This window comes from Falco cherrug, chromosome 13 (genome assembly GCF_023634085.1).
Source record: "Falco cherrug isolate bFalChe1 chromosome 13, bFalChe1.pri, whole genome shotgun sequence".
Taxonomy (NCBI): domain Eukaryota; kingdom Metazoa; phylum Chordata; class Aves; order Falconiformes; family Falconidae; genus Falco; species Falco cherrug.
The window spans coordinates 33,618,062-33,690,150 of record NC_073709.1 but is presented as its reverse complement, the minus strand read 5'-3'; the positions used below and the strand labels follow the sequence as shown (position 1 = coordinate 33,690,150).

Below are 72,089 nucleotides of genomic sequence, written 5' to 3'. Positions count from 1 at the left end.
GACACAGCATAACTGGTGAATGTTAATTCTTAATTGATTGAACTGCAGCTCTTTCAGCCGATTGTTCTTTTCGTTCTTTGGCTTGTAAGAAAGCGATATTGTCCTTTATTAATTCAAATAGTCAACTCTTCCAGGTAGGGAATTTGTCTCACTTGATATTCATAAAGTTTCATTCGAGTGGAGAGTTCTGTATTAGTAATAGATGATTATCATTAAGAAGTCCTTTATGTGCAGGCAAAGCACAATTGGGTATACCATTTTCATGAAGAGTACCATAAGGGTATTTATCACCATTCAACAGCTATCACTTCTGTGACTGAATTAATGGGAAGCTTGCAGTGCGGAAAGTGATGGAAAACAAACAGGCAGAGTAGATAATAAGGTTATAATAATGTTTTGGGGATTTACATTGTTTAAAATGAAAGCATGACTTCAAATGCCTGTAGAGATGACACAATTACATACCTGTTAAAATTTATAGAATCAAGAATTCTCTATGGTCTGGTGATTATTAAGCTTGGGTAGCATTTGTGTCTGCAAGATATGACACTTATAGCATTTGAAGTATGTATCATAACCCTCCGATTTAATGTAATGTTCATACAAGTTAGAGCTTGCAGCATATCTCATCTAGAGTCAACTGGAAGACCAGACAAGCCCGAAGTACGTGCATTCATACACTGCAGCGTGTGTGAAATTCAGAGTCAGCCCAAGATTAAGCTTTTTCACCCTCTGAGGGTGCTTGAGGAAACTCGGTCATGAGATAATGAAGTGAAGCATATTACTTATTGAATGTGTTTCATCTCAGTCTGGCGAGAAAGTCTAAGTGTCACACAAAGCCAGTAGTCATTGTTTGCTGAAAATTTGGCGGAAGCTCAGTGAAAAGTTTATCAGAACTTTCCCAGATTTTTTGTGACTGCAGCTCTGCACCATTTGCAGTGATTCCTGCCCACACAAAGTGAGTAAATAATACTTTTAAAACAAATCCAGCTGTTGAAAGTGCAGAATTCTGACTTTCATTTGATTTCCTTACCAGTGTAGTAAGTTAACTCATAGGAAGAAAATAATGAGTTTCATTCTTCATCTGATTTTTAATGGCCTTGAAATTATTTTTTAATTTATTTTGCAAACATACTGAGCAGCTTTGTCAATAAATGTATATCAAAACATGCTATTGTTATCTGGAATTAAACGTTTCGTATTTCAGTTACTCCTTCCCCAGTAAAATACCTTGCCAAGAAAACAACTTCATTTTTACTAATCTGGGAGAAACAGAAAAGCAACAGTTTTGTGTAGCCACTCCTTTGCTATCAACACACATTCAAAACTGTGTTGGTTACTCCCAAATCACGGTAAATTCACTGAAGAAATGTCTTTGCCTTTGTCATTATGGTGCTACCATGGGTTTTTTAGTCTTCTGTCACTGGTGAGCAGGGTATTACTCCTGCTCCTTTTTTTCCCCAGACTCCAAAAGTTGGTTTGTTTTGTTGTTTTTTTTTCTATGCTATGTTTGTATGCTTGTTTCATACATAGTCACTAAATAATAGTAAATTCAATTAAAATGAAGTCACCAGATTTAATTATTCTTTTCCTGCTTGTTAAGGATTTTTTTTATTTATTCATTATTGAGAAAGATGCACTGCAACAAGATATATTTGGCAAAACAGAGCGCACAGTGCTCATTGTCATGTCTGAATTACTACTTTGTTTTTAGTTAAGGGAACCATCCAAAGGGAAAACAGAGAAGAAATCTTTCCTCACTGACTATTATAAATATGTAGAGATCCTGGCTGAGTTTTTATATGAAGATTTACTGATATATTGTTTGATTATATCTCTGAACCTCTCATTTTTGATCAGCCAATAAAACTACTTCTCTCTCACATTTTTTATTTGGAGCACAAAGAGTAGGTCAGATGTAACTATTCTGTCATGGTTTCTTTACCCACTTATTCACAGTTATGCTAAGCCTCTTTCAGTACTGCAATATGATAAAACGATATTTCTCTCTCTTGCTTGATTCATTCTTTCGTGGAAGATTTATGTACGTATTAAATTTGGGGTTAGGGTTTTTTTAATCCTGAAGAAATGAATACATTCTATTTTCTGTAAAAGTGTGCTTTGTATTTGGGGCACTGAAGCAGAAGGTAGTTAAGGCTGGGGATGGTTTGTAATTCCAATGGGACTTCACTGCACAGCTTTTGAGATGCCGCTGAGAAGATTGATGTCTTGCTTGGATGATCAGTATATTTGCAGTAAATAGTTGCACTGTGACCAAGAAACAAAGTTATGAACTGTAAGTTCTCATTATGGAGATTTAGCAACCATCACCTCCTTGCTTTTACTTAGAGGTCATTGGTAAACCACAGTTTGGAAAGCAGCATCCACCTTTGCCTTGATATTTGAATATTCCTAGGCTTCAAGGCTGAATCCAAGGGAAGAGGTATCCATAAGACCAGCAGACTCAGAAATCTGGTCTTCTCAGAAACCTTGCTCTTCTGACCGCTTAAGACTCCCTTCGGATTTGCAGCCCAAATATCTTAGTAGCCAGTTCCCACCAGATGGTTGTTTTGCCAGCCCTGACCTTTGCAGTTGGCCTCATTCTTTGTATTTACCCGTAGGCACGCAGAGACACACCGCTCACAGGCATTGAGAGGGTAGGCTGAACAGGCTGGGTTCTTCTGGTTTTCCTGTGTAAGATGGACTTTCCATCCTCCTAACCATTGCAGCACCTGCTTCAGGTTGCGTTTGTCTTTCATAGGCCTGAGGAACCAGAAGTCTGCATACATTAGCTGAGGAGGTAACATCAGTGTCCTCTGCCGTGAGACAAACTTCCCCTGGAAATAATGGGCAAGTCTTTACTGAGAAATAAAATACTCCAGACCCAGGCTCTTTCCCTCAACACAAGTATCAGGGTAGAGCTCGTGTCTGTACGCTCTTCTCTAGGATGGGATGAATTTCTTAATATTGCCTGTGGGAATGGACTCTGGCCTGCACCGCTCTGCAGAGATTTCCCTGGGCATCACAAGAGACGGTCCTGGCTCTCACAAGGCCAGACCTGAGCCATGGGGTGTGCGAGGTCAAGCAGCATGGGTGCCCCACCAGCTCAGGCTTGCTCCATCCAGCCCGCTAGGACAGACCCCCCCCGTGCCTGCGGCTCCGGCACCACTGCTCCGTGCTGGAGGTTCACAGGCATCCTGCCACCGAGCCTGATGTGCTGATCTCAGTCACCCTCTGCCGATGAACTCCTGGCTGATATTTTGTTAGCTACCTCCTAGGTGTATGAACTTACAACCCACAGTGAATTGCATCCCATGTTATTGCTTCGAGGTCACGTAGGTTTTTCAGATGGTATCTCTAGCCCTCCACTGATAGTGCCTTCCAACTTCATGTCCTCAGCGGGTTTTAGGAGTCTGCTTCAATGTTTTGTGCCAAATTTTTTAATGAAAATAGCAGATTAAACTGATCTTGAGATCCTCTTTGAGGGACTTTGCTGGTAATGTGCTCTAGCTCCTATCAATATAAATGTTGAAGTTTTTTCTTTAGGTTCTTTAACCATCTTGCAATTCCTGTCTATTCCATATCACTTTGCCATATGACACTATGCTCAATGGTTTTATGAAGACTAAATACATTGAACTTAGGGCTTTACTTTTTTTAGAAAATTTCTCTGTTGTTATACTTGTAGAACAGGTCCAGTACAGCACGACCGCACAGTCAGGGTCTTTTACTTTTTACATTTTCTTTTCCACCACACCTGCTTCTGCCTTCTCTTCCTCTACCTCGTGGCTTCTACAAAGAATTTAATAATTATTATTTTTAATTTTTAAATTCTATGTATTTTACCTGCACCAAAGATATTTGGCTAACACTACTGCTGGTAGAAATTATACATGTATATAATTTACCTATAAATTAATGTGATCAATGTCACTGTGGAATATTGCACAGTGTCAAAGAACAACATAATGAAATGTATTCTTACAAACAGAGAAGGAGATAGTTCTGTTTTTCTAATGGAAAACTGAGGCATAAAGTGTTAAAAACCATTTTAATTTGATAAGGAATTGTTCCAAATCTCTTCTGAGTACGGTCTTGTCAGCAAGAATAATCCTGAGTATGCAAACAAGTTCGGTCAATGATGCTCACCTTTCAAGCCTTGGATGTTAAAGATTTATGGTGTCATACACTACAGCTCAGGAAGTAGGAGAGTTAGCAAACAAATGCTCTTAAATACAGTTTGCAAAAAAAAGTTGTTTGTACAAATTTCAATAGGATAAAAAAAAAATGCGCAAAGCCTGATGGGTAATTCACCACAAATTATTTGCTTGGCTGACCTTGAGAACAAATCCTGTTAGAAGTTAGTTAAGACTGTTTCACAGCTTTTTGGGTTTTTTGCCATTTCTTATAAGGTTGCCAACATGAAGACATTTTGACTATTGCTAGGAGCTGTTATACGACTACCACTAATTTTCCACAGATAACAGATTTCACAAGGTAATAATTTACACTCATTTCCAACTGATTTCTCAAAAATCACTGTGTCTTTATTCTTATTCTTGTTTCTAAACCACCTATATTTTTCACCCCCTTCCTTCTTTGAAGTCAGGAAATTGGGAAAACTTATTGAAACTTATAATTTGCAATTTGTGCATATAGTTTCCTGTATGTCCTTTCCCAGCTGTCATTTCATTTGCCTTCTTCATAGCACTATTCCTTATCTTAAAATGAAATTAATTTACTCCTTCATCTCCTTTTATCAATCTTGGTTTTCCCTTTTCTTAGATAATTCTTTCCTCTCTGTCTCTATTTGCTCAATGAAATTTCAAGTCTCTTTGCTGATGTGCTCTTTTCTTTGAGCATTTGGAAAAGTTCTCTTTAGCTTTGTCACTTGTGTCCTCCATTATAATCCTCTGTCATTTTGTATACCATGCTGTGGGGTTTTATTTCTTTGGTTGGTATTTTTATTTCCCTGCTGCTTTGTTTGAAGTTGTACAATTAAGGGTCACTAGAAGTATCTAATTCTTACCAGTCTTTGGGTTTATCTTTATTGCTCTAAACAGGCTTACAGGCTGATTAAGAGTCCCAGAGTAGTATATTGAGATATGGGAAATACGCAAAACTCCTCATTAACATTTGCTGGTTTTTGTTAAATGAAAAGTAATTATGAGTTCCATTGTGTCACGCAGGTAGTCATTAGTGTTGAGTATGTCTTTGGGAAATAAGATAGCGGATTAGAGCAAAGCATTAAGCTGTCTACATCTATTTGGATACAATAACTATAATGACAGCCAAGAGACCCAAATGGTTCATGGTGCAAGTAATTTTCTATTATTTTTCCCCTTCTCCTTTTTGGGGTGTAAGGTCATTGTGATTGTACAAATGTAGCAAGATACTGTTGTGTTTCTTTCCAGTGGAGACTTTGTATGAACTGCTCTATTCCAAATAATGGAATCATAAACATTAATAATGTGACATTAATACAAATTTTAAAATGTACTGATTTTCTGGTTTTAGTTTTCCAGAAGATGAATGTTGTCCTGTGGTCCTGGTCTCTCTGAAACTGAGGAATCCTTTGGAACATGCCCTAGTTCTCCCATGGGCTATGGCCTTGCTTCACCTGGGAACAGGGGCAGGATGAGATGAAGCATGCTTGAGGCACACTCACAAGCCTCATTTCAGTTTGTCATAGCTGGAAACTGAACCAAACAAAGAGGTCCTGAGAGCATAAGAATTTAAGCCACAGAACTATTAATATGGGTCTTCTGATGACATTATGCAGTCTGATGTTCTACATGGTGTCCTACAGAGTGGAGTTCCTCAGAGTCAGTATTGGGGCTGGTCCTGTTGAACATCTTTATCTGCGACATGGACAGCGTGATTGACTGCACCTGCAGCAAGGCTGCCAACACCACCAAGCTGTGCAGTGCGATTGGTGGGCCTGTGCAAACCTCATGAAATTCAACAAGGCAAAATAAAAGGTCCTGCAGGTGCGTTGGGGCATTCCCAAGCACAAATACCAGCTAGGCGGAGAATGGATTGGGAGCAGCCCTGAGGAGAAGGACTTGGGTGTGTTGGTAGATGAGAAGCTCAACATGGCCCAACAATGTGCCCTTGCAGCCCAGAAAGCCAACCGTACCCTGAGCTGCATCACAAGAATCATGGCCAGCAGGTCAAGAGAGGGGATTCTCCCTCTCTGCTCTCGTGAGACCCCACCTGGAGTGATGCATTCAGCTCTGAACCTCCAACATAAGGACCTGCTGGAGTGAGTCCAAAGGAGGACCAAGAAGATGATGGGAGGGCTGGAGCCCCTCTCCTATGGGGACAGGCTAAAAGAGTTGGGGTTGCTCAGCCTGGAGCAGAGAAGGCTCCAGGGAGTTCTTACAGCAGCTTCCAGCACCTAAAGGAGCTGACAGGAAAGCTGGGGGGACTTTTGACAAGGGCCTGTGGTGATAGGGCAAGGGGGAATGGCTTTAACCTGAGAGAGGGGAGGTTAAGATTAGATATTAGGGAGAAATTCTTGACTATGAGGGCGGTGAGACACCAGCCCAGGCTGCCCAGAGCAGCTGTGGGTGCCCCATCTCTGGCAGTGCCCAAGGCCAGGCTGGACGGGGCTTTGGGCAACCTGGGCTGGTGGTGGGTGTCCCTGCACATGGCAGGGGGCTGGAACTGGATGACCTGTAAGGTCCCTTCCAACCCAAACTATGATTCTAGTCTATGATTGTATCGACGCTGCCCCCTGCTCATCTGGGCAGCCAATACAATTTAATTAATAAAATCAATCTAAGAAATGCCACATCTATAAATTTAATTAGAGATTATTGATTAATTTAGAAAACAAGCCTCAAATGCCAGTTATTTCTAATTTCTGTCCAGATTCTGCATGGCATTATTAACTGAGTTTATATATTGTCATTCTTCACTCCTCTGCCTTTATTTTCTAATGGGCTGCAAAGCTTGCATTCCTATCGCCTCTTTTGTCATCCCAATATATGCAAAACATTTGTCTCATTATTATTTTCCAAGAAACCAAAAATAGACAGGCAGGCAGAACTGCGTGGACCGGATTCCTTACAGGCTGCGTGCACGGGTCTCAGGGCAATGCACCGCTTTCCAATAAAGGCTGTGAATTCTTTCACAGCACATCTGTTACTCCATCCATTCTCAATCAACCACATAAAGCTTGCTTTGCTCTCATCTTGTTCAAGAACTTTGAAGCTATGTTTCATCCTTCTGATCTAGTTGTCTAATGCTTTGCTTTTCCCCCAGAGTATACGCATTTTACGTGCCAATGGAAGTGATAGATTTAGCCACAGGGAATGATGTATGCAGACAGTAGATTCCTTGCAGTTTCTACTGACATCTATCACCTTTTTTCCGTATACAATGTTTATTCCAGTGGGTCTTTTTCACAGAATTTAGTCAGCTTGCAGAGCTGTTTTTATGGTGCTGCAGATCCTAGTGCTATGTATCACTTCTTACCCAGGATTACAGTAGAAGCGAGTCTTCCATAAATATCTCAGGGCACAGTAAAAGGCTTGAATGTAGCAAAGAGAACATCTGCTAAAACTGGATGTTTATGTCATATTGTGTATTGTTTCTCAATGCATTATATTAACTTGCAGAAGTGCCACGTCAGGTCAGCTATGATATGGCAAGCCTGTGTTATGTGGGTTTATTCCCTTTAGTATTTAAGGATTTCTTTACCTTCTTGTATCTGCATTTCTGAACAGAAATCAGGCAGCAGCCGACTTGTGTTTCGACTCCAGAAGGGTGAATCATGAGTAAATAAGCCTTTAATTCCATGCTTTGCAAAATACAAGCAAAAAAAGTGAAGGTACACAGTGACCATTTTACACATACCTTGTTCTTACAGAAGTTATTTACCAGGGAGATTTCTCTTCCCTAAAACATGCCACCTTTCAAGAAAGCTAAAAGAAAAAAAATAATAAAAGTAAATGTTCTCTCACTACTTACAGGCCCTGAGCTATTATCACAGCATGACTTTTCAGCCATTTCTGTTACCCAGCTGCCTGCCTGGAATGTCAACAACCCCTGTTGCAGAGACACATGGGTGGCAAGGAAAGGTGTCTATTTTATGTTCTGTTAATGCACATAAATGAAGTCAAAAATCTACTTCTGTTTTTCAGTTGTTGTTGCACCGTGGATGACATTCCGTTTGTTTGATCCATCTTACCTGCCTGCTCCTCCCAGCTCCTCCTCAAGTTCATGGTTTCCAGGCCAGTATATTTTAGAATAATTTTTAGTTTTGGTTTTGGTTTTTTTCCCCTTTCTTTTATAATACCAATTTTGAATCACAGAAACTGCAATGGTTTTGGTGTTATAAATTAGAAATCTCTTGAGTTATAAGACCAGATAGGAAAAATCCTACCCAGAAAACCTTCATCAAGTTTAACTGTGTTCCACAGTGTGCCCTGGTGGCCAAGGGGCCAGCGGTACCCTGGGGTGCGCTGGGAGGAGGGTGGGGGTTATCTCCCCCTCTGCTCTGCCCTGGGGAGGCCGCATCTGCAGTGCTGTGCCCAGCGCTGGGCTCCCCAGTTCAAGAGAGATGGGGAGCTACTGGGGAGGGCCCAGCAGAGGCTGTGAGGATGATGAGGGGACTGGAACATCTCCCTGCTGGGGATAGAGAGCTGGGGCTGTTCAGCCTGGAGAAGACTGAGAGGGGATCTTAGCCGTGTATATAAATGTCTTAGGGGCAGGTGCCAGGAGGACGGGGCCAGGCTCTGTTCAGGGGTGCCCAGCGCCAGGACAGGGGCAACGGGCACAGGCTGCAGCACGGGAACCTCCGCCTGAAGACGGGGAAGAACTTCTCTGCCGTGAGGGTGTCGGAGCCGTGGGACAGGCTGCCCCGCGGGGCTGTGGGGTCTCCTTCTCTGGAGCCATCCCAACGCGCCTGGAGGCGGCTCTGTGCAGCCCGCTCTGGGAGAGCTGCTGCAGCAGGGCTGGGCTGGGGGCTCCGGGGGACACTGCCCACCCCCACCCTGCCGGGATGCTGTGTAGGAGCATGAGAATTCCTCTGTGCGTGATTCTGTGCGGGAGCAGTTGTCTCACACAGCTGGATACAGACTGTTGGAAGTTATTAGAAAAGTAACACTGAGACTTTATGAAATAAGAAGTATTTTATTATTTCCCCTTTGTTCCCCTAAGCATTCTCAACCCCCTCATTTCTCAGCATTAGTAGTTGGCCCGATGCAAAATTTGGGCATCAGTAAGCTTAGTAAGCAATTTCTTTCAAGTGTTAGGAGTCTTAAACACAGTTCTAGATGTTATAAATAAAGAAGTATGGAATTTTTCTGAATTGATTGTTGATGAAAACAGTAATTTTCCTTTAGTATTAAAAGTGTGTGTGTGCATACACACACACACATCTCTATATATATAAAGTTGGATTGGGATGAAACAATTCAGATTTTACTTTTTTTTCAAGATTTATGCATGGGAATGTGGAATGGAAGAGGATATTTAGAGAACCAAAGCAGAATGTCTTGTGTGGCTCCATACCCACTGGATTTATAATTATTCCCTGGTATTTCATATATTAGTTACTCTCCTCTAGAGCTGCTAGTGGGCTCTGAATGCCTGGGGAGCAAAGCAGACGAAAGATAATGTCTTCTTCTGAAGTCTGTGGAGCCCAGCAGCTTGCTAAGTGAGGAGCTGGTGGGGAGAGGGTTGAGACCCAGGGAGCCCTCTGACTCCCTGGATGGGAATCAGGGCATCCCAGCTGCTCGGTACCACCCCAAAGGGACCCCCAGGTCTCCCCTACTTGCTCCCTGCCAGTGGTTCTGGTAGAGATGTCACGTCTCTCAGCAGTGTCTCTGCCAGAGGAGGCATATCCATCAACAAACTTTTGACCGTACCTAGTTGAAAAGTGTTTGCCATCTTTTTACGTCATTAACCCCAAAGCCCTGGTCAGCACAAGGGCTTCTGTTGTGTCAGGTTTCAGGTGACCGCTCAGGAAAGGAGGGGACCCTCGCTGAAAGCTCTCCTACAGGAATGAGAGGGAGTTACTGTGACAGAGTGAGCACAGATATCAGTGAAAAGAACAAAATGTCCACCTCTGAACTTTGCCTTTGATTTAGTCTGACCCTGGAACTCCTTTAGTTAATAGAAATGTATTTTTCATTGGGCTTACAGCAGTGTGAGATAGGAATATCTTCTTCTGTCTCAGATTCCCCACCTATAAAATGCAAATTAGACATTCACACCTGCCTCAGAGGAGTCTTGTCAGGAGTAATTAGTTAATGTGTGTGAAATTCTTTAAGGTTGTAGAAGAAAACTGCAGTGTATTATATACTGTTGCATACAAAATACAAAACCTAAGTATGAAGTGCATGTTGTTAGTGCAAGCCCCTGGATGCTGCCTCAGAAGATTAGGCTGGTTACATGTTGCCATTTTGGTAAAAAATACTCACAAAAGTATTTCAGTTTTGGTTTTGCTGTCTGGTTTTGGGGTTTTAATCATTTGAGTCACAGTGGCTCTTCTCTCTAGATGACTATTTGGTCTGTACTGCTTGTGAAATGCTTATTCAGAAGTTTCAACTCAGTGCTGGACCCTAGCAGTCTCTGGGATGACTTCTGTTGTCAAAGTTTAGGCACCTGACTGCCTTTCAAGTGGCAGTCAGACACTTAGAGCTAGGCAACTGAACGGAGGAGACCTGTGTGTCTGTAACCCTTCCCCGCCACATTTTTGGATCGTTTTAGGTAAGTGCAGCCAACCATAAGCACACTCTTTCAGCGGCAGGAAAATGAGACAGGTGAAAATTTCAGAATCAGTCAATGCATCTTCCAGTAGACCTATACCAAAATGTTGGTCTCGTTATGGTCATCGGGTAATTAAAGCTGGAGATCAACGGGAATCTTGCAGTCCTTTGGTATTGGATTATGCAGAGGAGAGCAGGCACTGCGGCAGTGCTCATTGATTTAATGCAATACCTTACAATCAGCCCTCTCGGGTCAGCAGCACAGATGTAAGCCATTTGAGTTAACCAGGAAACCTGCAGCAGAAAGTCATCCTCTCCGCAGATCTGGCACTAGAGAGGGATGAGGAATGTACTTCTGCTGCTAAATCACCAAGCTGTTGCCTGACCACATTTCAATTCCTGCTTCTGGCAGAGGTTTCTGTTCCAATTGCTCCTTTCTGCCCCGCTTGCTGGCAACCTCCACTGGTGCCTGTTTATTCTTCTCCCTTTTCTTCTTTCCGTATTCATCCTTCTTCCGTGCCTTCTCACGTAAGCGTGGTAAGCTTTTCACCGATTCTCTTCTATTCTAGCTGAGAAGGCAGTATTAGGAACGCAGGGAAGACAGTTTTGCTTCCAGTGCTCATAAGGGCCACTCTCAGTTAGAAGCAACAAAGAAGTAGCCTTCCTCCTGGTCTGCTGCAAACTCCTCTCCCCAGTCTTTGCCCGTGGAGCCACCCCACGGAGATCAGGCAGTGCTCGGGGCAGGCAGGATCTTTGAGAACAGCAACAGCGTGCTGTCACAGATCTGAGCTCCGTGTATAATAAATGCACTCTGACAAACAGCTTTTGTCACCGTGTCTATCTGTAGGGGATGGCATCGGTATTGATAAACTTCAAGTTAAATTTTTATTTCCTTCTAAAATCGCTTGCTGTACTGCAGTTCCTATCAGCCTGCTTTCTGGAGGTGCAGGCAGAATACTCCTGGGTGCATATGGAGCAGTGCCAAGGGTGCTCCCTTGCCCTCTCTTTAAGGTTCTGGGGACAAGTTTCAATTCTTTCTTACCCCTTGCAGTCTGACTGCATATTTGCAGCATGGCTTTGTCCATTTCACTAGCAGTATTTCTTTTCCTACTGCTTAAGGAGGTTTCTTTATACATAGTTTACTTATTTTTCTTTTTCAAACCTGGAAAAAACAAGGGTTTATCTCAGTTTATCTAACTACTAGTCCGTCCTGCAAGAAGTTGCTAGGTCTGACTTTCTAGTGATATATTCATGGGTCTGTGAACTAAGTGATGCAACTTGTATCGAGACGAAGCAGGTAAAAGGGTCGGCTCTTCCCGCTGAACCTGCACAGTCCATTAGGGCCATTGCATATCTCTGCTGTTGGCAGCAACGCAGAGACAATAGGTGAAAAATAGAATCCTGACTAATTTCTGGTAGCAGGAAGAGGAAAGCTGAGATCTGAGGTATTGGAACACTTGCTGTAGCAGAAAATGCTGCAAGTGCCAGGCAGGAGTAACCGAAGCAGCTCCGGTGGGCTCCATGACTGTGAAGTCTCACCCACCCACAGGCCATTTGTCAGGCAGAAAGCTGCTGTCTCAGTGAATTGCAAAGCCTTGTGATTTTGTGCATGTTCAAAATCAGATTGCATCTGCAGCCTCTAAACTAACAAGCCTCTGAAAGCTTTTTACAAGGAGCATGTTCTCCAGCAAAGCTTGGGCGCCTCGCTTGCAGAGAATGTGCTGCTCGGTGAAGCTGGAAGCTCTTCCTCTGACTTGAAGGGTTTTCTAGGCATCTGTGATAAACAGTAGAGCGATTTATTTTATTTTATTTTTTATATGGCAAGTGCCAAGGAAGAACGTGATCCAGCCAACCATGTCAAGAGTTTTCCTTGCTCTGGGAATATAGCATCTGTCAATCAGTTTCCTCAATAGGGCTTCACCTGCCAGGGAAAGAGAGTCCCACCACGCTGCTTGGGCAAAGGTGACTATCAAAAGCATAAAGAAGCTGCTTTCTCGGGCTGTTCTTTAAGTGGGACAGTTTGATCTTTTGTCAACAACGTAGAAATGTGTCTCAAAACCTGCTTTAAAGCAAAGGCCAGTAACTCTTAGCTGTGGTTTTCTTGCAGATGGGAATTAGAAGGAAGCCTCCTGTGCACGTTTTCTTTGATTATATTGATCTAGGAAGTGCCTCAGTAAGCCTGCCTGAGTGAAACTGAGAGTCTGCCAAAACTTCTGGCTGAACAGTTTTAAGTCATCTGCCTTCTGGAAGCAATACTGGAGTCGGAAGTCCTGCTGTGATGGTCACAGTCTACCAGGTCACTTCTGTCTGGGTTGCATGCTAATCAACTCAACCTGAAACGCTGACGGTGTTAATGTATTCTATGTCATTCAGCATGGTTGTCTGAAATGCAAACACCTGATTCATGTCACAGAAGAGATTTGCCACCCAGGAAACTCAAAAGCAAGACTGAGACATCAGTCCATCACTTTTATCTCACATCACTAGTACACCAAGCTCTTATAGTGGAGGAGAACGAGTTCAGCTTTCCCCTCGCTTTGCCATGACACCTATGTCCTCTTCCTAGGCTGCAAATTTTCTTTCCCTAAAACCTCTCATTTCACTTGCATAAAGACTCAGAATGAATCTAGTGAACAGTGTATAAGTGAAATGATTGCCATCTTCAAAAGGAAAAAAAAAATGCTGTATGTATAGACAACAGTGAGAATTTAGTTTGGGATTTCTTTTGCTTTTCTTCTTACAGTTTAAAAATATTCAACCTGTTTTCAAGTTCTTTTATAAAAAACTTTTGAGTGCTGAACTGACATACCAAGTATGTTTCATCTCCGTGTGAATTTTTAGAACAGGGTTCATAATGCAAGCGCTGATGCAATGTTGGCTGTCCCTATGTGAACAGTGTGACTGGGATCTCTGCCTGAACCAACGATGAGATTGAACGTTTGGTCAAACGGGGCTGGTTTAGCCGCTGTAAGCTCCAACTAGATAAGCCTTGATCCTGCAAGTGTGAGGGAAAGACCTAGTGCAGCTAGGCAGGGTTCCAGTTCTGGGGAAAAAAATCCATATGCACCATCCACATAGGTATGAGTTCGTGACAAAATAAGTTCCTCTGTAATCTAGAGGAATAAATTAGATGCCTGTGTAGGATGATGTGTTCTGAACTTTCTTTGTCTCATTGGCACAGCATAAAAGTAATGAAGGCAATTTCATTGTCATGCTGTAAAGCAAGTGGAAGTGCGGCTGGAATCAAGCCCTGGCATTTCATCTGATGTTTATACAAAATAAGCAAATAATCAAGGTCAGCGTGCTACACCAGGCTTTGTTCAGTGGTGACAGAGTTAGAAGTACGTGAGCGTCCGTTCCATGATGATTAACGGCATGAAAAATAAGGAGAGAAGATTTAAGTCAAATGCACTTTCTAATGTCAAAATGCACCTTCATTTTGCAATCTTATCCTACAGCCCTATCAGAAGGTTTGAGTGTGACAGGAGAGTACATACGTCAGAGTGGTGGAGCTCTTTGTCATAGCGGCTTTGGCAAATTCTCTTATTTCCACCAGGAGAAAAAGGAGTGTGATAATTCTGAAGTGGCTGAGCAGGGGGCAGCTTCAGGAGAGCTGGGCAGTCTGTTTTTGCAGTTGTCTGGGCTGACTGCATTTTGGGCATGAATAGCTTCCCAAAAGGAGTGGTAAAAGCGTTGGAGATTTGTGGGCTGGCTGTTTATCAACTCTGCCTGCTGCAATCTCACATAGCAGCCATGAAAACATAATTTGACAAGTGGAATTCTCCATCCATTTATTGTATCTGAGAGATGCTAAATTTATGGAAAGAACTCCTTTGAATGTTTTGTTCCTCTGAAAGCTGCCCTTTTCAAAGAAACAAACAGCAGTTCTGATGAGTTTTCATTTTTTTAAGTGCATTGTGTATATTTCTTCTTAATCTGGTATAGAGAAAGGAGAGCAACCGGTGTTTGAAGATCCATAAAGTTGATTAAGTCTCATGGCTAATGTGCACTGTTCACGCCAGGTAAAGGGGTAGACTGGGAATAACTGGTTGCACTCCATGGTCCCCTTTAACCACCTTTGAGGTGATGCATACGCTACAGGGGTTATGTATTATTTATGTTAAAAATGTGTTAACATTATTTTCTGAAGCAACAAAAATTAGGGAATTGTCTTTTTTGGTTCCTGTTGTCTTTGAACTGCTGGAAGCACATGGATATTAGTTTCAATCAAGGGTTTCAGAAGATCATTCTGGTAATGGTTTGGGAGCAGGCAGTGTCACAGAGCGAACTGGAATGTGTCAGCCCTAGGTTGTGTTCCTTTTTCCCTGCTGTTGATTATTTGAGTCCTTTCTGGCAACTCATTTTCATTTCCTTTTCTCTTCTTTGAAGCACCATGCTGCTGCAGTGGCCTGATCCTTTTTGTGAGAGGGAGGCTGGAGAGCAGGGAAGGAGATACATGTCGTTCTGCAGTGGAATGCTCGGGAATTTGGTACAGGTCTTATTCATGGGTATTTCTGCAAGTATTTTATAGGGCTACTCATGGTTTTATCACATACATATTGCTGTACTGTAACTATCAATTATATTTTATAACACTGGGGGGTTTTACTCAAACTTTCCCTGATATTGACCACTCAAAACAAGTCCTCACAGGATGGGTTGTCCTGCATGGAGACTGGGTTATTAGCTCTTGGTCTGGAATTACCAAATTTCCCATGGATCTGCAAAGAGATTTGTGGATTCACTTGCACTTAGACAGCCCCTTCCCACAGACTAAAGGTAATTTCAGAGAAGTTCTCCTTTTGCTTTCGTGTTCTGTTGAGAATTTGGCCTTTTTTCTTTTTCTTTCTTTTTCTTTCTCTGTCTGTCTGTCTTTTTCTGTCTTTCTTTCTTTTTCTTTCTGTCTTTCTGTCTCCCTTCTTCCCTTCCCCTTCCCTTTCCCCTTCCCTTCTGAAAATACTCATAGGTTAATGACAAATTCTTCCTGAACTCTAAGGGGATAGTGGGAGAAAATATAGGCTGTGCAGAGGTGTGGAACTAACCAAATAATAATAAAAAAAGAGAGCGCTAATGATATTTTCCTGAGCTGATTATTAAGAGACCTGTTCAACATGTTTTGCAGAGGAATGAAACTAAAGGCCAGGTCTCTGGTGCATTTGAGCAAATATTTGTATTAGCAAAGGTATCTCTTGATTTGCAAAGTCAAACCTGTGCCTCATAGAGGAGTGGTAAGCTAAAGGATGAATTACAATCACTGTAATCAAATCCCTGTAAGACAAATCTTACCCTTAAAATTAGTACCATTTAAATCTGTAATACAGAGAAAGTTAAATACTGCCTAAAGATCTTAAGCAGCACTTTAAGAAATAATCTGTGTAAATTTAGGAGTTACATTCTTGCTTGTTAAGGTTCTGTTGACCATTTTATTCCAAGTACATTAATAGTTTTAAAATGTGAGGAAATTCTACCCTTTGGTATTAATACATTTATAAAGGTATTAAAAAATGATACCTTTAAGATGATACACTGTGAATCTGCTTCACATTAATTTAAAGATTTGTTACCAAAGTTTTACTATTCAGCATTTTTATTTATAAGTAATTCAGGATAATAAAAATAAGTTTGATGAAAGCAGCTTTGTGCAAATAAGAAGAATAAAAAATCAGTAGGAATAATGACGAGGGCTAGCTGAGAGATTTTCTTTTATCGGAGCCCAATAATGGATCATTCTGGTTTTTTAGTGAAACTGAGGTGCAGATAAAATTCCTTTAGCAGAAGTTTCAGGTAAAATACTGGGCACTCCTCTATCCTTCAACTCAATATCAATACAAGTGGTATGGGAACGCCTCTGTTCAGTGTCTGTGTCAGTGCCTGATAGATTAATTTCCCAGTTACAAGCTTCAAGCAATGATACTGAATCGTACTGCTCAGAAGCTGGAAACCATATATACTGTATTTCCTTCTAGGGGGAAGTTGTGCTATGTTCCCTTTTAAATTATTTTTTAATTTAATTGCTTTGTTTCTAGTCTGCTCATTTTCAAGCTCTGTTTTATTAGACAGTATAGCTACGGCTCCTTCAAACTCCGCATCCCTTTTCTGAACCATATGTTACCTGATGGACGTCCTCTATGGTCCCATTATTTATAAGACCTGGAGAAGAATACTCTCATGTTAACTTTCATTTTTGCAAATCCATTTGTGGCTAGACTGGTTCTTTTCTACCTGACTTCTATTTTCTGATTTCTATTTGACCCAAATGGCTATTAAAGCAGATTTATTGTTCCACTTTTCAATTATCCCCCCAAATATGCTGAGCTGTTGTTTTTGGGTTTGGTTTGGGTTTTTTTGTTTTTTGGTTTTTTTTTTTACTTTTCAGGGCTGTTGACAGTGATCAATGGCCTTCATTTTATTCAGATTAATTTTCACTACTTTTCTCTGTCATTCATAATTGAGTTCCACTATCAATATTCTCCATGTATACTGAGTGAGAGCAAGATTGCATTGCCTACGGTGCTTCTGTAACTGTCTCTATTATGGACCATGTTTCTTTCCAATTCAGTCTTTGAAAAGCTCCTTTGGGCAAACTTTTAAACAACTTTACAGAGATGCTCTTTTTTTTCTTTTTTGGGGTTGTTTTTTTTTTTTTTTTCCTTTGAGTTGGAGAAAAAATCTTCACTTAATGAGAAGTCTGATTTTCAAGTTGGACCTAGTACGGAGGCATTGCAGGTCAACACCAATCAGTTATATCAAGGGAGTTAGTTAGTTCCTTTTGCAAAATGCTTATTGGAAAACTTTTTTTATGACTTCAGACTCTGTATTGAAGTACAGCTTATCTAAGACTTATTCTGTATTATAGGTGGGGGTTGTAATATATTTGTTCTGATTCATTCTTTTTAATGATAGCTAAACAACAGATAACTTTGCCCTGTATTTGATGATGAGATTTTGGGGGTTTTTTTCTTTTTTTCCTAAAGAAAGTTTTGCGTGTTTCTGTACAGATTCAGAGTGATCATATGGCTTAATTTCTGCAACTAACACAGAAAGAAGGAAGTTTTTAAAGCACAACTGCAACATTTGCTCTCTCTGACATGGGCTCAGGCACTCCGTTCTCCGTTCTGTAGGCAGTAGGAAACTGCTGTTTCTGTCCCATTGCTCTGGTTGTGATTTGCAGCTCTACAGGCTGAGAGAAGGTGCAAGAGGTAGTCGCCCTGCATCCTTTTTTTCAGTCATCTCCTAGAACAGAACAGCAGCTGTGTATTGTGCTAGTGCGTCATCCTTCTGGCTGTTGGTTACTCAGCTCTGGGGCAACATGTAAACCATGAGCAAAACGTAATCAGTGAATAAGGATGGGATGAAAAGAAATGGTTGTTAGGTTTTGATTAAAAGGTCAAGTGCAAAGCAGATATGATGACAAATGGGAAATATTTTCTCTAAAAAAAACAACTAAAATTGATTCCATAGCCTTTATTATAACATTGAAATTGCTTAAGCTAATTATGATAAACGATGTTAAATATAGCATGCCTCCTGGCTGAAGATATTAATACAGTTCTGTTGCGCCAACACCAACACCAAGTTTACCAGAGCCATTAATCATCACAAAGATGTGGTATACCCTCTTGCGGATGGGTATAGGGTTTTTTTAATATGTGTGTGTGTGTATATATGTGTATCTCTATATAAATGCATATATAAAGTTGTGTATGTAAATACGTCTATATATACAACTTCAGTGTCACTGCAGTGCAATCTGTTTTAGACTAAATGTTTTCTACAGGGGTCAAATCTCCGTGTCTTCTTTAAGCTGGGTATGGGATATGGATGAAGCCTAGTGACAACCTAGAAAGCAAAGCAGTGGCCTGTCACAGAAGTACTCACGGTGACCACTCACTTATGAAGGCGCACATGCAGTCCTACAGTCTATAGGGGGGCTAGTGATCTAAGTTGGAGACATAAGTTGTTTTGGATATATGTCACAGTTAATTCATCAATTGCAACTCTGAGGAATTTTACTTTGTATTGTAAAGGAAGGCGTTTCAAACATAAACTCAGAAAAATCATTCTGTCATATGCTGGGGCCTTCGCAGCGTATCTCCAAAGTGCTTCATATGCCTAAGGAAGACAGGGAAAAAACTCTAAGGAAGGAAGTAAAAGCATTTGAGATTTGAATAATGAACACTGGAAGGGCTTTATTGATTTGATAGCCGGTTTAAATTTTAGGTAGTTGATAGAGTGAACACTGAAGGAAAAATCATTAATCAGAAATATAGAAGAGCGGTATTTAAGCTGAAAATGTGTCTACCTGACTGCTGTGGTTTGGAATGTGCTGAGAGAGGTAATTCCAAATGTGAGTTTCTGAAAACTGAGATGCACCACAGCGCAGTGCTATTGCTGTGAGTGTCAAGGTAGCACGATAATAGAGCCTCCCCTTGTAAAGGGATACAAGAGTAATATGTATCCGTGAACATACGTAACATGTTTATATTTGTGACAACTTAAATACTTCTCTATACAGCCACTTTTAAAAATTTTAATAAAGAATCACAATTAAATAATGTTTTCAGTCAAAGTAGATGTAACTTTATCTGTATAGAGTTTTTTACTGGATGTTTGTGGCTGTGTTGTCAAACGTAATTGCATTTCACAATATGGATAGATTTATTTAAAGTATCTGTTAGGTTATGTGACAAAAGTGCTTTTGGATACCCACAGAGGAGCTCAGAGAGATAACGGCTGGAGAGGGAGCCCAGATAATGCGCTGACAGCTGCTCCCAGGGCCACCATCGGGGTGTAGGGCGCGTTATGGGATGCAGGGGAAAAGCAGTTTGTGATTGCACAGGACTTATCACGGGATGTTTAAGGAAGGTGGGGGTTTAGGTTATTTGGGGAGGAACAGGTGTGGGAAAAGAAAGGGGTAAGTGGATAAAAGGTCTGATTGCATGCAGATAGTGGGCTGGTCACTACACTGGTCAGTCCGTTCGCATGTGACTGTGCCAAGTGTCTGTGCTCTGTGTGGCTGCCCACTTATAGATGAACATATGTGGTATGTACGAGCCCTCTGTGGGCTTGTGCCTGCTGGGAACACACCTTCAGCCTCACTGCTGGCTGGACCTGGGGGCATGGAGCAGCAGCAGCTTCAGCCCTCTCAGGGTGTTGGATCTGGCACAATATTTCTTCCTTTAACAGTCTTAACCTTTAAAATGATTATCAACTGCTATTAAAAGTCAATGTTATGAAAAATGCATCACAAAATGATGAAAATGGAGACCCATACCTCATGTAGACCATGTGTATGTAGTCCTGTGATGGAATGAAGATGGAATTCCAAAAGTGAGAATATCCAAAAAAAGCATTTTTATAATTCCACTACCAACCTGCATAATTTTACAAAATAAAACATAATTGGATAAAATGCATCTTTTTTACTTCTTCTATATTACTTAGGTCCATTTGCTTTCCTGGTAGAAATTTCAGAACAACTGGTATTGCTTCAGGGTTCTGTTTATTTATGCAGAATCCTGCAACGGGAATATACTACTATTTAAACTCTGGTTTTAACCCTAGCGGCCTTTGTTTTGGTGCAGGAAGGATTACAATTGCTAATCCATGAACATGAGAAATTGCATTTCAATTTGAAAAGAGCCTAAGAAATGCTCGCCCACATTCTCCGAGGTACTTCCACACTTAGGACTGCAGCTGGGCTTTTGGTGAGACTTTGAAAACCATCTACATGGCACTTAGGCATTTCAAAGCGAGATACTCCTGAAGTGTTTTTATGTACTTATTCTGTCTATAGATACATTTGAAAACGTGGATCTGAGGCATGTTTCAGATTTTTACTCATATTGCCTAGTGAAATGTTTTATTTTTGTGCCTCCAAGACATGATGGTGTAGATGGGAGTGCAGGTGTTGTAAACATAGTGTTTGACCCCAAAGGACCAAACGTCCCTTTCATTCGAGTCCATTTTCTTCTTTTTCTTCTCATGGGTTTTGTTTGGCCTCCAATTCATGATATTTGCTCTTGGAGCTTCATGGAAAATGTATTTTCCAGGGTCAAGGCTCCTGTTGTAACCTCCAGGCACTGCCGCTGTAGCTTTTCTTTGGCTTCTGAAGCAGCTGCAGTGTGCCGTACTACGGTAACAGTGCGCACCTCTCACCGCCGCTGCATTTCCGCTCTCCCCTGGGGTTGCCTCAGGTTTCCCAGAGCAATATACATCAAACAGTGCCTTTGCTCTTTCAAACATTTGGGTGTTGGTTTTTTTTTTTTCTGGTTCAGAGATAAATCCGATATCATCAGAACACAAACACTTTTACATCATTAAAACGCCTTGGGAAATCTTGGATTTGGCTCGTGAAATGGCTTGAAGTGACCTGGTCCGCTTTGGGCAGTGTAATTTCTGTCGGCAGCCACGTTAATACAGTTTGAGGGGGTTAAAGGAAACATTTAATCTTTCTCTGTTGTTTAATTGCAAACATTTTGTTATGTTTTCTGCTGCTTCTGGGCTTATAAATCAGCTTGTGTCCCCTGGTTGTGCCTGTGGAGAGTCCCAGCCCATGTCCTCTTGTTGCAGCTGGGGTGTTTGTGGCCCTCGACCCAGCAACTCTTCAGAGGTGTCTCTTGAATGAGATTTTCTGCCCTGATGGTTTCAGTTTCCTCTTATTTTTGACCAGTTTTTCTTGTCTTTAAGACTCCCTCCTTCTCTGAAGTCCGAGGCAGCACAACCACTCCAGCAGGCTGAGCCAAGGCAAGGGATAAGGGATGCTCTCCCCAAGTCCCCTCCGTGTTCCCCCATTCCTGGAGGCGGGATGCAGGTACCTCTAACTCAAGGTTTAAACTCTTAGGTGGGTGAAGGGAGAAATGACCACAAGGCTGTTTAGCTCAGGGAGAAGAACTGTGGTGAGACATAGCTGGTGAGACAGCCCCAGTTTGTCCTCTGCTCCCCTTTGAGTCGTTACAGACGGAAGGTGAGCAAAAGGTGTCCGGGAAAGTGTCCGTGGATCCACAGAGACAAAAGCAGGTCAGGAGGTGCAAGGTCAGGGCTGGCACCAGCCAGAGCAGAGTTTACCTGGACTGATATAAATGATAAGAATATGTGATTAAAAGAAAAATGAGAAGAAATTTAGAAAAAAATTATGGGTAAACAGGGCAGCAAAGGGAAAAAAATACCCCAGAGCATTCAAAACAGAGGAGTAATGGTGAGACTTGTACTGATCTGTCAGTAAGGAAGGAGAAAGGTCAAGGTACACAACAACGGAAATAGCTTGTCTTAAATAGAAGTGAATATGAACAGAAGATAATCAGAGGTGTAACCTGGATGAGAAGAAAAAATTAGTCACCAATACTGGCAGTGAGGGGGCTGTCCCTACTCTGAGCCAAGAGACCTGGCACAGAGGGAGAGCAAGCTGGGAAGAGGGATCCCACTGTGTAGGAAAGTCAAGATGGAGAATCGGAGGGATTCAGGAATGTAAAATTATATTGAATGCATAAGACATGGAAATAGACAGACAAAAACTGAGGAAACATATTGTAATTAAAATATTTACTGTACGTGACAGTGTCTGGAAAGTACAGTGAGTGCCGAAATCAACAAACCGTGTTAAAGCACCTTTTTCCCCCCTCTTGAACAAGAATATTTTAAATAGAAAGTCAACTGTGAAATGAAATACATATCCTATTCAGCTGAAATCCCTCTTTATCAGCCATTTCACCTACCATGCCATGTACCTCATATACAGGGTCAAAATTACTATCTGCTAAATCAAATGCAAAAACCAGTGAATCAAGTACATTGCCTAGAAAATCAATATTAAATCAAATACATTCAGAACCAGTGAATCATCTGATTTTAAGGGGTGTTTTTTTGTTCAAATATAGAACTCAATATGCAAGAATAAATGTATTTGTTTGCATATGTACATATGATAAATATTTAACATTTATCTTTCTTTTACCTCTAAAGATAACCTAAAGCAGCTAAGGATGGTTCTAAGACTGACTGATACATCTTTTTGAACACTTCAGAACTTGGAAAGGTAACTATATTTTGAGTACCTGTACCAAGGTATTTACTTAAACAGCTTTAGCCGGCACAGTACTGTAGTCTTAAAAAACCAGAGCATTGTGATTTTTCTTCCCTGTGATCTGTATTTGTATAGTACCATGCACTAGGAAGATTACTACTTTTTATTTGATTTCAGAGATAATATAATGCAGAGGTTTCATCTTCAGATCAAAATTTCAGTCAGCTCTAGAGGGCAGGTTTAAAGCGTGTGTAGCACCTCCACTTCAGGTTGCATTTTGTGAGAAGCTTTTCTTGAAAGGTAAAGCACCTAAGTGGTTAAATTTGAAAATATTTCTCACCCAGCTATCGGTAAAATATACAGCCCTGTCTTACAGGGCTCTGCCATCACTGGTTATCTCTGGTGGTGTATCGGATCTAGCCCTCCCTCGAGCTGTACAGGCTGCCATTTGTTGTACCCTACCCTAAATTCATACGCAGTTTTTCTTCAGCTGTTAATTTTCATCTTAAACTTGTCCAGGGAAAAGCAAAAAAGTACAAGGAACAATACTTCTGTTAACACAGAGAGAGAGAAAAAGGATTTCCAGCATTACAGAGGTTATTAAACTAAGAAGCGCATGTTGCAAAGGAATTTTATATTCCTTTACTACACGTATTCAACACCTCAAAGACCTTTGCGAAACACAGTATACCTGCTATTTATCTAGCTTTTTATCCTGAGCTCTATGCTTTGCTGTCCTTGTTTGCGCACTGAGGAGTTGGGAATTTGACAGGTGGGTTCTTTTACGTCGTAGGTTCCTTTTGAAATAGTAAGTACGATACATTAATAAAATAAGACCACTGCAGAACAATTGTATGATGTATAGCAGAGCTTCTAAGTAACACTCACCTGATGATTTCATTTCTCATAGTCAATGTAAAAGGCACAGAAGAAATATTCCCAAATATTTGACAATAGAAATATGTCCATCATCTATTTGATACCTAACTTTGATAGCAACTTTCTCCTAAGAATAAGGAATGTAATTAATCCTTTCCTGTTTATTTGATTTGTAATTTCAGTACTTCACTGAAAGACCATTTTTAACTATGTGATTTCCTTACTTAAGCTGTCATTTAAGAGAAGCATACCTTCTCTTTCCTCTGAGCTTGCTAAAATATCTAATAAATCTGTCAAAGAAATGTGTATGCATCCTTTTGCATAGACTGTATCCTTCCCACCACTGACGCAGGGGATCAGTGAACTATTTGGACAGTATACATGTAATATTGAAGGACAGCATGTATTTATCAAAACAGGTTGGACCATTCAGTACTGTAGGTTAAAATATTTTTTTAAAACTGAGTCCTTTAGGTAATTTACTGCTTTTAGAAACATTTCCTTCTTGATCCCTAATGAGCTTAGTACAAACAGAGGACAAACTCTCTTAACTTTGCCTATAATTAAAACTTTCATAGAAATCCTGGATGGAGATCTCTCTCTCCCTCTGAAACCAGCAGTGGGTCACGACTGTGGAATTTTGTTTCCCTGACGCTCCTATTTGCTTGGCTGTTTGCCTTGCTACCTGAGAGCCTAATTTAGGGTTGATGCTATTATTACTGGACCTAGTCCATGAAAGCTGCGTCCCGCTGTCCTTGCTGGTGAGAGGTGACTTTGACAGTCTCATTGAGCGGACATTGCAGCTTTGATATTTCCAACAGGGGATAGGGGTTTGGAAAGATACTGCAAGGCATCTGTTTGCCTACAGCTCTGGAGCAAACTCCTCTGCCTAGTCAATTTTTACATAATGCTCTGAAGGCGCATTAAAGGAATTGCTAGAAGAATGTGATACATCTTAGTCAATTTAAATGGCACAGTCAAAGTAACTTCTCCCCTAGTAAAGACCAAAATAGCAGAAAAGGTTACAGGTGAAAATTAGTGCCCCAAAACAATATCCAGTTGCTGTGATATCTTTGTTGCCTTCCTATAAGATCAAAAAGCTTCTTTGCAGGAAGCATTAGGAATTCCCAGATTGGGTATTGTTATCCAGCTGCCTGTGGGGCAGAATGACAGTGGTGTAGAGAGTTTAATTCTGCTTCTCCTGAGCCAGCCTTCCTGGTAAAGGGGTTCAGTCTGGACAAACAGTTACTCTGAATGTCTGTTTGTCGCTCTTTTTCCTGGCAGGCAAGACGTGTGGCCTTAGAGTACTGCAAAACTGGAGCCAGGACTGGTGGTGACAGTTTGAGTCCCTTTCCTTCAGCCTTCTTTCTCCCTGGGCTATTTCAGTGCACGCCTGCTGCTCTGGGAGCTGCCTTACCTGGGAAGTGCAACGCTAAACTTCCTCAAACACATCAGCAAGTGATCTGACAAAGAGATAAGTCTCAGCTTGATTCCAGAAGGCAGATCGCATCTCAAGGTCTTAAAGGTAAGATCACAAATAAAATTACGTGCCTAACATGCAACACGGGTACAGCCAAGACACCCAAGCTGAGAAATGCGATGGTAAGAACTCTTCCGATGTGTGTGTTTGCACATGAGATGCTACATAAATGCTGTAAAGGAGCCCCCATCCCAGCTGGCAATCCATCCTAAGCAGAAGACTCAGCAAACTGGCTCCTGACTGCCATGGGGTGACTTGCTGGGCAGTACTTAATCAAGGGTCTGGGTTTCAGTAAGAGTGAGGGGCTACAGATGCCTGGTGTGTAGCATTGCACGGGGTGTACGGGCAGCTTCCTGCTCAGCTCATGCGTCACAGACCCCTGACTCTCTCTCAGCTTTGCCTCTATTTACCTACATAGCAGACGTGGTCCTGGCTTATATGTTGCGCAGGAGTCTATAGGATGCCATAAGGCAGCTGGGTTTATTAGCTGTAGCTGTTAATGACCACAATCACTGCAACTGTGTCCTGTGTTCCTGTTCCTTGGCTCCCCTGGTCCCCCCCGCAAAAGGGGTAGTGATACTCCCTGCTCACACAGACTGGCTCGCCAGTACTGGTAAAGCTCTGGGGCAGCTGGGAACAAACACTGCAGGAACAGGAATGTGGGAAGCTCACGGTGAGCAGAGGTGGCACAGCAAACTGACCCCCCAGCTGGGAGAGGCTTGGGGAATGTGGCCACAGCTCCAGCGGGAAAGGGGGGTCTGTGTCCACGGTGAATTCATTTTTACGTTCATGGCATTCACAGCCTTGGGGGGGGCTGGCTTAAGATGGCACTTTAACTTGCAATGATTAGCTTGGCAACCTCAGTGCCCTGCTTTTGACGGGTTTTATTTTTTACGTGCTAAAATGGTCGAAGGGTGCTGATTTTATTCTAGCAAAGTCCGCATCCTTCACACGAGCAGATGTAAGACGTATGCAGAACTTGGGGGCCCAGGTCAGTAAGGGGGAGTCAGAGGCCTTGGGAATGGAGCCTATTAAACCCTGTTCTACAGGCAGTAACGTACCATTTGAAAACTGAACGGCAAGTCAGGAAGATCCTTCCTTGCTGTGGCAGGCTGCTTGTGTAAGGCTTTTATTGTCTGCTGCAGGTGCTGGAGTAAATTAAGAAAACCAGTCTTCTGGGCGGGAGGGCTGAGGCAAGGCACTTTGTTCAGCCGCAGACCAAACCCTGGGGACAGGTGTGGCTCTCCACAAAACAGATATGATAGCGCTCTCCACTTTCCACCTCCAACGTTACCCTTCTTCTGAAACCAGGTGTAGTTTTTAAAGGAAGTCAAGTACATTTCCAGTAATAGGACGTATTCTCGTAGCTGGGAGAATATACTTGTTGTAAGAAATACTCAAATTAAAAAAGATCCCTACCTATAGACTGTAGGAAGCTCATTAGTAAAGGGAAAGAAATTCTACCGATACCCAGGATACTCAGGTTTTGATCAATTTTAACAGTATGGGAATTTTACTGCTTCTGCCATTCATTTCAGCCGTGTTTTGTGTGCCAGGCATTTGAAAGCAAGTGCCACATAATTAAAAGGTAAAAGAAAGATAATATTGAAAAAGTCTGGTCAATTCCACGTCTGCTCTTCTTTCTGAGCAGAAGACTGAATATGCCATAAATTAAAATAAACTTGACTGGATACCAATGCTGCTAGTTCTAAATTAACAGATGAGAAATTTGCTACAACAGCTTCCCTTCTGATACTGCCTAATTTAAATTAATTGCCTGTCTGTGAGTCCAAATCAAAAATTAAGGATCAGACTAAGCCTGCAGTATTAACATTGCACCTAACTGTTTAATCCTGGAAATTGTTCTTCCAGAGCTCGGTTTCCAAGGACAACTGCTATGAGGTTCTGTGTGGGTTGTGTTTCCAAAGCAAACATTGCCCTCCCTCCGCTTCAGCACCTTCCCTTATGGAGACAGTGAGCTGCAGCATCATGTTTCTCTCCCCCACTGAAAACTGCTTGCTCCCCCAGCAGAGCCATCCTTTTATTTTATCCCGATGGTCTCCGTGCTTTGATGGTAATGCTGTGGTTTTGCTCGCGGCTGTGCACAGCCCCAGCCCATGCAGCCCTGCTATCCAAAAGCCATCCAGAGCTTGTAGGAAGAAAAGTGCATTTTTTTAATATATAAACTTTATATATTAAATATATATATTTTATATTTATGTGTGTGTGTGTATATATATATATGTATGTATGTATATATATATATAAAATGTTCTGGAAATTAGTTTAATTGTAGGCTGTTTCCCAAGATACAGGGAAGAAGAACGAAGGGGGAGTCACCGACTTGCAGAAACACTTGGTGCTTTTAGGATACTGCTCCTCCTAAGAATTTCATGCAATATTCTCAAAAGACACATAGTGAGGTTACCCAGAGCATGAATCAGGCATTTCATTCTTTGGGAAAAAAATTTGGTCAAATCCCTCTTCTTGCATCACAAACCTGGCTGTACTATTTTTTTGCTCCAACACCTGCAAAATACTCAAATCTACCCACGCTCCTCCAGACAGTCCAGCTGGACAGTTCCTTTCTTTTCCGACTTCTCTTGCACCGCAATTTCCTTCCACCTCTGAGTACAGGTGCCAGCGGCTGGTGCAGTGCAGGTAACAGCCCTGCAAGGTCTCATGAAGACGTTAGCTGATGTTTTGCTTTTTCTTGTACATTACATGGCCAGAAATTCCATTATTTCTGACTTCTTTCTGCCATCTTTGTCCTCCCACCATTCCTTTTATTCCAAGATCTGTACCTACATTTTACGCATGTTCAGGTATTAATGTTCTGGGTGCTCACAAGGCTGATTCACCTGATTCACAAAACACTCCCTGAACTAACTTGGGAAAAAAACCTCAAACATTATTTCCATGAGTGTCATTGCTTGTATGTGCAAAAGGTACATAAACTCTTCTCTACCTCACCCAGCTGGTTTAAAATCTCTCTGCATCAAACTCAGCCACATGTGTGCTACACAGAAGAGAGCCTGATCTGTAGAAATGCATTTTACAGCTTTCTCCAACAGCTTGTGATGATTTATTCTGAAACTGGGTTTCAAAATGAGGATTTCCTGGGGTTCGTCATCCATATTCTCATGTTCTGAGCAGCCACTGATGGGACTTTTAGGTTATTTCCAGAGATTAGCCTAGGAATGGTGCGTCTTTATACCAAATGGTGCATATTTATAAAGCACGTTTGTAGGAAGAACATATTTACAACAAAGCAACTCATCTGCCCGTAAGGCATTGCGCTGTCATAGCCGCCCTGCATGACTTCAGGACAACAAAATCCAGGGCTGGGGTGACGATATCGATTAAAGACATCTCAGCGTGGTTGATCGGGGAATGCTTTTCACTAGTGATGTGGTTTGCTCAGGTACAGATTTGATTTAATAGGTAAGGGATCTGAATAAGGTGGTTGTGACTTTGATGCAGTGTACAGCATCTCTGATTTGATAGGTCATTAATCTGCAAGGTTTAACTAAGTAACAAATTGCAGCTTTCATCAGCTCCAGAAATAAAACGAGGTGGCATCCGGATGCTCTCTGCCTGCCGTGTCCTTCCTCCGTAATTACATTGTTTGGATGATCTAAGCTTCTGCCTTGTGACTCGTTCCTTGAAGTGCCACTGTCAAAAGCAGGCACTTAATGCGAGGCGGGACTACGTGAGATTTGCCAGTCAGCAATTCTGCCTGGAAAAGCCCCGTCTCCACAAGCGGTCCAGCACTTCTCAGAATATCAATAAACACGCCCTGCTGAAAAGGTACTCCTAAATCTAGATACACCTGTGGCTTTCACAGGTGCCTGGTCCTGCTCTCCTTACTAAGGCAGAATTTGGGTTTGATAGCAATGTGTTTTGATGTAGGCTCACTTGATGTGAAAAGTGGTTTATTTTCTTCAAAATATAATTTTAATAGCCTTTATTAGAAGAGTTAGGGGCATCCACGGCTGTTTGTTGGACAGAAGCTCTGATTTCTCTCAACACCAGCAGTTTATCTTTGCAGGCACAACTGGGCACAGATATTTCTAAATACCGGTCCATCATTTTAAAGCTTGTCCAAAGCCCAGTGCAGTGGAGATCTGTTCCGTTATTGCCACCCAGATTTTCACAGTACTGGCACACGGAAAGTCTAACACGTCTGAAAGATCTGGCAGGTGCCAGAGCTTTCTGCTAAAAGACCGTCCAACACTTAAAAAATATTCCAGCCAAAATGGTTCTAGCAGGGCTTTGACATTTGAAAGCATTTGCATTTTCTTGACAAGTAAAAGAAGTTGACAAATGAATATTCTGAATATTGATGAAAATTATAAGGGAGAGATGAGTCAAAAAGCATACTTATATGAAGTGTATTAACTCCTAGCAGGCAAATATGAGAATTTTTATCTGAAGGTCGTGCCTGATTTGTGACATTATGGAACCGAACAGATTTCCTTCATTTTTTATAAATTACCTAGCTTATATTTTCATTGTAACCTGATGTGGTATTTTCCATAAATGGGACTGGTATTGGAAGGATAATAGTCACACTAAATAGTGGCTAAGTCTCCCTGCATTTGAAGAGACCTAAATGTTCTACAGTTAAACAATGCACAGTGCATGCAGAAATTAAACAAAAGTAGCTGAAAGTGATAAGTATGGAGAAAGTCAAACACAGGATAAAATTCAGAGATGAACACCTAATGAAATCTGAGTGGAAGACATGTATTTTCTTTATACTTTTTTTTTCCTTTTTTTCTGGCCAAGTTGTTTCTAAACTGAATTTAAGACACAGTTTTAAGTATGTTTTAACTTAGTGAGGGAGCACAAATATGTTGCATTATTCTGGGAGAGACTTAATCAAAACAAACAAATACTGTACTGAGCTCCAAGTAGGAAGCTGGGGGTGGAGGCAGGGGCGGGGGGTGATTTGATTTCCAGATAAAATGGTCCAAGAAATTTATAAATGTAAATTCAGTTAGGGGAAACGCATCCCTGTGTTGACAGCTAGCGCAAGCCCTAGGCACCCTTCAGGCCTGCTTAAGCCCTCTGTGAAGGCTAATTAGCTGCATAGCATGAATGTTCAATTCCAGATAAATATGCATTTTACAAACAGTCTGCAGAACAAGAATTATTTATTGGACACGTTTGTGAATAATTTGAAGTGTAGGATGAACTCAGTCATTTTTAAAATCCATTTACCAACAGTTTACAAGTGGGTGGGGAATAAAGAATCAAGCATAAGAAATATTTGTTTTAAAACCCCACAATTTCTCTAGCTGTTATAAAAGGCTTGAACATGCTTCATGGTAGGGGAAACAAGGACCTGCATCACCTTGGGGGAGCACAATGTCTCTGAAACATGTTGAGTGTGCCATAATAAAATGTCTACTATTTTATTTTTTGGGTCAGAGTATGTTTTCCACCTGGAAAAAAGAAGTGCTCTCGGGTTTGGGGAAGCATGTGAACAGAGTGGGATTTTTATGGTCTGGGAGTCCAGGGGCAGGATCTTCATTCATCCTCTTCCACTGTGAGGAGGTTAGTGAGTCTTACCCCACAGCACCTAAAATTAGTTCTATAAAATCAGATGGCATAATTTATTAATTTTTAAAATATATGAATTATTCCCTCTCCCCACCCCCCATCCCGCCCCGCAGAATGAAGTAAACCTTTATAGCTCTCTAGTAAATGTTATGGGATGCATGCCAGGATGTATATGTGATGGGATACATGCCAGGACATATATGTTACAGGATACCTGTTGGATGTACACATGTTCGTGCAGTCCCACACATGCACTTTGGTAAGAGTCATAAGACCAGCGCACTCCTTTTCAGGCTGAATACAGAGCAACTGGGCAGCTCAGGTTTTTAATAGATCAGCCTGGAAGCACAGGTTCTTCTATTTTCAAGTATTTATCCTAATTTCTAACCATAATTAATTCATGGCTCGTTTATACTCATTTGTCCTTGTGCCAATATTTTACTGGTTGCTTAAGTAATTTTTCTCTCCCTTCATGTTTACATACCCTGATATATTTATAGGGAACAGCCATATCCCTTCTTAGCTATTGTTTTGAGAAGCTGAACAAGCCAAGCTCTTTTAATCTCTGCTTGTAAAATAAATTATCATTTATATTGCTCAAGCACACTTGTTTACTGTGAGGTTATTTTTGTTCTGGTCTGCACTTTAATTATTCTTTGACTTTCTTATTTGTTAGGAATAAACAAGAAAAAAAAAATAATTGGAAAAAAATCACAGGCAGTATTTTCTGTTCCAAAGCAGTCCTGGGACCCACAATATCGTATATATAAATGACAGCTGGATAAACGTGTGCAAATGCTGATACACTTATATTGCTAGAGTGCATTTGGGACGGGCTCTTTTAATACGTGATGGTGCGGTGGATGTTAGAAAGCAGCACTGGCAAATTCATAACAGGAAATGCCAACTCAGGAAAACAGTTCCTTTTAAAAGCTAAACTGAGTAAGTTAAATCTTTTGTGTAAATTCAGCAGGGAAAAATTCTGAATTCCATAGCTGGAGAGCCTACTTGCTGCAGATATAACATTATTTTCTCACTGTGTGTTAAGCGCACAGTGACTTGGCGCTGAATGAAAAGGAAGATTTCCCTTCTGGTGGATATTCCAAAACTTTCATGTTTTCTCCCAGATGGGGACTTGATTGTGATAAAAAGTCTAGTGTAGAAAACATTATGAAGAAAATATCAGGTTTGGTTTGTATTTGAAAATGCTTTATTTCTATAGGTCAGATGTAAAGAAAACATTTTCCAAAATGGTTTTGTTTTGGAATGATGCACACAACTGCTCACCCACTGGCTGTACGAACTTTTGCGCAAGCTGCAATGACCCTGTGTCCTCCGGCTGTTTTTGCCAGTGCTGCTGCGTCACCAGGGATGCAGGGCATCCTCTCGTGGAGGGGGCATTCTGCCTTAGGAGTGATGGATTTGACCGATCTGCAGCAATGCTCATGGGGGAGAACAAGCCACTCAGAATTACGGCTCTGTCAGACTCGGCGGGCGCGTGGTTAACCACAGAAGTTAATCCTCAGGTAGAACAGAGTCGGTTGTGTTTTGCGCTGTCCTAGGGTGCTGCAACATCATGTAGCTGTAGCAGCAATGGAAGAAATATGGTGACGGTGTGTGGGACATTCTCTGGAGTCAAACCTTCTGCCTGGCAGAAATGAGTAATGTCAGTGAAGCTTCAGGCAACAGCACCAAAGGGCGCTTTTTTTATTTTCTTGTTGGCTTATTCTTTCCAGTGCCCTCTTCCTCACCCGCTAGCTGTGCCTCTAAATCAGTATAAATTATACTATTTTTCTTTTCAAAATGAGATTTTGGGCACCGTAATGTAGGACACAGAAAATATCCCAGGACCAGAACCAGTGGGACCACCCTGCAGGTACCGGTGGTGTGTCTGTACCAGCCAGCCCAGCTCAGGGAGTGACATGGCCATGTTTCCCGGCAGCACGCTTGGTTCAATTGCCTTGGGGTTGATCAGAAGGTTTATAACCTTCACATAAACGCACCTCCACACGTGGATGGCTATGCTATTTTCAAATGCTTGCACAGCACCGTACTGTCATGTGGATTTATCAGCGCTCAGAGCTGCAAAGGAGAGATTTGCACTCTGCAACAAACTGACAAATAAATTCAAAGTATAAAGGAATTTTTCAAGTGACACAATAAAAGGATGCAGATAATTAGAAATAATCACACATCTTCTTCCCCTCCTCCCAATTTCTCAAATACTCAGAGTAGCTCAAACTTGAAATTCTAATATTTTGTAAGTATAGGCTATGTGTAATTGTAATTCCACATATTCATTGAAATGTCATCTATGAAATGTTTTAATAACAGGAGGGGATAATAATGCTTAGATGGCAATAATTAATGATTCAAGTACCTCTTCTTTACCTGCCAGTTTAGAGACTTTCCTTGACCTGCATTTAGTTCCATGCTTTGAGGTCGTTCCTTTAGGCTCTTCTTGGTTTGTGTGTCTTTAAATATTTAGGTTTAAGTACGGTGGGTGAATTTCAGGTCAAGGAATAGGTTAGGTGGGGATCACACATTAGGAAACTCAATGTTGCCGGCTCTCTTGGGACTTCCACAGTAACTGCAAGTCCCTAGGGATGCTGCTGGAGCCATTGCTTCTCCTTTCCTGGGACTTGGAATAAAGAGCGAATTGCAGATATATCCAAGGGGAAAAAAAAAAAAAAAAAAAAAAGCATGATCCCTAGATGTTAGATCTTCACTTGGCAGCCATCATAATGATTTGGTGGAAAGGAAACTGGAGACAAAGCATAAACTCATTTTCTTGTTATGGGGCTGCCTGGTGCTGCTGAGGGCAGTGCTGGTGGACCTGAAGAGATGGGAATTAACACCACCTGTTTGCTAAATGACTGAACCCAGATCCTAGGAAATATTTGTCTATGGCTCACACTCTCAAGGTCAGTTATTTGGCTGACCCAAGAATATTTTGTAATCACGGTCATCTTTTGCCTTTGAATTTCAGATGTCAGGTTTTTGTTTTGGTTGTTTGGAAATGTTTTTTTGGCTAGTATGTTGCAATTTTTATTGCTTCCTCCCGCCACCCCCAATTTACAATGAAAGCTGCAATTCTTAGTTTTCCAGGGGCAAACAAGTACTGATGGAAGCTGGAGGAGTGATGGCTGTTACAAAAGTACACTAGCAACCTGAGTAATCTGGCTCTTTATCAAACATTTCATTGGAAGACTGTTGAAGAATTGGAAGAACTGGAATACACCCTTTTTTTTTTTCTCCTATTTTTTTTTTGTTTTGTTTTTGTTTTTGTTTGACAGCACCTAGGCTGACTTTTTGATAGATGGCACTAGTTCATAATGCTGTACTTTACATCATACTGCACTCATCGTACCAAAATACCATATAACATACTTAGCAAAGTTACTATACAAAGGTTTTGCAAACAGGCAGCGTACAATCACAGCAAGCAACTCCCAAACATCAATACATTGTATGTTGCATTAGGCTTCAGAATGGCCATCAGTCAACGAGAAGGAGTGAAAGCCCTGCAGGTCTCCACCTCTTGGCTTGGCATTAGCAACCAGCCTGATGGACTTGGCCTCTAGCACAGGCCTGACCACGGTGAAACAGGCAGTTCAACGGGTGCCTCTGTGGGGGGAGGCACTTGATAGGCAGCAGAACTGCAACTGCCTAAAAATGTTTTCTTGAGCAGCCTTTTGCATGGGATGCTGGATTTGTTTAGCCTGAGCCATCACTTTCGTTCAGAAATACCGCTGGCCTGATTCCCTTCTCACAGTCCTGTAACCCCAGTGACTTTGGCAGGGCTGCTCTGAACACCGGTGCCAATGAATTAAAGAGCAGATACTGCATTCCTAAATAAATGTGTGAGTCACCGCCAAAACCATTTCGATATAGGATGGGCACTTGGCTGGCGCGCTCAGAGCGTGCTGGGTCGGGGTGCATCAGCAAGCTCCTGCCGATGCCTTCTCCCAGCGTTTTGGCTGACAGAGCAATTCATCCGACAGAAACAAGCTTGTCTGACCCTGCTCTTACTCTGCAAATAGTCTCATTGATTTCACAGAGTAAGGTGCTAAGAATTTCTCTTGGAGTCTGGTCTGCAGTACTTCATTTGGATAGCTGTCAATTAGCCCGCGACTTGGGTTATCTGCCCACTTTGGGGCGGATGGGACAATCAGACACCTCTCTGCAAATTACTTTGCTTCTGGGCGTGCAAAAGCCACCACAAACCAAAGGCCCTGCTATAGGAAGAAATAAAAGGTGACTGAGGCCGTGCTCCTCAGAGTGCTACCCAGAAAGCCGCGGGAAACGACACTGCTGAATGTCTTCCTAACTCTTAAAATTAATGCATCTTCACTACCCAGCCTGTGCGCCAACACAACAGCCTAATTAGCAACATTGGGTTTAACATACAATGATTCTTAATGTGGGCTTTCCTGGATTTTCCTTTGGAAGGCAAAATATTTTTTTGCTAAGAAGAAGTATAAATAGAACTTGGAAATAGTTGAAACATCTTGTTTTGTTTTGATTTTTGCTGATCTTCATTTCAAAAATAGACAAGCTGATTTAAACGTTTTTCCTTTTAACTGACAAGAAGTGCGATGTTTTTTAAGAAATGAGTGTTTTATAAAAGAAGCACTGACAAGCGCTGCCTCACTGCTCAGCACTGCGTGAATATCAAAACAGTTATTTTAAACGCCTGATCTACAAAGGAGTTTTGTTTCACAATCCAAAACAATAAATAATTCTTTTTAGTGTGTGGTTTTATTTTCCAGGGTATTTAGCAACCTGGCATGTCAGTGATGGCTGCACAGAAAAAGACGACTGTATGTCACAGCAGGCCTGTAGCTGTCTCTCCATCTTGCTTTTCCCTTTTTTCCCTTTTATCCCCGTATATCTCGGATGACCTGATACACCATTATTTTTGTAACATGACATAGAACATATATCACACTTCTGACCTTAGCAGTAAAATGCGCTCTTATTAAAAGTGAAAACAACTACCCAAGTGCCTTTTTTTTTTAACCTACCGAAATGAGAAGCCCCAATTAATTGCCGCTTGCAACAACTTAACGTGAACCCAAACTCTGAGCGCAGAAATAATTGAGCTTCTTTTTATATTAAATAACATGGGCTGAGCAGGAGGTGATGTCAATTCTTGATTATCATTAATAACATCATCCTAATTGCCCTGAATATCATACTGTAGCTGTCAGCGAGGTGATGCTTGTATGCATGACTAAATTTGGCACGCTCTGCAAACTCACTGCCACCGGGACTGCCAGTCTGGCCAGCAGACTGGTGGGCGCTGCCTGGCGCTTGCAGGGGAGGGTGCTGCGGTGCTGTGCAAGGTGCTGCGGTGCCGTACAGCGTGTAACCTAGGGCATGTGGTACAAAATCACATGGTGAGTGGGGACAGTGATACGGTTATTCATGTTTTAGGTAGATAGAAGGGCCAGATGTAGCCGCACAACCAGAGTATTTCATTAGCTAATTAGCACCATTAATAATAGAGGGATCAATGTTCAACAAATATTGGCTGTTTAAAAGAGTTTTTTTGAAAAGCCAAAAATTTCACAGATTTTAGTGTAATATCATTCTTCCCAAGTTCACCTGCGCAGTTAGGCTGAAATGGATAAAGTTGATCTTTTTCAATTATTTGCTTTTTCCCTTTTCTTGACAGAAGCATCACATGAATGAGGAAGTGTCACTCTGGGTGAACTTTCATTATATCAGAAAGCCTGATTAGAAAGTAAAGAACAGCTGGGCTACATATTTTATGAGTTCCCTTCAAAAGAACGCTTTTTGGGCATACTGCTGTCAGTCAGCACTTCTCTGTCTCCTTCCTTTTCTTTCAACCAGTATGTCTTTCTAATAGGGCAAAAAGAACTTAGCGGAAAAAAAGAATGTGTTGAAAAACAGGAACCAATTTAATACATACTCCTCTATTTTTCTCTAAAGGTGATGTCTGAGTTTCTGTCTCAACCCTGGTATGAATCTGAAGTACCTGAAGGGATGGATCCTTCTGCAGCTCCAGAGTTTCAGATCTGGTGGTTGATGCATTTCCATCAGAGGACTGCTGAGGATGTGTTTATGCTCAGCCAGTAAAGACTTTGCTGGCATCACAGGAGTGATCTTGGAATATTGTTCTGAGCCTGGAAAATTTTACTAAAGTAGAGTAATAGTGCAATACTGTCTTGAGGGCTTGCTGCTAGACTGGACTCAGGAAATGGAGGTGGATGACTTCCCATGGAAGAAGGCTCTTCCATCTTCATGAAAGTGGCAGATCATTCGGTCTCCTCCATCTCAGTTCTCCCAAAAGAATAACACTAAGGGCACTTGTGACTCCCTCTGTTTGCTTGGCTCAACTATGTCAGCCTGCATGAGAGCAGCTCTTCTGCTTCCCCCAACTCAGGCAGGTTCTTTCTCCGTTATATTTTCATTCTCATTCTCAGCTACCTTCTGGAGGATGCTGCCTCTAAAATATATATATATATATATGTATATATATATATAAATCTGTATATATGTTTGGATGAAATAATGCCTGTGAAGAAAGAGGGAGATAGTGTGATTTGCTAAGTCTTCTTTTATCCTGCTTGTGGCAGAGATGGTAGGAATGTCTCTGCTTCTCTTAGGAGCCAAGGGAACCTCATGGCGCATACCGGGACATGGTTAAACAGGGTATTTTCAAACAGAATGTCATTGAAATGTAGTCAAAAGTCAGCTCTGCCAGAGCAGCAGAGATATCATCACAGAGCACAGGCAAGGGTGTCAAATCTGTGCACTGCTATATTCCCTATTTAATTTTCACATGCTAATTGCATTTCTTCCATTCACAACTACAACATCAAGGAGTTGGCTCTAGTTATAAATACAAATTCTGAGTCTTTTAGTATCTTTCAGTACATTGGCAAATTGGGGTTTTTTTCAGGCAATCTGGAAATCTTTCAGGAAGAAAGTAAGGTTGCAACTTAAAATCTCACCCCTTAAAACGTTAGGTGATGCTGCACATCAGAGAGGAATTAAATCTTACGCTGCAGAGTTTTCTATTAAGCAGCCCCTTTTCAATACAGAAAACATGCCAGATATTTTTAGCACACTTTCTCCTGCCCTTCCCCCCCATCTTTTTAGACACGAGCATTTTGGCTTGGAAGCTTAGCTGCAAAAAATACCTTCAATGTCAGGTTTGCCCCTAATGAGCTCTTATTTTACAGGAGCTTTATGTAGTTTGCCATGCTAAAATTAAACAGCAAAAGTTCTGCATTACTTGACTTCTTATCCAACCTCCCTGGTGCACAGGAAGAATGCCTGTTTTCTTTTGGTTTTAATAGAAATACAGCTGGAGATCTCAGTTTTGGAAAATCACAGCTTTGTGGCAACAGTAGTGGTTTGTCGCTGGCACCTTATCGACGGTGCAGCCCCAAACCAGTGAGCACCACAGTCTTCGTACATACTGCATTGGTATTATTGTGTTCTCATTGATTGCCTGCCACTGCAATGGACTCGTCGTGATGTGCAGTCTTCTGCCGCTTTTGCAGACATGGACTTCTTGACCTGAAGGACCGGTCATGCCCGGGGGATGGATTTTGCAGCCTTGTACACAACCTGATTCGTGAGCATTACCCCATCGAACTCATCGTCGGGTAAAAAGAGCAGGAAGAGAAAGAAGTGCAAGGAGGGACAGAGATATAAAAAGGAAGGGTAAAGAGGATGTGAGTCATTTTCTGAGATTCCCAGAGGCGGGAGATTAGCTCATGGGACTGCTTGTGTTGAGTGCGTCTGGAGGAGGCATCTTGTTGTTTCACATGTCTAGGGTGATAGAGTCGGAGCCTTCTTGAAGAAAGGTGTGAAATGACTGACGGAGTCTCGTTCATGAGAGGCCAAGGCACTGAGGAGATGGGAAGGAGGCAGTAGGAGGGGATTTGTGGATGAAAGAGAGCTCTCGAGCTGCGGTGAAGCATACAGGCTTATATTTGCTCTGAAGCGCCCACTCAGAAGCCTAACTTCAGATAGCACAAAACAAATAGAAGACAAAAACATTTAAGATGTAAAATAGAGCATTAGTCACAATCTGATGATGTTTGGCACCACGCTGTTGATGTGCTCCCTTAAGACTATGCCAGTTTCTTCCAGACTTTCTTGTGATGCAGAAGAAAACATAACATTAAACTACTGACTCACAAGAAAGTGAGTATGTGCATATGTACACATAGCATTTTATGTAAACAGTAAGTCAGCAAGGAAGGTGTTGGCTTTATGAGTATACATAACCGTTCAAAGCATATTTTAGTTATACAAAGCATACTTTTATATAAAGCATTTGCTTTCAGGAACATAAAGGCAAATAAATCGCATGGTCTTGAATCCTTTATTTTAGTTGATCCTGTCATAGCAAAAAGCATTCACGTTCATCCGTAATGTGCCGATACAGAATGCACTTCATAAACTCAGATTTGCAGAAAACTTCTAGTTTTGAAATTTAACTGTGACTAAATCTGTTACTTAATATTATTTTCAAGCTGTACGTTCTTACAGGCACAACCTAAAATGGGAGGGGAGGGCAGAGGCTGCCCGGTGAATGCAGCGAACACGCTGCAAAGCAGGAATTTGGTAATGTAATAGGTGTCAGTAATATCATTAACTCTTTGATCTTCTTCCATTCAGAGCAGGGGGTGAGAATAGTTTGCAGTAGCAGCTGAATAGAGATGAATCAAAAATGCCAGGCTAAAACTAGCTGCTGCATTATTGATTATCTGGAAATTCTGACTTTGGATTTGTATAACTGAATTTTCCCACAGCTGTTTGCAAAGGTTTGCCATGATAAACTATTTCTCATTACTGAATTTTGAGAAATGCCTCCTAACAAGGAATGTGGATACCTTAATTCCAATTTAAAAGCTTCTCCTTTCAAATTGATCCTATCCATTTTGAAAATGGATTAATTAAATAAAAAAAACTGGGCAATTTCTTTTTTCCTCCCTCCCTCCCCTCCCCTCCTTCCTTCCTTCCTTCCTTCCCCCGTTCCTTCCTTCCTTCCTTCCTTCCTTTTTCCCAGCTCCTAGATGGATGTCCCAACAGCAATAGTCAGTGTGTTTTCATCTCGGGCTCCAGTGCCGCTCAAGAATTTGGTGACACCAGAGTTGCCGTGGATGAAAGGAAGTCAGGACGAGAGCGGTAACTTTTACACTGTAAAATGCACACCACCTCACTTTGTTTTACAGCAATCAGAGTGGGACATCAAGTGTTAAGGATTTAAAAAACACAGTGCATTGGCAGAAAGATGGACTAACACTTTTGTGTGGTTCTGTTAACCTAATTTTTCCATAATTTAATACAGCAATCAGACAAGAGCCTTTCAAAACAGTGACTATATACAAAGTAATATATTAAGTTTTCTTTTGACTCACAAGGTTAGAGAGCATTAGAAAGCTTGTTCACCATTAGCTTTGTTCCATTTTCTTTCAGCAATGTTAAAACTAACAAAACCCTAAAGCCCCAAGCCCGTTCCTGTTTAAAAATATCGCTGGTGGTCATCCACTAGTACTTCAGGAGGTTTATTCATTAAAATATTTTAATAGACCCCCAAATCATAATTTTCAGGAATGTCTGAAGGCCACTAGAGATCAGCAGCAAACAATAAATTAACTGGGGAAAAAAATTAACTGAATGTCACACAGTGCAAATAATGGTATGAGTTACACTGATGGTAATTACCATTTAAAAAAGGAAAACTGGGATTTGCGTAGTGTTCTGGTCGCCAAAGTTCTCCTCTTGGAAACAGATCAAGCCTGAGAAAGGTTCTTCCACCCTTTCACAAGACTCCCTCTTGCAACAAGCTGGTTTGCTCAGAAGTGTGCTGTCAGGGTGCCCCGTGTCTCTGCGCCGCCCGGCCCGTGGAGCAGCGGCATGGCCCCATGGCAGGCTCCATGCCCTGTGGACACCTTGCTCTCACTCTGAAGAAGACCCAGACGTGTCCCCCCTCCCTTGCTGCTGGCCCCTTCTCAGCTGAACTGGAGGAGAGGCTTCAGTTGTGGGGAGAAAGGGAGCAGCGAGGAGTTTGGTGTCTGCCTTCAGCATTAGCATAAAAATTACACTGAAATAAAAGTATCTCTACAGCATTACAAATGCATACTAATTATACAAGAATAGATCGCAGATGTTTGCTCATGATGAATGGCAGCTCACGCTGCAAGGGTACTAATTGGTTTTAGTGGTGGCACTTTGGAGGGTCGCAAAGTGCTCCCTGCACAGAAATACTGATGAGACTCACATTAAAATATGTAGCCAAGTTTATTTTTGGAACTTCTTAGGATGATAAATAAATGTATTGTTCATTGTTTCTTAAAAGTATTGTGTTATTATGGAAATGTGACCCCATGAGCCTGAACCAAGCAATTATGTCGCTGCTACTAGTGAAACAAGTTTTATGGTAAGGTCCAAGGCTATAAACTGGCCTGATAACTAGTAGGAGACTTAGTTTGTAAAGGCATGGTGGCTCTGCTTGCACCTGTGACTACTAGCCAACCATGGGGGTGATTTTTGGCCAATTGCCTCAGTTTATCAAATTACCTATAAATGTTTCCAAGGGTATGTTAGAAGAAAGACCAAGCTCACACCTTCAGCAGGCAGTCCTCTAGGCATAGAAATTGGGATTTTGCTCAAAAATTTGTATGGGAAGCATCTGATTAATTTTTTTTTCCTTCTTTTTTTTTTTTTTTTTTAAATAATGCATATCTAACCTTCTTGAGAGCAAAAGTATTTTTTTCTGACATGAGTGATACTGCACACTGTGATATATCCCCATCATAATGCAGTTGTTACAGGAACAGCGGTCAGCTTGGTAAGGAAATGCTTTTGCCACGTGTGAAGGGAAAGCTTCAGCATTAGTTTATATAGGATATAAAAGAAAGACACGAAAGGTGTATGTCATTTAATTCTCAAAAATGACCTGACCAGATGTCAAAATTACTAAGAAGCAGCATGACAACCCTTGGATGCCAATCCTTGAAAACAAGACAAGCAAGACAAGGAGATACTGAAATATGTGGACTAAAACTAAACTCTGTTTAGTTTCTTTAAGAAAATACATTTTCTTGAAGAAAATTCTTAAAAAGGAAACAAAAGCCTATTTAAATATTGGCTTAAGCATTTGCTTCCAGTAGTCAAAAAAATCAGTTGAAGTTTGTCAAATTATGGGGAGCTGGAAAAGTTCAACCTGTAACTTCGATGGTCTGTTGGTCTGGTTTTGTCTCAGGAATGCTATCTTGGAGATATCCCCCCGAAATGATTTCTAAAATGAATACACTTTTAAAAAGGGTTTTAATAGAGGAGAGCTTTGCTTGCCCGTCCCTTGCTGTGTCCCTTCCTGTCCCCTAACAGAGCCCATCAGTTGTGCAGGGTCGAACGGAGGTGGGCAAGGGTGTGCACAGGTTTCATTGACTGTCATGTTGCTGACACTCAAGGTCTGAATGGCCCCAAAAAAGAGCTCTTGTACTTTCTTATCCCACGTATAGATCCTGTACAGTCACTGGCAGTCTCACCCATAATGCGGGCAGGGGAATTAAATAATTTAATGATAATACTGTTCTTTTTAGAAACTATTGGAGTTGTTGGGTTTTTTTATATGAAAGACGTTTTATAACCATTTTTCAAACTCTACCTTTCACAAACAGGGTGCTGCAAGCAGATGTTCATCCAGCATTGAGGAACAAACAGGAATAAGCAGGTAAGTACTCACATCCTCTGTTTGGAGTTGGATCTCTATGACAGAAGAGCAGACACCAGTAAAACACTGAGTTGTTCTGCAGTGCCGCTGTTCATTTTGTTTCTATTCTAGCAAAACTTATAAAAAATTCTGGTTTATATCTGCTGTCCTATTTTTAATTCTTTCTTTGGTGTAATCACATCTTCACTGATTGATAAAAACATGAATCTTGCATTTTTCTGCAAAGATAATTGATTTTCACCATTTATTTCTGAAGGAAAAGGTTACAAATTCATTTTTGTTAAAACTTTTTACAAACTTTTTTACTCTTTGCTACTGAAAGTTAATTATGAGCAACATTTTTTTTTTTAAGCATCTGCTAGCTCTAGCATTCCATTTATGAATTATAATTACAGTATTTAACATCTTTCATCACTGATGTCAGTCATCAGCTTCCAGGAACCTACAAGTTCAACATAGTCTAATGTTTGAAAGCTATACCTAGAAATTGAATATCAAAGTTTCTTTATAAAGAAGGAGGAAATAATATATGGTAATAACATATTGGGTGTGAGAAATCTGTGAAAGGAACAGGATTTTTTAGGTAATTTTATCACTCTCTTGGAGGTACCTACCAGTGCCTCTGGGCTTTCCTTTGGGCCTGGTTCTGCCAATAGCACTTGATGCCGATTTTGCTGGGACTAATATAAATCTCCATTAACTTAGTCAGGATGAGCTGCCCACACTGATGCAGACAGAGAGGAGGGCAGATCCCGTGCAGGAGCCTCTGTCGCTTTTGGGAGAGGAGGGAGGCTGGTTACAACGAGGTGACACCTTGCTCATACGGGTTTTGAGCTCAGGTCCAGGCAGCTGGAGGCACGGAGAGGGGACCCTGCGTGTGTCCATCTGCATCCCTGTGACCTTGCCCTCGGCAGTTACTTCACGCACCGATGAAAGAAGGAGCGGGCTCCCACCTTCCAGTACAGAGTTTCTTGAAGTGGTGATGTTTAATGGACTGGAGAGGCAAAGAATTCTGAAACAGGGCAGGATTAGACAGACTTTTAAAGCGTGACACTTGACCCATGGAGCTTTTTCATGCTGTTTTCTCTCCCTGTTCTGCTGTGGTGGGGGAGTGAGAGCGGCTGGGTGGGCATCTGGCTGCTGGGCAAGGCTCACCCATCGCACACGGCGAAGCAGAACCCCAGGCAAACTGCAGATGTTCCTCATACCTTTGTGTGATGAGGGTACACGCTGATCCTTAGGTGTGTGGGGTCCCTCTGCAGAACCAGAGCCAGCACAGCAGTTCCCATTCTCTGTAGCTGGGACCCGTGGTGTCTGCCCTCCCTCCCTCCCCCACTGCTGAGTGGCCATCCCTGCCTCCCCTCCTCTTATCCCAGCCTTCCCAGGCCACTGTTCTCCCAGCCCTTATGGTCTGTCAGCTGCTTGCCCTCCTCTGTCCAGACCCTGCTGCTCAGATCTGCACCTCCATCCTCCCTCAGATGCCTGGTGCTCTTGGCTGTTGGCTGGAAGGGAGGACAAAGCACCCACAGAGCCTCTCCTGTTCCTCACCGCCTCTCCGATGCTCTCCTTCTGGCTCTTACAGCACAGCTGCTGCTCTGTCACACCTTTGCGCTGTGGTAGAGCCAGCCCAGAGAGATGGCACCCATGGGCACGCCGCCTGCCCCCTCTCTCCCACCCTCTTGCAGCGCGGTGTGTGCCCTGGCTCAGCAGGGCTGCCTGGCACGGGGGGTGTGCTGGGATGGGCTCCACCAGCCACAGCGCTGGAAGTTCCCCTAAAAACAGACACACCTTGCTACTGGGAACTGGGGATCTGGATTGACCTCCAAAATCATGCAGGGATTTTGTTCAGGCCTCCTACTGAGCCCCAGGAACACAGGCTTCACGGTGGCAGGTCTCCCAGGAAAACAACAGTCCTGAGGAAACCCAGAGCTAGAAACCCTGCCACTTGCTATTATAATGGTAATTAATCTTACTGGTAAAAGGTGTGCCTTTCATTTTAATATGCCTGGCTTTAACTTGGACTTCCTTGTCTTTATTATTTTTTTTTTCATATCTCACTATCTTTCATTTTCATCAATAGACTGATAACCTCCTTTAGCAGAAGTTATCATTATCGGTGGTTAAATATTTTTTTTCTTTTCCATAAGAAAAATAATAATAATAAAGCAGCCATTTCTGTAATGTTAATACACCACTTAGATCAAGATCCTCAAAAGTGCTGGAGACGATTAAATGTCATCATAAAAAAAATTCTGTAATTCCAATAAAAATACATGGGGTTTTGTCCAAGAGAAAAAAAAAAGAAGAAAAAAAAAAAACAAAGCCCTGTACCACATAACTAATATCAGCTTGGAAGAGGTTCATTATGTTGGAAATATGGCACAAAAATTAATTTCAGGACAAAATCTGCAAACCTTCATTCTTTTCCTAATTCTTTTGAAAAAGAACATGTTACAAGAAAGCTGAGATCTTGCTTCAGCTGAGTATAGACGAAGGATGAGATACGTGACCTGGGCAGGAAGGCACCATTCAATGTTCAGCAGTGATTATCGCTAGGAAGAAGAGCTCATGGCATTTGGATGGAAGGGTGTACATGTAGGTGAAGGGGACAAGTTGTAGAAAGAAGACTGGTGAGGCTGGAAGAATCTGGGCACCAGCCAGAGGGTGTGCATGTGTATGCACAGAACAGACAAAACAGGAGCTAAAGCCTCAGTCAAAACTGCCTCAAGTCAATTCCTGTCAAACCAGCTTCTCAGGTGGAAGGGAAGCGTTCAGACAGCTTTAGCCTCCCCAAGCACCAACAGGACCCACCAAATAAAGCAACAAAGATGCTTTAATTGTCAGTGGATTGTCACAGTTTTTGGTTTCAGTTTGCCCTCCATGTGTACATCAAACTATTTCAACTCCTTGTCATTTGCACGTCAGGACAGATACTTCATAACTCCAGAATCAAAATGCTAATTTGGACAGAAATCCTGACCTCACCATGAAGAGACCAGAGGGAAAACAAGAGGCTTTATGGCTGTACAAACAGGCCTGACTTAAATCTGGGACACGGTGGTGAAGTTGTCCCATCTCCAGCAGGTACCCAAGAGACCCAATTCTCTTCTCACATTTGTCATGTCTGATGCTGCATGGGGGACGGGACAAATAATTTCACTCTCTGTGCTTTAGTTCCCTACCTATTAATCTGTATTTGACAAAATTAAGGGGGGGGGGGGGGGGGGGCAGGGGGGTTGTGAAAAAGGCTATTTGATCATCTTTCAAAACTGTTTGGACAACCCTAATGACCTAGGTAGGATGGTGGTGATCATGATGAATGCAATGCAATCCCCAATATTATCTCAGTGTGTGGAAGAGACTCCTCTAATTTCAGATCCCCATTTCCAATATTTCTAAGAACAAATAACCACCAGACGACTAAACTTGCCCTGGTAACGGGGCATTGTGAAGTAATGGCCACTATGCTTGGCTGTGTCTTTGAAACACAGTCTACAAAAATTGACATGTGGCTTCCATTGGGAGTTTGCAGAACGGACAGCATGGGAATTCTGTTGCTCTCTCCTAAATAGATCAAACTTTACAAGGTCCAAACAGTAAGAACTCAGGAAAATTCTTCCTCATGAAAGAAGCAAACAGAGCTTCGTGCTTGTTACTCTCAGCCCTGCTGATTGCTGGGATGCTGGGTTCCAAACCCGGTGTTTGGCAGCATCCTGATGGGCAGCTGGGCTGGCGCAGCACCGTGTGACAGGTGGGTAAAGCTCAGGAAATCTGGTTTTAATTGGCATTGCAAAAAAATAAAGTATTGCTTGTCTTCAGACAATCTCAAGGATGTTGTGTCAGAAGCAAGTTGGGTTCAAAAAGCTGTCGGTGACCCAAATTCCAAATCCCAACACTGGGTCAATTCCAGATAACTGAATTCAGAATTTTATAGTTGTGGTTCTGTGCTGGACACGTACTCAAAACCATTGATGGCATAGGGAAATAGGAACCTAACGATTACATTTGTAAAAGTGAACGGAAGAAGACAGGTATAGAAAACAATACTGAAATGAGGTGGATCACCTGAATGATTTGTCTGATGAATGATGAGCCTGTGAACACGGTGCCAGTCAGAACTGTCCTTGCAGAATAGCATAACCTTTTTTTTTGTCCTCACCCTGCCTCTGGGTTCTTGAGTACATCCTGCCTGTAACATTTTGATGGGCCTGATACTGCATGTCTATGGCCACGTCTGAACTGAGCAACAGAGCTCTTGTAGGGATCCCCAGACCGCTCTGAGTGTCCTCGAGAGCAATCGAGCTGTGTCAGCCCAAAGCGGTGTCTGTGTTAGCTAGTGCTGGCAAGTGACAGGTCTTATCAGCGTGCATGGAGCACAGCCTTAACCTGCCTGTGCTGCTTTTGTCTCTGGGAGAGCATCTCCTCGTGGCAGTGCTCTTGGCGATGTGGATGCAACCTCTCCTATGGGTGCTGCTGTAAGAATGTTTCTGCGTGGGGTAAACACACCCAGAATATAGAGGTACGGGGAGAGTGTTTTATTTCTTCTTTCTATAGTCTTAAAAATATTCTGGACAGGTTACTGTGGAGTTATTTTAAATTGAATAAGAAGGTGATGAACTTACAGATAGAGACGTGGGGCTATGTATGTCAATGTGATGAACCAGAACTCCAGAATCCTGATGTTAAGATGCTTTGCCCAAATTTTTGTGCACATGTTCCTTAAATTACCCTTGGCTGTAAAGCGATGTTTTTGTCATAGGCATACAGGCGGAGAGGAGAAGGCATAAAGAGCTCCTGCCTCCTCTAGCCCCCGTAAGAACGGTTGTGATTTGGCCCAATAACCTGCACATAAGAAGCCTACGTCCGGGTAAACGTGAGGCTGACCCTTTCCAAACCTTCGCATGTTGCCTCCTGAATTCAGGGAGTTTGTGTGCTTCTCCTGGTCAGAGGCAGCTGGGGCTGGTAGCGTAGCTGACAGCCTCTGTGCCCATAACACTTTTGGGATTCAGGCTCCAAAAATATAAGGTAAAGCCTCCACCCTTTGAAGGGAAACAGTGTTTTGTACTCCCTGTTGTGCTGCAAAAGGGATGCACCCTCTTGGCGCTTCTCTTTTTGCACAGCTCCTAATGTAGGGCTAAACTGAATGCCACAGCATAGCCCTTGATAATTCACCAAATAAAAAGGAAAAGTAAATATTATGGTGGTGTGAAAGCTAAGTAGTAATGCACCTAATAAAATGTTTGCTGGTGGAGCTCTCTCGCTCGCTGGCAAATGCCGAGACCCACATTATTCAGTGTATATTAAACAAGCTGTCACCTAAGCGTATTTGTGAAAAATAATACTGGGTGAAAAATGGACTTGGGGTATTTTGAATGTCTGCAGGATTTAATGTCTGCTTGCTGTATTTGCCAGAGCCAGCATAAAGTAAGTATAGTGGACTACAAGGACAGCATCCTCCTGTCAGTTAAGGTATCCATATATTGTCAGCTCACAGTGCATCATGAATGCAGATTGTCCCATAATTTAAAAATGTGGGAGATATTTTTAATGTAGGACAGCATTGCAAGCTCACAATTGCTGACCTATTAAGTACATCATAAAACCCATGCTGATAATTGTCCATACAACAGTCAACAACTTTAAAGTATGAATTTCTGGGGTGAAAACTAACAATTTGTGGGGAGGAAGACATGGAAACTTTCCATCCTCTCCCTTCCCTAGCCCCAACAATGTAGGGAAAAAAGGTGTGGGACTTGGAATAGACTATAAAATCTTTTATCTGTGTACTCCTAGTTCAAATTCAATTTAGGCTACCAGTCAGGGAAGGTAATTAGCTGACAGCTGTTCTGTGACCTGCGTAGGAGAAATTAGCTAATGAGTGCAGTCCATTTTCTTTTTAGCAGACAAGCACCTGCATCTCATCTAGAACAAGTCAGTGCCCTTCCAGGTGGTCCCACAGCAGCCAAGGACATCCTGGCCATGGAAAGAGAACTCACCCCAAGGTGCTCACACACACACATGCATACAAGGTCATTGGAAGAATGGAGGAGAACCTCTGAACCTCTTCCAGGGGTGCAGGTCCTTCCCCGGGTGTGACACTTGCTTTGAAAAATGTGACAGTGGGAGTTAGGGGTGGCTGATGGCACCGGTGAAGAAAGCTGTTGCCCAGGAGTAGGGTGTTCTTGCGTGTCACTCACCGCCACCCTGACCTGTCCTGTCGCTGGAGCAATGCTTAAGGGAGCTGAGGTCCATCTTCCCAGCTGCGAAGTACTGAACCAGGAGGAGGGTCTTCACCTCAAACTAATACTGAGCCGGGAAAGCTGTAAGTAAGGTAATCCCTTGTGTGTGGGATATAAAATCAGATTGTGGTTCTGTAATATTCGCCCTGCAAGACCTTTCACTTACTAGCCTTTAGACTCACTTTTCTGTCTTTGCATTTCAGTAGTGCTGTTTTCCTTTCCCCATCCTCTGTCATCTGACTGCAGATCTTTTAAAAGAAGTCCCTGGCCCCCTCTGCATTTTTATTACAAACAGGTGGAGGCAACGTTGGCTCAGCAATGTTAAGGAAGACATTTCTGCCTCCAACTTTGTGGCCTTTGAACTTTTCTCTTATTTTTGAGCTACAGTGCTTCACAAAAGCAATTTCTTTGATTTTTCTTTGCTTTAATTCATACTGTGTGCATGTACAGATGTAATGTGGTCATGTTGACTTCATGTCAGACAGGTAGAAAATCCCTAATTTTATTCCCCACTATTTCTCCCCATCAAATCTATCACAGTTTCTATTCCACATCTTCCCAGAGCCACTCAAAGGCATCATTACTGGAGAACTGTCTTTGATCACTCGAAATAGACTTAAATACTTTTTCAGTGAATAGGCAGACATTACTTCACATTTCAATACAGTAAGTGCTGGTCTGACATTTAAATGTCATTTTGACACACTCCCGACCTATATGTCTTTGTTCCTATGAAAAGCTTCAAGGCTGATGTCATATTTAAAGGCATTTAAATCAGTCTTAAAGGGAAAAAAAAGAACAATTGTATGACATGTTCTAGGGACAACTATTTTTTTAAAAGCACAGAGAAGTGGTGATTCTTGTTCAGCATTAATATTTAATACAGATTTCAGAATACATCTTAGCAGATATGAAATTCACTTGAACTTTGTAAGCCCCAAAATTTGCTTAAAGAAAAAATTTTTTTAAAAAAAAAGTAATTTCCTGAACCCAGAAGTGAATTTCTTCAGTGTTATACATATTCTTTGAATAGAGAAAAAAATTCTTTTCTTTCTTAGTATCAGAAACTAGCGGAAGCATCATCACAAATATCCCTCATCCTAAGAAATCACTTAAAGAAAAACTTCTGAATTCAGTAGAACTTGGCTCATCTTCAGACAAACCAGTGACTCCAACTGGGAGATGAGCAAGTCTGCAAGTGTTACCTAAGACCTGATCTAATCCCTAGATCAATGGGTCCAGAGATACAACATGGGATGTTTTCAGGATTTTTTTCAGCACATTTTTACAAAGGGAAGAAGGACAACCGAAATGGCAGCAACAGGAAAGGTTCCAGAGATGAAGCCTGATTAGTGCCTGGAAGCAAAAAGAAAAGAGCAGTTAAAGACTATTTTTTGTTCACTTCAGTAGGTTAGCATGAAAAAAGCATTTATTTGTGTTTGCCTTTAATCCCTTAAAATAACAGGAAAGAAAAGCTTAAATACATAAACAGCTGTATAAGTAATACTGTCATTATTCCAGTTATTTCCAGATTACACAGGAGTAAATATACATGGTAGTAATCTTTATACATTTACATTCTGCTAGGCTGTGTATTTTATCTCCTATCTTTGCAACATCATTTGCAATCTTCTTCCTGCTCGTCATCCAATCGGCAAGTTTTACATTCTGTGTGTGTTGGCAGGGAAGATTTGTGTTTTGAGGCAAAAGCCAATTTAAGGGCAATACAACTTTCTAAAAGACGGCTCATTTTCCTAACCCATGAGGGCATGAAATGACATAAAAATAGCTGGGTTTGCCTGCTTCTTTAAAAATGCCCTTGACCAGTAAGACATGCCCAGTAGTTCTTAGCAGTTCTGGTTTTTGTTCTGAACTCAGGAAAACAGGCTGTTGTGGACATGTTTAAAAAAAAAAAATGTTCTCTTGAAACATCTTTCTTTCCCATAAAAGTTGGAAAACATCATGACACACCTAAGGGCAGTGGAATGCTTGGAAGGTTTATATCACTGAGTGTTAGTTTCCTCTACTCTAAGATGCCAGGTCTGGAGAGGAGATATTTGTAGCCAACCTTCTCAGTAAGGTCCAGACAAGCATTAAAGGCTCATACATCTGCTCTGGCTCCAGTGTTGTTCCCCGAGATGCTGTGAAACAGCCCTTGAGACTTCTGCTGCATGTGAGTCAAGTTAACTGATAGAGGAGCGAACGTGATGCTGTGTCCGTAAGCCACACTTTGCAGAGAACTATGTGCAGTTTGCACGGGAGCGATCATAAGGCATCTCTGTGTCCTAGAAACCTTGTGTAACCAAGCCAGGCTGTCACAAGCCTGGGCTGTAAGCACACAGCAGCTGGGAGTTCATACAACGTAAGCTACTGTGATCTGGGACTTACCTACAGGTCCCACTGTGTGAGAAGGGAGGTGTGATCTCCTGCACTTCTCTTTCATTTTCAAAGCTGTGGAGCTGCATCAACATTTTTGCAAGCCAACGTATCACAGCACCCAGCTCAGGACACAGGTGACACCGCTGAGTATTTGCTTGCACCCACCTGCAGCAAAGCAACAGCAAAATCTAGCAAACATATTTGCAATAGCACACATGTATCTACACAAGTTCAGGTGCTGTTGGACATTTTAGGTGGATTATTCTATGTTAATTCAAACCCACGTACCAAAGGAATATTTTCATCACAGGGAACATGTGGAGAGTAGTTTTAGGCTGCTGCTGTTTATGACAAAGAAAACCGTGGCATGGGGTGTTAGCAAATAGGAACTGCTGAGCATGGTCACAAAGCACAAGAGAAAGTCTTACATATGAAACAAATCAGCGTGTAGTACGTGTACGAAGAAGTAGTTTACATGTTTATGAGAGCCTATAAACTTTTTTATTGTATAAAAATAGGTTTTCAGCTTGTCTGCCTCTGAATAAGTCTTAAATATTTTGGGGGGGGGATGACTGATTATAGGACTCCAACCCAGGTGGTTTAAATAACATCTCCTGTCCACTTCAAGAAACAAAATTATTTTCTAGCTTTGACATCATAGATCATGTGAAGTCTGAGCCATAATGTAGCACGGGCCCAATCCTGCCAGCCTAGTGCGTAGCCATGAGGTCTGTATTTTTAGTGTCATTAAAACAGCCCCAAGTACAGCAAGATAAAGCTGTTCATCCAGGAACAGCAAGTTACTTTTGGTCACCTGGTAAACATTTTTGGCTATGTCTTGCAAGCAGAATGGCAGATGAGGGCATTGCCACTGTACGTGCAGGAAGATCCCTTCTATTTACTACCAGGAATGTTTGCAGGAAATTCCTCTTCTCCTTGTAAGGAGCTGTGTTTCTCAAACACTCCATAGTTTAACTGGCAGGCTGCAACCCAGCGGCAGTCTTTTCAGGGATACAGGTAACAAGAATGGCTGTGCAGGCATACCCACTTAATTGTAAAGGTAGATTACATTTTGTCATTACCTCTAGGTCTTGTCAGATTATTTGGTAAGCCTGTTTTTACAAATGCATTTGTAACGAATGGTGAAAGGCAGGTGGAGTTTGGATTAATCTTCCTTCCTGGTGCAATGTTGCAAATTAAGATGTGCTTAAACTATTATGCACTGCAAATGCAGTATTTTAAATTCTAAGAACATCACAACATTTTTTTGGTATTCTTTTTTCGGTTTGAAACAACTAAATTGAGCTGTGATAGCTTTTTATTTTCCCATTTAGGGGGAAATGCAAGCACCAGTACATCTCCCCAATGTACTGGTGAAAAAAACCAAACTGCTGATTACTGAGCAGTCCTTCTCTCTCAGTGCTGGACACGTTTCCATGCTGCAGAGTCCCTCAAACTGCCATCTCTCTTCATTCTCATCAGCCTTGGACTGGAACTAAGGGTGGGTGGGGGGTGGCGGTGGTGGTGGGTGATTCCTCTCCCTGAGAACACTGACATTAGTAACAAGCAGTCGGTCACAACGGATGCAACCAGAAAGGCTGAGGGGGAAAACGAAAGTGGCACTTCCTAAACATTAAAGAAGCTGTCCTAAGACAGAAGCAGAAGTATGTGCTGACAATGTTAGAAGATGAATGGCTAGATACAGTCAATTGCTTTTAGGGAAAAGATTATTTTTCACACTTACTAATGAAGTATTTTTTTATTTTCTTTTTTCCTCCTTCCTTTTCCCTCCTTTTACTATGATACTTGAGGTTGGCTACACGGGTTCTTCTGCTTATCCATTGGTTGTCCAAACTTCTTATAGCTCCCTAGGAGAAAAAAGCATTACCTAGGCATTGCTAGCTTTTATGCTTGCTTTATACTGCTTGCTTCTTCTGAGTGTCCATTTAATACAGGCACTTCTTGGGTAAATGACAGTTACTAGTTTCATTATCTATCAAGTTTGAATATATTTGAGACACATGATGCCTGAAGTTAACTATCTGCCGTCTGATTCCATTCAGTGAAGGAAGCAGCCTATGTATTAACTCAGCTTAGAGCCAGTCACATCCACTTGCTGCTTCATGTAGCCATGTATTGGACTTGATTGTATATTATTATTTTGCGTCTATTTTGGTTTATGTCAGGATTACACAGTGAATGAGTTACTTTATTTCTTACATTTCCAGGTTAACTGCTACAAGTAAACTGCCATGGTTCTCTCTGTATGCAGTTAGCACATCAGCTGCAGTTCTTTGTACTGGGGATACTAATTTTTCAAAGAATTTATTACCATCACAAAATGCCATGAGTATAAAATTGAGATACGACTGCAGTAAGAGTAATCTTAATGTTTTCTTTGCTAATATAAAGACAAGTCTTAAAGGAGGGAAAATTTGCTTTTGCTTTACGTTTGCCATCCTCAGGCAGTTCAGTCATTTTAAAATTATCCTGGGTTGTTTAAACAAGGTAGTAGCTTGTGTTCTTCAGAAATAGCTTTTGACACATTATCTTATGGGTGAAGCCCGTGTACTTAATGAGTCAAAGGGAACCATTTTCCAAAAACCTCAGATATTTTGCATGGATATTCATCATTATCATTATCACCAGTCATCCTAGTGAACAGGAGGAAAGCTGCGTATTAGTCACTGTGAAAGGTGTTAGCTTGAACTATATATCACTGCTACTTTCTAATAGACTTTGAAACAGGATAGCGTGATTTACATTTCTTTTTCATTTTTAAAAAGCAGATGAAAGCTCTTTTTCAAGTCCACAAGCATTCACCCTGCCAAATTAGCACTGATTCTTTGCCAGTTCATTACGGTGGATATGAGGAAACCTTTAGGTAGGGAACATGTTGTCCCTGCTTGTACGCGGGAGTCAGCAGTTGGGGTTTGTGACTGCTACCCGCTGAAGCATTTAGCAGTCCCACCTGGAGGACCTGATAAAACGATTTAGCAGCATTGCAAGGGAGTGAAGGAGCTCAGTGGCAGCTCCCCTTCCTGCCCATGTTTCAACACGCTTCTCTCTAAACCCCCGAGATGCTGTAGACCTAGTGCCTGAAACCTTTCTAGGTGCAACAGCTCTGCCAACCCGTGCAGCGCTGAGACTGTAATTTGTCTTTGCTGTTTCTGCTGCTGCAGTAGTTGATAATTGGTATGGTACAAGAGTCAGCGCAAACAGCAAAACAGAAGATAATAAAGGTCTTTGAAAGGCTGGCCAGACAGGACCTCCCCTCAGTAAGGCGCTCCCTCCAGGTGAAGCTATCTGTTCATTACCACACGTTGATCCAAATCAGTGGAGACATTCTCAGTTATGTTGGGGGAAATAGGAGTAATCAGGAAGTCCCTGAATCAGCAGGACTCTGAATGTTTATGAGCAGGCCCAGAAACCCAGTTCCTGGGGTTCCTCTTGTTCTTAAATGAACAGATTTAAATCTACCATCATCTCCAGCACATCAACTAGAAGAACTTTTCTCCATTCACATAAAGCACTTACTTAAAGGTTTTTCTCTATCAGGTCCTAGCAGTGGAGTGGGTCTCAATTCAAACTGTATCTCTCCTTGAGTCTTGATGCCATTATATCGAGATATTATTTGAGAGGGATTTTGTAGTGGTCATGGACAAGTAATTTTGAATTAAATTTGGAGGAGTTTGATGCTCAGAAAACAATTATTCAAATAATCTATCATCCTTTGCTAATATGATTGAATTTTCTTGGCTATAATTCAGGTAGGTAGCCACAAAAGTGGCACACAAATGGTAGGCTCAATGGAGATAAAATAGTTTTAAAATATGCTGACAGGCATATGAAAAACCGTAACTGATGATGTCAAACAACAGCAGATATTCTGTATTCTTGACCAATTTGGGGCTTATAAAAGATTTATAAGAAAATTTTCTAACCATCATACACTACTACAACACCACAACAGATACTTGTGATTTTCATTTTCACAAGCTCCAATACCATTACAACTGATTTTATAATCTGGATAAACAACACTAAAGTCTTGCTCACCTACTGGAGAAATAAAAATGGCAGTACTGTATTGCTCTAATACAATAGGACTCTTGAATGTTGTGGATGGAGCTCAGTGAATGACCAGCCCCTGGTTATTCGAGCCTCTTGCTAGCCACCTTCTCTGCACAGGGGCTAACAGGACTAAGGGCACTCTACCTGGTTCACCCCTTCTGCAGCTGAAGGTCAAGTCACAAAAAAAAAGGAACTATTTTTTAAAAAGTTCCATGCTTTGGTTTAACCAGGTAAGTGGCAAACACCCATTCTGAGAACTAATCCCTCTGAGACTATAATCACATTGTTGGCTTATTAGTAAAACAGATAGGATTGGAAAATGAGTATTTATAAAAATCTGACCCAGAAATCTGACCAGAATGCTGACTGCTCTTGCAAAACAAGTCACCTCCCTTTACTACTTACTGCTCTGGCTTCCTCCCTAACACTCAGAATGTTTCTTCCATCTGTTTTACTTCACGACTTCTTGCTATATTAACCATAGTTCTCTGCTATGCAGTGAAAAGTGAGAACTTTCCTTGGCATCTTGTCTTCATGGCACTGCCATTCTTGCTGAATTCAATCTCAGTGATTCGCACTGGCTAGATTCACATGTAACATCTAGTTGTCAGTACTCATCTAATAAACAATTTATACGTGCCTCAGTGAAATCAATATATCAGCATCAGCTTTACTCCACCTTTACTACCACAAATTTTAAAAGTTAGTTCGTAAGCAAACAGATTCAGAAATGATAGTGAAACCTTCCTCTTTTATGCTACAATAAGTAGCTTCTGCAGTCTGCTATCAGAGTGGAAGAAATATGTAAATGAAGAAGAGAAAGTTGTCAGAAGACAACAGCAATGATGGTATTAGTTGGCTGCAACTCCTTATCAGGAAATTTTGTGGTTTGATATTCTATTAACCATTGCAATGTACCGTCAGTGAGACTGACATACTGTAACTGCTTAAGTCCTCTGCTCTAACCACCTGATTGCACTTTTTGCCTACATTAGAGCTTCTACATATGAAAGCAGAAAGCAATCAAGCCTTAACAATGTTTTTAATGAACCCTTCTTATATAGATAATAAGTGTAAGGTGGCAGCATGATGATTCAGCTTGGGAGGGGTCACATCCTTTTAGTACTGGGGCAATTAAGCAAAGCTCAGGGAAAGAAACAAAAAAGGAAGTGTGGATTGCCTAGGAAATACGTACGTTTGTAAACTAATAAAATATTAATTATTTTAAAATGTATAAACACCAGTATTTTAACATGCTTGCAAGGTTAAGGATAGTGATGTATTAGGTGGCTTTATTGATGCTATTTAATCAGCAGAATAACTGTCCTAACCATACGATAGGACACAGCCCCATATATAATGACAAATGGATGTGTAAATTCAATGGTTTCAGGAATAATAGGCCATTTGAGGATTTTGCTTTGGCACTGTTTTCTTGAAATTAGCTCAGTGCTGTCTGTCATTCATCTTGTACTTGCTGAACCAAAGGGGTTTGTGAGTTGGATAAAAAACTGCTGAAGGTTTTGCTTTGTTAGAAGATCTATTGATTTTTTTCTGTAAAGAATGTTGAACTTGCATTGTGTTTTATGCTCGCAGTGCAAGGGTGCAGTACTCCCTATTGTAACTTTAATAACTGCCACATGACTGCTTAGAAGGACAGTTCCAGGAGACAAATAGAGAAGGACCCATTAAACACTTAACTGTTGACAACCGAGTGTGTAAGCAAATGTGATGGAGAAAGACAATCTCTATTCCCAGTTTTGAATCATGTTGGATTAATGATACAATTAATGTGAGGGGATGCCTGTGTAAAGAACAATGTTTTATTCTGCAAAATTGGTGGCATATCAAAGAATGCCCATGATTAGAACCTTGTAGGACCAGTACCATTCTTGTAGGACAAGCACACTGAATGAAAAGCACAGGAAAAACTCTTCTGCATTTTACTTGTCTTTTCCTATTCACTCCTAGCAGCTTTCAGATACGTAAATGGGTGGTACCTGAACGGCAGATATCAAAGGTGGAGAAGGAAAACTGACCATAGCTCAAACAAAGACACATCATCTCTGTGGCTGATCAGCACCAGAAATTTAACTATGTAACTTATTAAAGGAATAAGTGGATACTTCTGGTTCTTCATATACTTGCTCCCCTCAACCCCCCAACCCCGTTCAATCTTATTTGTTCCTAGACGTTTATACTCTTCTTACTGCAAACATCCATGTCCTTTTTGGGATCTGGCCCTCACATCGAAAGTCAATGCGCGCTTCAGACCACTACAATGGCATATTACCACTGACTGAATTTGATGCCCCCCTTGCCCTTGCCGTGTACAATATATTTTAAATTGCATCTCAATATCCTTGATTAGAAAACAGGATTTGAGGACTACCTTGGGGATAAAGGTAAATTAGGCAGCAATGCCCCTAAAAGTTATGCTCGGGGTTACAGCAGTGCAGTCCTTTTCTGGAGGCAAGTGTTGTCAGTCTAGTTTCAGCATAAAGCTGTTCATATTGGTGAAGGACATGGCCTTAGCAGTACAGGACATGTTTCATCACCTCCTTAGCTATTTCCATGGCATCTTCCCTTTCACAGAGAGCTTTCTCATAGATTATGCTCCATTAAAAAAAAAAAACCTTTTTCTTGATGCTTTACGGGATTTATTATCCTGAAACCATTAGCTAAACAGACGTTTCCACAGTCTTTTAGTGAAGTCTCTGCATGGTTATGGCTACTTATGCCATATTAGTTAGCTACATCAAATCAAAACACTGATATTAAAGCAATTAAAAGGGACTAGCCTGCACATGTACCATTCAAGGTTAGTGCTTCTGGGAGCAGAAGGTCTGCAGCCATGCTGCCTGGAGCAGCGAGCTGTGTAGCTAGGGTCTGTGCTTCGCCCCACTGCCAGCCAGCTGATCCACTCCCAATGGGAGCAGGGACTGAAATGGCAAGTGAGAAACACAGGCAGAGGACCAGAGGAATGGACCAAAATGACAGTGCGGGCACAGACTAAATTATTTGTTGAATTCAATTTTATGTTGATTCATAACATTTGGTCTAAACTATCATATCAACGAATTTTCTTCCTTAGTATGGGACATACAGTGTCAAGAATTAATTTTCCTATTGCTGCAGAATTTGTTGGGTTTTTTTTAAAATCTGGGAATTGCAACAGCAAATTTGTTTCTAACTAGTACTCCTTCCTCAATATTTATAAGCTGCAGTAACAACTAAGTGTTGCTGAAGGTGATGAAGAAGAAATAATGGAGCAGTTTATTCCATTACCATACACTTGCACATCCAAAGTCTGTAGCTGTTTAATAACCATGACTTACGTAATTGGATCTGTATGGGTAACTTATTCTCACATAGAAGTGAATCTTGCATTGGTACACTGACCAACCAGTTCATTGTTCAGCTCACATGAACACCCTTCTGTTAAACTTTTAATAAGTACAAGCTCAGCCTTTGGAAAAAATCCTAAGAGACGAAAGGAACTAAAACCCCCAATGATCCCAAACCTTTGCACAAGCCTGAGTAGGTCATTGGAAGAGACGCTGAACTGTGACTCTGGAGAACTGAAGCCTGCGCCAGCTCTGAGATTTGCAGTGATTCACTTCATACCTCAGTACCCTGTTGAAGCAAGTTTTCAGAACAGGAACTCCGTATTATATTACAGTGCTTAGCACAATGGGACTTTAGTTAGGGGTGAGATCTCTACTGGAAATGTAATCTAAATAATCTTTTTGTATTAACCTACCTGAAACCAAGAGCAAGGCTTCTTGCTGCATCAGTGCGAAAATCTGTGGCATCTAAACCAGTATAGAATGAATCTTGGCTGTCCTCAAATCTTTATCTCTCCGTGTTACAGTGCAATTTTCTAAGTTAGCTGCTACTCACTCACTGATGTTCTTCAGGATTCACCTGCTGAAAAAGAAAAAAACAACTTCATTTTACATTCATGTTGCACAATCCTAATCCAAACAGAACTTTAAATATTTGCATGGCCTTCCTTAGCAACAAATATGTTTGTTCTCTTTTCAAAGGCACATCAGAGAAGGACTTGAATAAATGAGAAATGTGAATTGCTCTTTGTGCCAAGTTTAAGTGCTGAATCTCCCAAAGACCTTGTTCTAGAATTGAGTGGAATAAACACAGAAAGTTCTATTTCTTCCATTCTTGATAGGCTGTCAAGTGGATTTCTGTGTCTGTGCTAGAAAAATACATGTGTTGCCATTAAAAATTCTGAGATCATTAGATGATTTTTTTTTCTTTTTTTGTTTGGACTTACTTTGTTTCAAGGAAGTCCAAAAAAAGAAAAAAAAAACAAAACAGGAAAAGCAGGATAGCAAATTGATTGGCTTAGTCAAGGAGCTTAAAATGATTTTTCTTCACACATCTTCTGTCATGCAAGGTCAGACCATTTGTTTGATTAGTGCTTTTATATCAGAAATGCTTTTCTTAGGTTTAAATTCCTGTTGTTCAAAATTCCTGTCGGAGTGCAGTAGAAATTTCCTTTTTTATATCAGTGTTTTGCTTTCGTAAAGTGGTTCTGGTTCATGATGAACTGTAATTTGTTTAGAAAGCAGTGCAAAATATTTGTATATTTACAGAAATATATGAGCTCCAGGAGGGGATTTAGCAGGTTTTTTTCTTTCCAAACCACAGACTCATACTGCAATACTTTGCTTTTCTCTGTATGCTTTTTTTCCCCTTTTAGACTTAATAGACAAGGTGGCTAATTAGGCAGGGGCAGACAGTAAGTTCCTCCACATTCTGAGTTGTGGCAATTCATTCTGAAGCTTTTGTTGCATGATTTTTGCTTGTTATTTGAAATTCTTTATGGCTTTCTCATGTTCTTTTTGTAGTGGCAAGGGATCTATGTGGTAGTGTGTGACTGCGTTCTGCAGGTTTATTTGTACAGGACCCAAAGACATAAGTAGGGGACATTTGAAATCTCGCACCTGTGGACATGGATGGATGGATGGATGGATGGATGATAAGACTTAACTGTCACAATATAGTGCAAACTGATGACAACCAATTAGGATGACAGCCTAGAGGTGAATTTTTATGTGAAGCTAAGTCCTAGTACCATCCTCTGCAGGGACTTTTATTCTATCTTAAGCTCCTAGTGTGTTTGCCCATGTGCATGCATGTCTGTGTGTACATGTCTGTGTTGGGAGTGAGTTCTGCATATGAATAATCCAGCAAATGTGCCTGTTGATTAAAATCAACATGCAAATGTTAACATCCTGTTTGCTGGATAATTTAGCTCTATCCTTACACCTTTGGAATTCTACCCCAAAAAGCAGCATATTTCTTTGCCTTCATTTGTTCATTTTATTAAATAAATAATAATAAAAAAGAAGTATAAAGATGTCAGTTAACTCCAAAAGCACTGAGAAAAAAAAAGAAATTAAAACAGCCACAGTGTTTCCCTTAACTTTTCATCCTTCTCTGTCAAAACAATCCTCAGCTTTCATGATAAGACGAAGGGGTCTCCTCCTGCTGCCATAGCTGCTGGTGGTGTGTTTCTGACATTTAGTAAAATAGCTAAGTTTTGCTAACATGGCACCCTTGATACACTCCTAACAGAATTACACTAAAAGGAAAGAGCATCTGCTAAAAATATAAATTTAAAAGCACTTGAGAAGAATGTGATTCCACTAGTACAAATAGAGAAGAAACGTTGGTATGCTGCTTTTTCTCGCTTATGTTGGTCACACAGCGTAGAGCAGGGGTGGATATGGTAAAGAAGAATGAAGACTTTTGTTTTTGAGATCAAATGCCAGTCAGCTTGTGCTTCTCCAGTGCTTTCCTGTCAATAAATTAATCTGGAAATCTGAAGAGTTTTTGATTAATTTATTAGTTCTTAGACTTTATCCAGCCAGCCTAGTTGCAAACTCTCATAATACTTATTTGTATTGATTCTGGTCCCAGAAGTATACAGCTATAACAGAATGAAGCAAAATATAAACTATTTCTATAGGCTGTAAATGTGAAGCCTTTGAACACAACCTAGCCCACTAATTCTGGCTGTTAGGAAAAAAAGAGTCCCTCTGAACAAGTAATTTACTTTACACTTCCTCTGAAGCATCATGTATTGCCTACTATAAACCAGTGCTGATGTGCAGAGCTAAACAAGCACAGGATTTCCTGTATTCTTTGGATTATAAGGTTAAAGCAAGCTTTTCTGGTCTTTCAAAAACTGGTGGTTTTTTGGTTTGTTTTTTTTTGTTTTAGTTTTAGTTGTTTTGGTTTGTTGGGGTTTTTTTCCTAGAGGAAGATTTAAGGGAAAATCATCTCTAACTTTGTGACTCTTCTGCTATGGTTCAAAACGTAAGATGTTTAGCTCTGTTGGGGCTCCTGGGTATTCCTCATTTGTTTCCTATTTTCTCTAAAAAATTATTTTTCATACTTATATTTTTGAAGCAAGCAATTACATTTTCTTTAGCTAGTTTATACTTTGATGCAACACTGATGTCTGAGAGCACTCATTGTTTCCTCCAAGGATTCAGTTCCAGGCTACCTCAGTTTATACTCAGGCTGAACATTTTACAGAAGTTATTCTACTGGGCACCTAACTTAGTTATGTATTTTACCAACCTGAACATCATAGGTTTTTTGTTTATTTAGTGTCTAACGTGCGCCTTCTGCAGGAAGTGATTCACAGCATGATCCAACTTGGGTGCTCTGAATTGATCTCATCAGTACTCCATCCATTAAGCATAAAGACCAGCACCTTAATTTAGGTGTCAAAGAACAGCTGCTAAAAAAGCCCTGTCCTTTCCTGGAAGTGATACAGAGCCACACGCACTTGTGGCCTGGAATCTTTGTTCTTACAAACAGATTGCATTTCTGATAATCTTAAATCACAAGGCAGGATCTTTGATTTATAATGGAGACTTACATGCACTTTTAAAACCTGAGTGACCAGAAATGGCAAGTGGAATAAAGGACAAAACCCATCTTTTTCTGATGCTCCATACCCGTAACTCTTCCCTTTGTTGGATCATTTACCTCTTGCTTACTTTCCTTTCCCAATTATTGAAAGAAAAAAATGAAAACAGAATAAAAACCCATGTCTTTTAAACTGTAAACTTCCAGTTTGACAACCACATATAAATCACATGTGATATCACTGTAGGATAACATAACATTCATAAATATATTTCACACTAAAATGAGCTTATCTTTGTTTTAATTACAATACATTGAAGTAGGCCTATTAAATGAAAAAAAACCTGCACCTGCTGAGGTTGAAGTTGGAACAACCAAATGGAAGACACACAGTTCAGAAGTATTCTCTTCTCCCACACATGGCAGTCTGTTAGAAAGAACAATATTTTTTTAAAAAAGCTCTTTCTTTTATTTTCTTCAGTTTAGGACACACTCAGCCTCATCATGAACACAGAATGTCCCAGTAAGCAACACTGCAGACTACAGTGCCCAAAATTTTTCAGACATAACTGGAAATAAAAAAGCAAGCAAAGTCACTCAGGTAAAGTAAGAATGACCTCAAACTTGACCTGAAGACTTGGGGGGGGGGGGGGGAAGTCCAAGAATCTAAACTTTGCATTAGCATTTATTATTTGCATTTCAGGTACCAGCTAGAGGCTCTGGTTAAGATCAAGACCTGCATTTTCCTCGGGCCATACAGCCTGAGATGCATCCTAAGAATTAACACTCTTAACAAGGCTGTGAGTGACAAAAGGTAGTTGAAGGAAGCATTGTGCTCCTCTTCTACAGGAGGGAAAGCTGTAGTAAGAAGACTCAAGTGATTTGTCTGGAGTAAACCCAGTAGCTGCTCAGAAAAGAGTCCACCTGTCTATCCAGACCGCTCCCCTGCACATCACAAGTCACAGACCATGAGCGCGACACAATTCCTCTCTCAAACACTACTTTTTGGCATGTCAGTTTTCTGTCTTGTTTCCATTCCTGACTCAAGGGGAAGCAGCACAGACTCAAGGAGGAGGTCTGCTTATGAGAGATTTGGTTGAACTCCCAGCATTCTTGTGAGGAAGCAACAATCAGTATATATAAAACACCAGTCAACCTGTTGGAAGGAAAGGAATGATGATATAAAACCATAAGAAGTTATTCATATGTAATGTTGTAGTCTAGAAGTTCTTCAATTTTTAAAGGAAAATAAAGGTGCCAACAATGTTCCTGTAAATCCTAGAAATTGTTCTTCCTTGAAATAGAGGGAGAAATCTTCTGTAGGTTGTGGGCTCCTAATAAAACATATCAATATAATTTTAAATAATTATGCAGTATCATAAACAACTATGAACAGTTTCTGAGAGTTCATTCAATGTTAATAAAGATTAGACATTAATTTATTATCACAGTAATATTTTAGAAATATGAAGCCCTATCTATAACTCTTTGTCAGAATAAAAAGAACGGCTAACAGAAAAGACCATGTCTCTAAACCTAGACTTAACTATAATAAATATAGCTGTTGGGTCAAAGTTATACTTTATTTTACTCTACTGACTTCAGGTGGATTTACTACATCAAAAATGAATATGGTCTAATAGTTTATTTTTCATAGCTTAATCTGATTGTATGAATTTATGAGATTGTATGAATTTATGAGATATAAGAAGTCCTAGCCAAACCATCAGGAGCACATTAAAAATCAAAACTTCATTTCCATTTAACAGTCAACACTAAAACATCAGCATCATTACAATGCCTTCAAGCTTGATAGCTGATTCTCACCCTGGATGCGAACAGCCAGCCAGCCATTTCCACAGTATCAGCTGCTTCCATTTATCAGAAATTAGAGTGACACGTTAATTTTATGCAAAGTTACCTAAATGTGATTGATATTACATATGCCAGCCACCATAACAGGGTTCAACTCCAGGTTTCCACTGAATCAATGAGACAAAAAGAGATTGTTCTATAAAGCCCTTTTTATTAATAATGCTACAGCTCAAGCTGGGTGCCTCCGAAGAGGGACACCAAACAAAGGAATGTGTGGGGAATTATACCCTTACAGTCTAAATTCCCCACCCTTCGTGTGCCAGTTTGGACCAGGAGTGATATTAGGGTCTGGGGTCTTCCCATACTTCATTGGGTCCTTTCATTGCCTCTGGGCAGGCCTCTTCTTATCTCTAAGGTTGCAGCTTCTGTTAATGAACGCAGCTTCCTTACCTTCTGGATTGAATCAGCTCTGGGGCCTTCTTTAACTTGACTCGGTAAAAATTCAACGTATCTAGGTGAAAGTTCACAGTTTGCAGCCTAAGGCTTCAGCAAATTTAGCTACTTATGCTAAGCAAGTTAGCAAGTTACGCTAAACAAGTTCTATACAAGTAGTATACCAAATCACACAACACAAAGAAGAAAACTGTTTGCTCTGATCTCTTTGAAATTTTAATCACTGTACCAACTTCTTCAGGGCAAAAACTGGATTAGCAGTACTTGACAATTCCAAGTATGTGATACAAAAAGTGTATGGCAGGCTTTTCAAGATGAAAGGGAAGCTGCTCTGTCCGTGAGTCTTCTCAACAGAGAACAAGAATTAAGATATTTTTCAATGCGATGTGTATCATGCCTTCTTAATAGTATTACAAGGTTTGATGTTATTTTCAGTTCTCAGTTGCCGACAATACTGAGCCTGCTAACTCCAGATTCACAAGATAAATGGCTTTATATATAAAAATGCAAGATACTATCCTTCTAATCAACACCAACCAAGTGTCAGCTGAGGCAAATACTGTTCTTCAAGGGTAGGTTAGTTGTCCTCTTGAAACAAACTATCTCAACTGCTGTTCTTGTTTGGTAAAAAATACCACTGCTCAGTTGATTAAATCTGAGTTTGATTTCAATACACCTGGGTTTTAAAAATATAATGAATTTAGAGTTAAACTTATTCATATTCTGATTTTGATAACATGTTAAAACTTCCCTCTGCAGCTGCAGGGGTTTGGAATATACTTTTTTCGGTAACAAAATATGAGATTTTTTAAAATGCTGGGGCTGTATTGTGAGAAAAAAGATGAGAGTAATCCACGAGAACCCTCAGCCTGATCTCTCTAGCACACAGGAGGTGGACATAGTGGTATTTTTCTTAGCATTTTTTCTTTTTGGTGTTAAGGACCTCTTTAAGGTGATGGGATTTGTGTCTTCACTGGGAATGTGAATTGTAGGAGGTAAGGACACCAACCACCAAAGCAGAGTTTTTTCTGCAAGTGCAAATTGGCAGTTTTTATTAAAAAATGTTCTTTGAAGCAGTCACATCATATAATCTGAGCAAATGAGGCTAATGTAATGACTTGAAGCATATTTTTTTTCTCACCATCACAGAAAAAGGAAGCAGTTGTTTTTACAATGTGCAGCAGCTATTATATTAAATTAATAGATCTAATATGTCTGGATTTGTAGAAAGCTATTTGACAAAGTTTCCCTTGATAGATTATTGTAAAAGTTCTCTAAATACGGGTGAGGTAATACATTATTAAGATGTATAAGGAATTGGTTAGAAACCAGAGAGATGAATTGAAGGTATCTGTTATTCATAGGAGTTGGTAAAGAGTGAAAACCCACTGGGCTCTAATTGTGTCAATACTGTTTAATACTTGTTTTAACATTTTCAACAGAGCTGTAGCATGATCCTTCTTCCTATTTGTGGGTGTTACCCCAGAGAGAAGCATAGCTCAGTGAATTGTAGCATTTATGGGCTTGAACCAAAGGTTTCAGGGCAGTGGGTCAAACCACAGGATTATTCGCATCAGTGAAGTGAATGGCTGCACAGACAGAATTTAAGCATTAACCAACCAGAGCATCGTCAACCACTAACACACACTGAAACAGCAAAGACGATGGTTAAAGGATCAATACCAAAATGTCCCAAACTATAACAAGACAATACTGGAAAGGTTTTACAAATATAAGTAGGGCCAGTATTTTCACATTTGGGCAGATCTGTGAGTCATGGGAAAGGGAGTTTTTAGAGCTGCTGCACCGGTGACAGGCCGACAACCCAAAAACTTCTTGTTGTGGCAGTACCGAGTATTGCATGTGCTGTCCTGTTGGTGATGGTAGCCCTGCTTACCATGTCTGAGTGCTCAGATCAAGCTGTGGTTTCTAAAAGGGAAGCTGACATCTGCATGTGATTTAGATGAAGACCACTAGTGCTCAGGCCCCCACAGGCACCCTCCCAGTCAGGTGCAGTCTAACCCACTGGTCCACCACAGACCCGATTGAAATCCCTGTGAGGTCTGGAGATGACAGATGCTGGATTTGGTGGAGCTGGATCACGTTGCTCATGACTGCCATATCAGTTCCAGGCACTATGTATGTTTCCATACTGAGCTATATATGTAAAATAGATTTGAAAGGAGTGATTTTTGCAGAAGGAAGACTGTGCACCAACTTCCCCATGAGTACGATGATTACCTGACAGCTCTCAAGAAAGCTTTCTAGACATTTAAATTTTCTATTGTTCCCTTAATAAAAAAAGGCCCCTTTTATGCAACAAGATCAGCCATACCAGCTTTTCAGACATTCATAAGTTACACTGTGACAGTGCTTAGAAATCAAAACTGGCAGTTGTGTTTGATCCACAGCGGTGGCTGAAAACAGTGTATACCATCTAAACTGGTATATACAACCCCCAGGGGTGAGGCAATGTCTGAACTTTAAGGACACAATTACTTTTGAGAGATTGTGACATGAATATTTTATGTGTGAATCAAGATTTTTTTTCATTCAAAAGAAAGTGAAATATAATTTGAATGCATGCTGTCAGATGAGTGACACCTACGGGGAAATTATAGCACAATAATCAAAGTCTGAGACAGAGGAACACTCTATTCGACCAAAGAAGAGATCACACAGTCATTAATACAACAATAGACAGGAGTTTTGGTACTTAGCACCAGTAGTCTATTTGCACCTAAACGGGAGCAAGACAGCCACTGAGAGAAGAATGAACCTCTCTCTCTCTCTCATTGATTTTTCAAACATTTCTAGCATTAAAAGTGACAGGTCACTTCTAATTCAAGCATAACATGGATGTACAGAACAAAACAATGGGAGAAAAAAATGAGCCAATTGAGAATTTGATTGCATTTTCCTTTACTATGTCTACCTTTGAAAAATCCATATTTGAAAAAAACTCAACCCTTTATGAGCTGAAAAAGGTCACGTGATAGCCAGGGGCAGGATTACCTGGGGAAGTAGTTTGAATGGCCTGGCCCTGGTACAGACAGCAATGGAGCCACAGTAGCCCAAAGCATGATTTTTCTGTGCTGGAAAAGGTTATTGGTTGTCTGCAGTGTCATGCCCAAAGTTTTTGCATTGACCGTATTCATGAAATGTATCTGTGCTGCTATGTCACAATTTTTTCCCCCTTTCTCCGAGGTCAGTGATATAATTCTGACTGGAAGAAAGCTAATCAACTCCATAACAGATGAAAAATAGCAGCAGTTGGTTTTGCTCTCTCTTAGCCACAATGTGTACACGTGGACTCTCCTCTGACTCATGGTTTGCTATATCTAATGTCAGTAAGAGAAAAACAGTGTCAGAATTGGATTTGATACTGGGGGAGGGTCTTCTATGTTGAGAATAAATACAGGGTGAAGGTTTAGGGGGGCAGGTTTTCATTGAATTAGCACAGGAGGAAAGCAAAGCAGCCTGCCCAGAAATAAGACCGCTATTTAATGAAAAAAGGAGGGTCCTGAGAATTGAGTATGGGTGTCTCCAGGAATTTCAAGAATCTTCAGTGTGAGATTTAAAGAGGGTTTTTGGGTAGTAGCATAAAAAGAAAGTTAAATGCCTCAATACCTCCTTTGTATAAGCGTGACCTCCCTGACCTCTCTGCTAAACTGCACAAAGTGCTAGGGTTCCCTGTGCAACTCTGGAAAGAGTACCTGAAAACTAGCAAAACAATTAGGAAACCATCTAATTTGCCAATAGAAAAACAGGAAAAATCGTTTTGAATTTTAAATTCTCAGTATATTTCAAGCAGGAGCCTAAATATTTTGCCGAATGGTATCTAGAAATAGCTCAACACACTGGACTCTCCTACAGGTAGATACCTGCATACTCTTACATACTCTTTGCTTTCAAAACATGGACACGTAGTGCACAGTTACTGCTTCCTCCTGGGAGTAAGAATCCTTGGTCCAAGTCCTAGATCTAATGACTGTTAGTACATTTTACAATGTATAAGCAAAATACAGACCTTGCCCTTGGAAATGAAACAGGCACCCAGGACTTCCCTCTCCAGGTACACCTATTTAGTATTAGGCTAGAAAGCCATGCCCACACTGTCCCAATTAGCTTTGTATTCCATGCTAATGAGAATAGCTTCCATGGAAACACCGAAAATACATGTTCCTTACTGCACATAATATTTTGGCTGATTATTGAAATCAGAGGAGGTGGACTTGACCCCATCAGACTGGAAGAACTGAACAAAAAGCTTTAAAAACCGAGCTGCTATTTAAACTGGTAGGATGGGTGACAACACCATCTTCCTTCCCTTGGCTTTGTCTTGAAGACTATTTAAGGCAGCATGAGCTGGTTCATTTGCTGTTACTTGCTTGCCAGATTAGTATGAGGAAAAAAAGTGTGACACTTTGTGGATGTGGCTGGAACTTACGTGGCGAAATACTGAGTTACCTGATAGTGCTAAGAAGGAGAAATTCCTGTGTGTGCCTGGAGGTCTCCTTGGAGCTCTACTGTTAAAAAATGATCTCAGTAGGGACTTGAGGCACTTCCAGGCGTGGACAGCAGTTGAATAGTTTCTGTGGATGGCAGTTTGGGTCATCTAAATCTACATCCCAGCTGAGCACCAACCACAAGATGCAGGGTTCAGCTCCCGTGAGGTATTTAGGTGCTTAATGCCCACTGGTTGCAGTAGGAGTCAGATGTCGAGGTACATTCGTAGATGTCACCTTCAAAGTTCATTATACGTGTTTCACTCAACCAAATACAACAAGCTTTCTCACTATACATGAAACAGTATTCTAGGCTAGTTTTTATATCTGTACTTAAAGCCCACATGCTGTGCATAGTCCTGCCATAAGAAATGTTTAACCCACACACTGTTCTTTTAAAGGAAAAATAATGTTTTCTTTACATAGCAGCAGGAATTTCACAGTTGAAGGCTGAATAATGTATCTTTTAAAAATAGCAGTTTATGCTTTCATCTCCAAAGCCTTTTGCTAACACTGGGCTCAGCCATGCATCCCTCCAGGTACTGAACTCCTCCGACTATATAGCAAGATACAGATATAGGAACTGACAGGATCAGTCCCATCCTTACACCCCTCCTGTGAAGTAAATTATTATCCTCTTGTTACAGGCAAGGAGACAAATACAGACTGAATTTGATTTTGTAAGATTACAATGCTGGGTCGCTGCTCACAAAATCAAGGCCATATATCAAAACAGATTCTATTAGCTCATTGAGCACACAATTTTGCCCATGCAGGACACTGTGAAACAGGAATTAAGTAGAAGTCTGGCAGTGATCTGTACTTTACTGGGATTAATAAAAAATAATTCTGTATTTATAGGGAGGTACTAAAATTATTAAACTAATTAAGGATGCAACGTTACAAAGATCCTAAAGGATATTAATGATTTTCAAGTGCAAAACTTTACAATAAATTTGTTTCAGTTTAAGAAAGCATGTTCTCTCTCTGTTGTTATGTTTTGCATATTATTTTTGTAAAAGGAAAACCAAGACGTTTAAGAGATTAAAGCATATTGCCAGCAAAAACACACTTAGAAGTTGTCTCCTAACAACTTTGTTTCTGCAAAGTTAGAACTGTCTGACCTTTCTGGATAGTGTTAAACTTCAGTTATGTTGATGATGTTGAAATTTATATGACTTTGCTAAAAGCACAGTTCTTAATTCTCAAGATTTTTTGGAAAATTTCAGGGTTTGAATTCTTCAGAATACAAACTTGCTTATTTCTAGAAGTAAAAAACTAAAGCATAGTCCTGGCACATTTCTGTGCTTTTCACTCGTATGAAGTTGTAGCTGTTCTACACACAATACTCTTGAATTTACTGGGACTAAGACCCACAAAGCTGGGCTTGTGACCCCATATATCAATATCCATTACAGAGAGGAGCCTAAATAAATGCAATCTTCAAAATGCCTATCATCTAAAAATCTCTGCTTTAATTGTTGCTATGGGAAAGCTGGCTCTTAGAAATTAAAGGTCTGGATCATTGTATGCTAGCTGACTCTCAATGAAGAACTGTATGATCACTTTTAATACACTAGCCTGTGAATTTACACTTATATCTCAAATAGTTACACTTGTATCTTAAAGACACAGACCTGACTTCAACTGGAAGTGCCTCTGAAGGAAGTTCATGATGCTGGCAATTCTCTGAGCTGTTTTTCACCAATCACATTAGGGCAGGGTCTCAGCCTGAAGTTGTGCCCAGCCTCTAGGCTAGAAAGCAAATCCACTTTGTCAGGACTTGCACATCCAGCCTAAAACTTTGTGTGTGTTTCCCCTGTGGTGTCTGCACACAAGTCTGGATGTTGAGAAAAGCCGTAAGTTTCTTGGAAAGCTTTCAACGAGCAGGAGTGTGCTATGGCTGTACTAAGGTTTCCAACCATCAATGACCTTACGTGTTTAAAACCTGTGTCTCAGCCTGAACTTTCCTGGCTTCAATATACAGCTGCTGGGTCTTTTTGTATCTTTGCTGACTAGGATATCATCAGTTAGGCACAACATCCGCTGTCACTTAAGAACAGAAGCTGTTCCAAGTGTCCTGAAGGGAGCAGACCATAAGAAATGCCTGCACGGTGTCTAATCCTGTGTCCTGTTGCCAGTCGTGGCCACCAGCAGGTACCTGGGGATGCAAAGCCTCCAGTGACACCTCCAGGTATGCACTCTTGCCAAGAATTTGCAGCTTATGAACTTCTCCAGAGTGATTTAGATAAATCTTTGCATTTAATAGCTCAAGAGGATTTCTTGTCCATGCTCTTACACAGTGTCTTCTTGAGATCATCTAAATGGTTATCATTCATAGCATCCTATAGCAAGGGTTTCCACCAGTTTAACTACATATTGTATAAAGATTCACCCTGTTCTGTTAAGTGTGAACTTGCCTCCTGCGAGCTTCACTGGGTGAACCCCAATTGCTCCACAGGGAAAGAATATAAACAATAAACTTCCTGGGCTATTTACAGTTTTATATACTTTTGTCACATATTTGATCTTTTCTGGGCTGAAGAGTCCTGGTCTGTACAGTCTTTCCTCACATGGAAGATACTCCATACCTGTGATCTTTGCTGTTTTCTTATAAGCTTTTTCCCACTCTGTCTTTATGAGATGAGGCAAATAAAGCTACATATGTAATAACTGGGTGCAAAATACATTTAAACAGTTGCTCAGTTTTGTAAGCAGCTTCTGCAACCCTTAACAGTTGCTCCATCCTGAAAAACTTAGTATTTGTAAAGACTGATACCTCACCTGTCATTGATACTTACTCCTAAATTGCTTATGGAAGATGATGAACAGCCTTCTGACCACTTACTGAACATTTACTCTTATCTTCTGTTCCCTTCTTTTACCCAGTTATTTAACCATGCAACTGCCCTCCTCCTTATAATGTCTGAACTTCCTTAAGAGCATTTGGTGAAGGACCTTGTTAAAAGCCTTCTGGAAAAACAGTAGTCAAGCCCCTATCGATATACTTGTCAGCTCCTAGAACCTGCAGGTTTGTGAGACAGGACTGCTCATCACAGAAGCCACATGACTCTGGCTCAGTATCTGATATAAATCTGCATTAGATACAAATTAAACTTCTAGTATAAAACCAAAAAAACCCCAGACATTTGATGTGTGGAAGGAAGAAGACAGAAACAGGACAGTCAGTAATACTATTAGAGAAGAGTGCTTCAGCAGAAATGGTGAAAATTATAGAGGATTGAGAAATATTTCAGAGGGAAATAGAAGCAGCAGTGATGAAATTTAACTTGAAGTAATTAAACACACATTAGCCTAAA

At 41.0% G+C, this 72,089-nt stretch overlaps 1 long non-coding RNA gene across 1 annotated transcript; it reads left to right on the top strand.

Annotated features, from left to right (window-relative positions):
• The first annotated feature begins 19,366 nt into the window (after positions 1–19,366).
• On the top strand, positions 19,367–42,517 carry LOC114017202 (uncharacterized). Its single transcript, XR_003562103.2, has 5 exons — positions 19,367–21,534; positions 22,683–22,755; positions 24,907–25,147; positions 32,023–32,206; positions 38,209–42,517. It is a non-coding gene; the product is annotated as an uncharacterized LOC114017202 (long non-coding RNA).
• The last annotated feature ends 29,572 nt before the right edge of the window (positions 42,518–72,089 follow it).